The 71,719-nt window shown below is 39.6% G+C and overlaps 7 protein-coding genes across 10 annotated transcripts in view; 6 read left to right on the top strand and 1 right to left on the bottom strand.

The window, feature by feature from the left end:
* The first annotated feature begins 2,843 nt into the window (after window positions 1-2,843).
* On the top strand, window positions 2,844-5,126 carry LOC128736349 (uncharacterized). The gene is made up of 3 exons (XM_053830826.1): window positions 2,844-2,959; window positions 3,024-4,856; window positions 4,919-5,126. Exons 1-3 carry the CDS (start codon window positions 2,844-2,846, stop codon window positions 5,124-5,126), a joined length of 2,157 nt encoding a protein of 718 aa, XP_053686801.1.
* A 6,032-nt stretch (window positions 5,127-11,158) lies between these two features.
* On the top strand, window positions 11,159-13,337 carry LOC128736350 (vitamin K-dependent gamma-carboxylase). The gene is made up of 3 exons (XM_053830827.1): window positions 11,159-11,673; window positions 11,736-11,918; window positions 12,044-13,337. Exons 1-3 carry the CDS (start codon window positions 11,159-11,161, stop codon window positions 13,335-13,337), a joined length of 1,992 nt encoding a protein of 663 aa, XP_053686802.1.
* Window positions 13,338-18,804: 5,467 nt separating this feature from the next.
* On the top strand, window positions 18,805-24,229 carry LOC128738920 (iron-sulfur clusters transporter ABCB7, mitochondrial). Its single transcript, XM_053834412.1, has 7 exons — window positions 18,805-18,918; window positions 20,576-20,768; window positions 21,686-21,809; window positions 22,138-22,292; window positions 22,353-22,519; window positions 22,572-23,753; window positions 23,819-24,229. Exons 3-7 carry the CDS (start codon window positions 21,751-21,753, stop codon window positions 24,053-24,055), a joined length of 1,800 nt encoding a protein of 599 aa, XP_053690387.1. The 5' UTR covers window positions 18,805-18,918; window positions 20,576-20,768; window positions 21,686-21,750; the 3' UTR covers window positions 24,056-24,229.
* On the top strand, window positions 19,212-20,555 carry LOC128736351 (SET domain-containing protein 4). Its single transcript, XM_053830828.1, has one exon. The coding sequence runs from the start codon at window positions 19,212-19,214 to the stop codon at window positions 20,553-20,555; it is 1,344 nt and encodes a 447-aa protein (XP_053686803.1).
* A 1,345-nt stretch (window positions 24,230-25,574) lies between the features above and the next one.
* On the top strand, window positions 25,575-26,272 carry LOC128737288 (RNA-binding protein 8A). The gene has a single exon (XM_053831894.1). It carries the CDS (start codon window positions 25,669-25,671, stop codon window positions 26,161-26,163), a length of 495 nt encoding a protein of 164 aa, XP_053687869.1. The 5' UTR covers window positions 25,575-25,668; the 3' UTR covers window positions 26,164-26,272.
* Window positions 26,273-33,945: 7,673 nt separating this feature from the next.
* On the bottom strand, window positions 33,946-60,626 carry LOC128738425 (2-oxoglutarate dehydrogenase complex component E1-like). 4 transcript variants are annotated; one of them, XM_053833531.1, is made up of 11 exons: window positions 60,588-60,626; window positions 50,186-50,379; window positions 49,982-50,122; window positions 49,692-49,895; window positions 47,501-47,603; window positions 41,496-41,986; window positions 39,819-41,434; window positions 39,613-39,760; window positions 39,399-39,553; window positions 37,398-37,523; window positions 33,946-35,560 (listed from the first exon to the last, which is right to left on the bottom strand). In XM_053833531.1, exons 2-11 carry the CDS (start codon window positions 50,276-50,278, stop codon window positions 35,461-35,463), a joined length of 3,177 nt encoding a protein of 1,058 aa, XP_053689506.1. In that variant the 5' UTR covers window positions 50,279-50,379; window positions 60,588-60,626; the 3' UTR covers window positions 33,946-35,460. The 4 variants fall into 4 exon arrangements, with proteins under 4 accessions (XP_053689506.1, XP_053689503.1, XP_053689505.1 ...); XM_053833528.1 differs by lacking the exon at window positions 47,501-47,603 and adding an exon at window positions 48,619-48,739; XM_053833530.1 differs by lacking the exon at window positions 37,398-37,523.
* An 11,008-nt stretch (window positions 60,627-71,634) lies between these two features.
* Window positions 71,635-71,719, top strand: part of LOC128733970 (general odorant-binding protein 70) — a 3,886-nt gene continuing 3,801 nt past the window's right edge. Inside the window, exon 1 of the mRNA XM_053827895.1 lies at window positions 71,635-71,718. Within this exon, the coding sequence (XP_053683870.1) occupies window positions 71,635-71,718 (84 nt within the window). The remainder of the gene's footprint in view (window position 71,719) is intronic.

The raw sequence follows: 71,719 nt of genomic DNA on the forward strand, positions 1-71,719 counted from the left end.
CGTATCACAGGGGAGCAACATTGGACCACTTTTTTCTTTTTACAAATGAACTATCAGCTCTCCTTTGAAAATAAACCGACTCAGGGCTTATATTTCTGAAAAACACATGTCAAAATGTTTAAAAATTTCTTATTGCTTCCATACTTGTTGACTAAAGATGTTTAAAAATTTGCCTTGAATAAAAATTAACAGTTTTTATGCACCACATCGAAGCTCTTCTGTTTTCTTCGAAAAATTGACTATCAACTGTTTTTTTTTGTCATATTTAAGATAACCGGTTTGGTAAAAGTGATGTTTTCTTTCTTCTCAATCTCTTTTTTACAATCTTGATTTCATTAAAGAACTTGACATAACCAAGTAATGCATTTTGCTGTCCGCTATTTGAGGAATTCGGTACTGGGTGACGGGAATCGCTGAGTACAATCTACACTAAAGTCTTTTTTTACACGGTTTGTTTTTTCCGATTACTCAAGAACGATGCAACTTAGGCATCATTTACAAACTACGTGACGAATGTCCGGCCTCCTCCCAAATGCATTGAGTAATAAGGAAATGGTCCCTAAGTTGCCCCATTCTTAAAAATCGAAAAACCAAACCGTGTAAAAAAAGTACTCGAGTGTATATTGTTTAGCCTGGAGCTTGAAAAATCCTTAATGAAAGATATTTTATACATCAAAAACTAAATTTTATCCGACCGAATGATGCCTTAATACTGATCCGAAAGTTATCTGAAACATAACAATTCGATCGGCAATGGATAAAAACAAACTCTCTGTTTTCATGAATGATTCTGAGAAGTTATATATCTCACAAGCTAATTTTTGTCTTTTTTGATGATATTAGCTGCTAAGGTGCACCATTTAAACTATGAAAGTCAGAAGTGTCTGTTATTATGAGCTGTCCGGCGTTGGGGGACTTCTCCTATGTTTATTTGTAAAACCCTTAAATGCGCAATGTTGCTTTAAAACAACATAGTGAAAAACATCCCCAAAGTAAATTATGTTTACCGCTAAGTAAGTTTTTGTTTTAAATAATTTTTTCAGCGCGCGCATTCAAGGGTTAAAATCGCTCAGCGATTTTAAGCTCAGAAGTTCCGTGATCCGTACAGTTTTCGAGCATTGTACTTCTCACTCTTACTCAAATTTAGAACGCCAGAATCGAATGTCAGAATGTCTTTTTTATATCATAATAGTGGTCTAAGAGTCCGATGTGTTTTATAAATATATAGGAAAATCATATGTATGGAAGACTTGAGTGCGTTTTCAGTCGGGTTTAGTAGGAGGAAACTCCTAATTATATTGCGCCCCGCTAACAAATAAACTATCCCATAGGTTAAATCTGGTGCGGCGAAATTGATTATTATGTGGAGAGCTCCTAATGCCTAACGTATGAAATTTCCTTGCATGGTTCAAGGTTTATGTAATCCTCGGCGAATCCCAGATGCCTAGAAAGAGTCCGTTGGGTTTGAATTCGGTATTTATCGGCTCGTATTCTAACCCGCGGAACTCTCAGCTTCGCATAAGAAAACGAAGTAAGTACCTAATGAGCGTGCTTTAAATGATTCTCCTATCACCTAATTTACCGCTCTTGTCTTCTCCTACCCTACGGATACTATTCACACAAGCAATTTCTTCCACTATCTCCTTCACCTATTGTAAAGACTATCGTTATAAAAAATTATTCAAATTAATTCAACGCAAAAACAAAATATTTAAATCAAAGAATTAATATTAAAATTAAAGAATCAAGAATAAAAGTAAAGATTGTTGTACTAGTTTACCGAAATCTTATTTCTGAAATTATTGATGAAAAACACATATGCATATGATATCAACATATTCAAACCATTTTCGCTAACGAATTTCATTTCGACGGAATTGGTGGAGTCAGCGGGAATAACACGTCAGCTGCAAAAGGTTAAGGAAGTAGAAAAGCCCCAATTAAAACGTTTAAGTAAAATGAAAATAAAAAATGAAATCAAGTTCAACGATGACCGATGGTTGCACCGTTCAACTTTCAATTTCACAACATATATTCAAGCAAATTAATAAATAATAGAAGATAATCAAAACAAAGCTGAATAATTGCTCTAACACATCGAATCATTTTTAACTCAAGAAAGAAAACCTATACAACAACAGGCGATGCAGTTGCTGTTCAATTCAACTAGTTTTGACACCCACAAGCAGTGCTATGATTTTTTTACTTCCAACAGTTTACAACTGTGACGTCATTTACCGAATTTGCGACGAGCTGAATGTATTGATTCAAAGCAAGCAATATTCGCTTGTGTACTTTCTCCGAAATTGGCCTATACCCACGGAACCAACCCGATAAGGCGGCGTTGTGTAGGGCAAACCAATATAGGTGTTCGCTCAGACAACCTGGACATCGTAGCGCAGCGATTGCATAAACTCACATGGGCGATCGAGCACGACCGCGTCTGACTGATCCGTATACTACCGCACGCGGTCCGGTTGGGGCCGAATCGGATAAACAAAGCGTTACCGCGTGTACTCGCGTTGTTTGAAAACTGTGAGCGCCAGCTGAAAATTAAACCGCACGCGTGGTTCACAATGGCCTGGTAGCCGTAACCATCTGCTGCAGTATGCCGTTGTGTCTCTCTCAACTCAAGACCTGTAGCCAAATGCTTTTAGGAGAGTGGGTACTGGAGTCAGCATCGTATATACCGCTGAGATGGAAGTTGGCGCCGTCTTCGGTTTCGGAATCGCAGACTGGTAACAGGTAGAAAGAAACTGCAACGGCTTAATTCAAGTTTCAGCGCATCGCGGATAACTATCTCGTGATATGCTGTTATTACTTGGCGATTAAATACAGGAAGTATGAAGAGTGTTACAGTGGTCGCTGTGCTACTATCTGTGTTACTGACCCAGAAGAGTTGTGCAATTACAAATAATGCTGACAAAAAGGTGTCACCTAATGGAGGGGTTGATCAAAGGTCAGTTTGTGCTAAGTGCGTTTGAAAATGGACGAAAATATAATATTTTTATTCGTGTTTCCAGTGTAACCTTCTCCTCGTACGGTGAAGACCAGCTGATATTCAAAGATTCCTCTTTTCAATTACGAAATGATGGTTCTCAGAAAGTGCAGCAGCCGATAAGGAGGATCAGTGATGAAAACAGTGCCTATGAACTCTTCGAAGCTGGCTGGCGACCGCTGTACAGTTTCAAATTCGAAAATGGAATGGAAAAGTTTGCAGATCAATTACCTCAGGAGGATACGCTGCACCCAGCCGTTGAAACTAACTTTGTAACGAAAAATACAAAGTATCTGCGATTCCTAGAATCCGATATCATGCCGTTGGCCGACCAGATGAAACCTCAAATTAGTGAAAATATGATTAAACTTGGCAGTGAGTCTGAATCAGAGGAAGAATATGACGATAGCAGTGTGCAAAGTAGTGAAGAAAATCTTTTCATTGTCAATACAACAGATATGCATCCAAGAATGTTTAAGTTCGAAGAATCTGATCGGATGAAATTTCCTTCCGATTCACCGAATATGGTAAAACTGCCGAATGAAGTTAGTACAGAAGAACCTGGTAATGTAGAAGAATCTCAACAGGCGAATTATGACGTATTCGTAATTGAAAATCTTATGAAAAATACATCCAGCTCGTTGCGGTTTGAAAATGATAAACAACAGAACGATACATCTAGTTCGAGTCAGCTGCATAATTTACCAGTTACTGGTGTCACTCGAACAAACTATAACGACAGTCCTAGAAACTCTAGTAGGTTCTTTAGATTTGAAGAGCCTAAAATATTTACTGAAAAACCGAGAGTCGAAAAAAGTCCGATGAATTCTTTCTATTTCTACGACCACGACTCTCCTCGCAATGAATTTCGATTTCCTACTAGTGAGGTATCAGCGAAAAAAGAAATACCACATAAAATGCCCGGAAATGCAATCAAGTTTCTGGAGACAGACAGTAGACCGCAAGGTATTTCGTCGTCACAGATGCGATTCGATGATGACAAAACAAGACCACTAAAGTTTACGGACAATACCCAAGTTCGACCGCAAATTGATAGTGATCAATTTTATACAGTGAAAGCAACGATTCAAATCGGTAATTGGGGAGGATCCGCTGACAGTATTACTCCACCTACAGTTTCCAATCCAATCGCTACACGAATACCGAAAAAGAAAAAGGGTAAAATTTATAACCAACACATGGTAGACATTCGCAAGCAAGACGAATTCAGTTATCAACAGCCTCCTGATTACGATAACTATCTGCAAAATTCTCCACAAACTCAAACACCAATCAATCAATATCAGTCTAACCTTCCAATTTCACCAACGCCACAAATTCCATCCAATAATCCATACTATCAAAACCTACCAAATCCAGGAACCCCTTATCCACCATACGATCCCAACAATTACTACATTCAGGATTATTTAACCAACTACCCGTATCCGAATCCTAACCAACATCAACTGCAGGCCGACGGTTCTAGGCCTTATCCCTCCTTGTATCCTCAGTATCCGAACGTTCCAACGAATCTTATCACAGGTGGACAAACCGACAGTCCATTGAGTGCGCAAAGCATTTTCGGATTTCTTCAGAGCATCTTCAATTTCGCCCCTGGAACGTTTGGCAATTTTCCGGCAAGCGGTAACCATGACAGTGCTCAATCACCATCCACATCGACGTCACAAACGGTGAACTCTCCAATCATGGCCGTAAGCACGCAACTACGAAAAGCACTGGATAATATCTCCGGCAACGATGACCTGCAGTGCGTTCCCAAACTAATTTGCATGATGTCGCGACGATCTAGTGGTCAGGGGTTTAGCACTTATGTGAATCGTGGTCTACTGAGCACGTGAGTATTTCTTTAGAAACGTGTAAATCTACTTTTAGTTAACGTACGTACTCCAATTACAGAATTCTAAGCGCAGTTCCTGATAGCTCGCCGTGGCTTAAATTTTCCCGAGCAGCCTTACTCGGTTACGGGATCGGAGCTAACAGCTGCGACGTATATTATCCCAAGTGTCCCAAGGATGAGTCGGAGATCATTTATTATTTGAATAATCATCGAGGTGGATTCTTCCGTTTCTTCAACGACGAACACAACTCCGCGAGTAAAGGCTGAAGTTCGTGCCAACTGAAATAAAAATTAAAACTAACAAATTTGTATGATAGAATGGGAGACTGTGTGACTATTTATTTTTAGTTGGTAGAGCCAATAAAATAAATTAATTTAACCCAATGAAACTTTCAGTAATTGAAATCATTCATCCCAATCGCATGTACGATTATTGGTTTGTTGTGTTGATCTGTCACATAGTCATCATGGTCATATCGTCGTCAATCCACTCGTTGTTTGTACCGATGAACGCATCTCTTGCGATTATTTAACATGGCTGGAAAAGCCACCCACACGGTTTAGGCAGTCCTTCGTTCACCTTTCGGTCAACTGTTGCACCTTACGCGCGTATTCAATTACAGGGTGACCCAACTGGACTAGATACGGTAGCAACGGCTGTATTGATTTTGGAAAAAATCACCGAAGTCGCAGTTCACCCTGTGTCTATGTGATACCACAACACAAACAAACGAAAGTGAGACAGCAGAAATAACAGCTTTCACGCAATCACACCAAAATAGATATCCAGCGGAGGTCTGATCCGCATAAATTACTTTTATTGCAATGAAGTACACATGAGGTATTCTGCAGCTTCCTTGCGAGCGGGCACGGTATTGATTCACTTCGTTAGCTCAAACTTTATTACTTGTCGCAATAAATTCTCTGAACATGTAACCTTCCCGGCGATTATCCATGTTCCATGCCTAGGAACGAGATGGTTTGCGTTCGAAGGAGGACACGGAATCTATTTGTTCGACCTACTTGAATTGTGGGCCTTCCGTTTGTTTTTCATGTTATGTTATGAGAGATAAATTATCAGAATTTCCTGCCAATAGTTGCTGTGTGCTCTTCCCCTTCCGACATTCCGGCCTGCCGTTGACCTTTTTACGAAACATTCAACGAACATTACTGTGAGTTTAATTTCAAAAAAGTTACTGCTTGGTTAGATATTAATTTAAGCCGTTTAATGTTGAATACAATTGAAAATTTGAAACAAAAAAAAGTTCTGGTCCTATACCACAGTGTATTGTGTATCGAAGGTTTGATAATATAGCGCTTGAACATGCAATTTTGTTCGCTCAGTTTTTCCATTTCGTGAAAAACTTTTTCCAACTTATATTTTCCCTAGATTTTGCCACGTATTCGAGAAAAAAAAACTAGATGCATCCGAGAGCTTTCCCCAGTGGAAAAATCCGGTTGTTCTATTCATAGACGGAATTATGGTGGCTGGTGATGAATGATGATGAACCCCCCTCACACCCCTATACGAAGCATGTTCATCGTTTATCCCGAGTCGAATTCCCGTCAAAAACTAGTGGTAAAATTAAAATGTGATTGTGAACATGCTATATTAGTTTATTACAAACCTATAAGGTGGAAAACACACCATACTCTGTGGGATCCCAAGGTTCAGTTCTCAGACCGTTGCTTTTCTATTGCTACGGTCTTCCGCCAGTTCCAACCTGAGAGAAAGGAGCCAACTGGAATTGTTTTTGTGTTTCGAATTGTCAGTGGAAACCGGGCTAGCTTGATTGAATAAAACAGTGGAAGTATCTATGTATTCGCGATGAAATTTCAAATTCGCAAACTCGAACTAGCTGACTTGAAATGAATGATCATTAATTTTGTACATTTCAAAAGCAGTGTTTTTTTAGTTTGAAACAAAAATTTTGTTCATGAAAATAAATTCACTGTGTTCAGATAGGCAAGAAGCTCTCTCTCTCTCTCTCTCTCTCTCTCTCTCTCTCTCTCTTTCTCTCTCTCAGGTTTCTTATTCTCTTAGGTTGGAAATATTTAACCGTAGAACATGTAATCGGTAAAGATGCAAGTCTTGGTTAAATGTCATGCGGCTGAAACAACCGAAGGTCGTCGAAAATTATTCGCAATTGTGCTCGAAATTGTGCTGCTGGAAGAGAAAGAGCTGGACGACGCCCCTCCCGAGAACTGTTGGAACACCGTTGGTCAACTGTTGGTCCGCCGAGAATGATTCTGGAGGAGCATGAGTGTGTTTGTATTATGCCTTGCACTAATTTTACGAGTCCTACGCAAATTCATATCTCATTATTAATTATCCCGTACTTCCTAATACATTGAAGATATGCTTGTCAAGCAGAGGTGAGACAATGACGAAAAACTGATGGCTTAAATAGCTAAATTGCAAACCTGCGTGGAAAGCACAGAAAAAAATCACGCTAATAATTTTCGCGTGGGAGTCTAAAAAATGGAATCTCCGCAATATGTTCCACCATAACTCCAGAACGCCTTGACCATTCTCCATCAAACTTGATGCACATGTTTCTTGATAAGGGTAAGCGGGGCAAGACCGCCCGCCTAAGCAAAACCACCTGTATAAAAAAAAGTTGTAGCTCAATTTCTAATTTATCTGCTTTAAATGAACAATTGATCTATTACCTACATATAAAAAATAAAAACATAAATATCTGTAATGATTTTCTATTTTTTATTGCGATTTGGAAACACGTCCAAAAAATAGAGTATTTTTTCCATGCGGGGTGAAACACGCCCACTAACGGGGTAAAACCGCCATAGCATATAACTTTAACAATATTCAACCGATTTGAATGAAACTGGTGGCATTGGATTCATGAATTTATCTAATTTAAATAAATTGAATCAGTTTGCTATCAAACAATACATAGTTCCCCGAGATTCGCAAGTTCGAAAGAGTGTCCGGCAACCACTCGTATTGGAAGAATATCAGTAATATAGGTACCGACAGTCTTGAAATTGATACCGTGTAGTTTCCTTAGACAACAAGATGGATCGGGTTAGGCATCCTGGAGTCAATCTTTAAGGACTAGAGAGGATCTAAGATAAAATATAACAATATGGGTATTAAAGTTCCTGCAATTGATCCGGTAGGTCATTTTTTGACATTTCAAATTGTTCTGATTGATAAAGCAGATACATATTACTTTCCATTGCTAAGATAATTTGCTATATTTTCATAAAAAATATGTGTATTCTATGTTATTTGTCCCAAGAGGGAGGAATTATTAAAAAAAAGCTATATCCGAGAAAACAAGAAAATGTCCATAGCGCCCGCAGGGAAAATTGGCGATTTAGATTTTTCCAAACAGTCCACCAGCTATAAACTAAGCACATTTATATTGTTTTATGTAAATCTGAGATCCTTTGGTCCAAACTATGCAATTATTTTAAAAATCTCCTTATCGCACTAGCATTATACACGACGGTCTTGCGCCGTTCGTTGTGGGCGGTTTTACCCCCAAATGACTGATTTACACATTTCACTATTTATTTCAACAAAACTGCATGAACAGTTACCTAATTTAGGTATTGTCGGATGAAGACAGGATCAGAGAAGCGATGTGGGTTGGATTTACTGAAAGTTTTAACGTTTGGAATAAAATAAACCCTAAGTTCTGCGGGAACAAAGTTATAAAAAACGAAACGATTATAACGAAAAATCTATTTTTATTTATTTCTCTGATAGTTTATACGATATTGCTGTACAAGATATTGTAAAATATTGCGTACGCATTCAGTAATATGACTGTCATCAACATTTAACACCAATTTGAGCAAGGCCCTGTAAAACCATGGTGGGCGGTTTTACCCCGGCGGGCGTTGTTACCCCGTTTACCCTTATAAGGGAATCAGCACTGGAGGGTTGATAAACGGGGGGGAAGCCATAACTCCGAAATGTCTGGGCGGTTCTTCATCAAACTTGGCACTCATGTTCTTCAACATTAGGGAATCAGAACTGAAGGGGTTGACAAACGAGGAGGGGGGGGGGGGGGGTTCATAACAGGGGGAGCCCATAGCTCCGAAATGCTTGGACGGCTCTTCATCAAACTTGGCATATATGATCCTTGATATGAGGGAATCTGCAGTGGGAGGTTGATAGAAGAAGGTGGTCCCTAACAGGGGAAGATCCAAATAAGTAAAAGGGGATGCGTTTCTCTTGCATTTAAGCCGGTTTCAGTTGTGCAAGTGACTTTTAGAAAAGAGGGGAGTTCAACCGAGGAGGAATAAATGGTAAAAAAAACCTTTGTCTCGTTTCCATTATGGGGATTTTCACCGACGCATAATTAGCTACGTGACAGAAGGGGGAGCTGACTGAAAAAAACGACAGGTAGGGGGACGAGGATCGTGAGTATGAATGAGTGTTCCGACATAGCTCCGGAAGTTCTGTACTGTTCTTCATCAAACGTCGTTTATTAAACACATGTTATTTGTCATAAAAGAATCAGCGCAGGGGGTTGATAAAAGAGCGACCCTGTCACCTGCAAGGGGAGCGTAAGGTTCAAATGGTTAAAGGGGTACGTTTCTCTTGCATTTGAAACGATAGCAGTCGTAGCAGCAGTTGCTGGTTTTCTGAGAATAGGATGGCCATTAACAAGGGGGTACAAAAATATAAAAAAGGCTTTGTGACGATTTATAGGGATTACCAAGAAAACAGATTTACAAGTGGCTGGGGGACCAACTTAAAAAAAATGTTTCTTGCATTATGAGAATCGTTACATTAACCGATGTACAAGTGTCTGAGAGAAAAAGGGGCCACGAGTAAGATCGGGCAATCAACTAGTAAATAGATAATAGTGATAATAGATAATACATTTATTATCATTGGCTCTATGTCACTTTTAAAGTACTCTGCAAGGTACTCTGCGTTATGTATGGACCGTATCACAGGGCTATGAATTATAGAATAATCTTAACATTTCCATACCCACTAGGATATTTACTATTTGCATATGGATGCTAGCCTAGTTTGCTGTAGACTTTTCAAGCTGCAGTCATATTTGATATATAGGCACAGAGAAACATAGGTCATAGGCATCTGACTAAGTGATGAAAGCATCCATTTACTCCGAGATCTAATAATATTGGGCATTTATAGGTCCAGCGTTCTATATAATTAAGAATTACTGTGTGGGTAGAAATAAGAAACTATAATGATAGTCTAGCCTAGCATAAGCGATGCATAACGTCAACACTTCTTAAGACCGGCACGACGTTAAGAGCTTTGTAAACAAGAAGTATGCTTCACTCTTTTCGAAAGGCTGTGGCTCGGGCTCCTCGAGTGCTCAAGTACCTGACGATGAGTTGCTTTGCATGCTCTTCTTATTTTTTTTCTCGTTGCATAAATGAATAAGAAAATGCTATAATAACTAGCGCCAAAGAAAGACAACAAAATTAGAAAATTCAATAATAAGAATCTTCATTTGGAATGCTCAATTGCGATGTAGTACCTACGGGTTGAATATGCAGTGATAGATTTTGCAGCTTTTTGTTGGAGTAATTTTTTTCAATTTTAATGATTGTACAATACAATTTTCTAGACATAGCATACATTTGAGATCTATGGTTGATTCAATCAAATGGATAATCCATTCGAACCGAACAATCGTGACAAGATTCAGGTTACGTACATTGAAGCAGAACATAAAAATATTCTTTTTATTTATATAAAGTCTCAAGAAGTAGATATAAACCATATCATCTGGATTAATAGCCAATTAAGTGTCACTGAAGTGTCCATGACACTGACTGGTCCATAAATTGTTTCGTACATTTACAATCGGTTCAAACATCGGTGTAAACCGTTGTGCGAAGATTATTACACAGAAACCAGACATGCGCACAGTATCCTTTTTCGCAAGGATTCAGCATCCTGCTCCATTTCGCAAAACTATTTCGCCACACCATATAAAAGGGAACCAGCAGTTTTCCACTGTCAGTACAAGTTTCCTGTTCAATATCGCACCAATTTCGTGTTGGGATGCAAACAATTTCTTTTATCAAGCACACGTGTTGCTATTACGAAATCTAGTCGCGGCACAGATAGATTATGCAAAATAAGCGTTTAACCTGCTTGTAAAATGTGGGCTATTAGATCATTTTACAAGGAAAACTAATTGAAACTGGAAACTAACAGAAGTGCATTGGATGTTGTGCATTTTCGGCGTATCATTCAACATCATCAAGTCAACAATGAAAGCGATTTCGAGTGAAATTGGTGGTAAATCAGTGTAAATCAATTGGATCTCATGGGTGGCAAGCAACAGCCGATGAAACCCGCAGCCGGTCTGCGTTGCCGACCGACCGAAGCGGGCGTTTCGCGTTTATTCCATCAGTACTGCGGTCACGATTTGAAATGTTTGCAATCAATGGAAGGGTTCATTGCACTGATGTATCGTCCGGTGGATGCAGCAGCTTTGGGAGTAGCGAGAATGCTGTTCGGGTTGATGATGCTCATCGATATACCAGAAGAACGCGGAGGAGGAGATTTGGATTTCCGTTGGGGTGATCCGAAAGGGTGCACTTTTCCGTTGCTTCATGGCATGAAGCGATTGAGCTACCCAAAGATGGGCATCGTCTATTTGATCATGTGGCTTGGTGCTCTAGGAATAACGTTAGGATATCGGTTTCGTCTTACCGGTTTAATGTTTGTGACTAGCTACTGGTACGTGTTTTTGTTGGACAAAAGCGCCTGGAATAACCACAGCTATCTGTACGGTCTGCTTGGAACACTCTTCCTTTTCACCGATGCGAACAGATTCTTGTAATTTTGAGATCAAATACAAAATATTGCTATTCGATTGACAATGGCATTCTTAATTACAGTTCTTTGGACGCATATCGGAATAGTGCTTTGCAGCCTGTTGTGCCGTTTTGGAATTACTTTATATTAAAATATCAGTTTTTTATATTGTACTTTTTGGCTGGACTAAAGAAAATGTGCCCTGAATGGCTTTCTGGATATGCCATGACTAATTTGGGTTATCATTGGGTGTTTACACCCTTCAGGTAATTATCAATATTTAATTAAATAATTACCACTTGTCGTTTAGATATTGTTTGCGAAACCGATTTACTATCAAATGTGGTAATGAATGAAAGAAAACTAAAAATTTTATTTTTTATGTTTTTAGATTAATTATTGGTGCCAAACTAACCGACTTCCTAATCATACACTGGTTCGGCTGCATATTCGACACATCAGTGGTATTCTTTTTAATATACGCACCAACTCGTAAAATTGCTACGTTATTTGCCTGCGCTTTCCACCTGATGAATTCACAGCTTTTTTACATCGGAATGTTTCCCTGGACCTGTCTGACACAGCTGCCTTTGTACTATAGCTTCAGTTGGCCTCGAAAATTATGGTCTAATCAGCGCAGCTCGACCGACCAGTTGAGCAATTATTGCAGTAAAAAGAAAATGCAAAACGGAAAATCGGTAGAGAAAAAATCAAAAAGGGAACGAATTGTTGTAAGCACAATATTTGTCTACTGTGGACTTCAGCTACTTTTGCCTTACTCACATTTCATAACAAAAGGTTACAATAACTGGACTAACGGACTGTACGGATACTCGTGGGATATGATGGTTCACGCATGGGATACCGTTCTAATATCCATAAAAGTTACGGACAATCTCAGAAATCAAACGTTATATCTCCAACCATATGCATTTGTTGATAATGATCGGTGGACTAAACACGCTGACATGGCATATCAATTGGCTCACTGCATCGATCGCAATGTGCGTGAGGAATATCAAGCGAATAATAGAAAATATTCAAATTTTTCAATCTATTATGATATTTGGTGCAGTCTCAATGGTCGTTTCTTACAGCGTATATTCAATCCGGAAGAGAACATATTAGAAGCAGAATGGTCACCATTTAAACCAGTTGTTTGGTTACTACCTCTTTTACACGAGTTTACCGAAATGCGATCAATGCTCACCGCACTGTCAGAAGATATTTATTCCTGGAGTAACAGCTCGGATGTTCTTTTTGTAGCTGATTTTCCAGGCCTGGTTTTACATAACTATATTGTTCCCGATATGGACAACGTGACATTGACTGTGCTAAACGGCAGCATAGAGTATACTTACTCGAATATATCCGATCCCATAGTGCTCACCAGGGGGCAATCTTTAAGGGATATACCACCGACTTTCCATCATATAAAAACTATCAGTCAAACTCCATCTTCCATGGTTTACACGTACGTCAATAAAACAAGGCAAAGTTTACCAAACGACGGAAAACGTTCCAAACAGGTTTCGCCTAACTGGCATGCACTGTCCCATAGATATGAAAATTATGTTAGGTTTTTCCAACATATTGGAAACTCAATACTGTTCGAGATTTATGGGGTACCAATGCCGAGGAGAGTTAGGATCACACCTGATGAAAGTAGTTGGATGTCTGAGTGAGTCTGAATAAACGGGTGAAGCTTATGGGCTTCAGATGGTTTGAATAAATTGCCTACAGTGTTATACTTACTTTTAATTTTAATTTACTTTACTTTAATTTTATACTGCAGTCCGAAGTATCAATCCTGTGCCGAAGCCAGAAATTGCTTCTACATTATATAGTTCCATACTCTAATCGCGCTGAACTCCGGCTACTCGAGCATGTGCACCCTGCTACAATCTGCTACTCATTCATTCCGCTTAACTGAAAGCGGCCGTGGCTGGTAAACGGCTGAATAATGCGTACCGTCGGTGCCTTGTGCACGTGTAGGCATAAAATAGACCCTACAGTGGTTCATAGCCTCTTATTCAGCAACTCCTATTCCTACCGCCTCGTGGTACCAGCCGGGATACGAGCAACTTTGGTGGAGATCGGGTAACCAACCCCGGTGGAAGCCAAGGTCGTATGCTGACAGGAAAGGAGGGCTCTTTCGAGCTTCGTTGGCCCTCCGGCGAAACAGGGGGTTGGTGTAGCAGGCTTTGCAAGCCGTCACCACGAAAAATATTAAAGCATGGAACGAAGAACAAATATATTCTTACTGGAACAATCGGAATAGACCCACGCGACGAAAAAGGACTATGGATTGGAAACTCGGGACGTGGAACTGCCGATCTCTCAACTTCCAAGGGAGCACTCGAGTGCTCTCCGACGTATTGAAGAGCCGCAAGTTCGACGTCGTAGCGCTGCAGGAGGTGTGCTGGAAGAGCTCAACGGTACGTACGTTCAGAGATGGACATACCATCTACCAGAGCTGCGGCAACACACACGAGCTGGGTACAGCTTTCATAGTGATGGGCGAGATGCGGAAACGGGTGATTGGGTGGTGGCCAATCAATCCTCGAATGTGCAGGTTGAGAATCAAGGGCCGATTCTTCAACATAAGCATCATCAACGTGCACAGCCCTCACCTCAGAAGTACCGATGACGACAAGGATGAATTCTACGCGCAGTTGGAGAGTGAATACGACCGCTGCCCAAAACATGATATCAAGATCGTCATCGGGGATTTCAATGCTCAGGTCGGCCAGGAGGAGGAATACAAACCGGTGATTGGAAGGTTCAGTGCGCACCAGCGAACCAATGAAATGGGCCTAAGACTTATCGACTTTGCCGCCTCCAAGAATATGGCCGTACGTAGTACCTTTTTCCAGCACAGAATCCACCATAAGTACACCTGGAGGTCACCAAATCAGACAGAATCACAGATCGACCACGTTTTGATCGACAGTCGGCACTTCTCAGACATTATCGACGTCAGATCCTATCGAAGCGCTAACGTTGACTCGGACCACTACCTAGTGATGGTTAAGATGCGCCCAAGACTCTCCGTTGTGAACAACATTCGGTACCGACGCCAGCCTCGGTTAGATCTCGCGCGGCTGAAGCAGCCAGACGTCGCCGCAAACTACGCGCATTCACTCGAAGCTGCACTGCCGGAAGAGGACGAGCTGGACGAAGCCCCTCTCGAGGACTGTTGGAACACTATCAAAACAGCCATCAGCAGTGTAGCGGAGAGCTCCATCGGGCATGTGGCCCGGAATCAGCGGAACGATTGGTTTGACGATGAATGTAGGAGGGTGATGGATGAGGAGAACGCTGCGCGGGCGGCCAAGATGCGCAGTGCCACACGTCAGAACGTGGAAAGACACAAACAGAAGAAGATGCAGCGAAACCAAATCTTTCGGGAGAAAAAGCGCAACCTGGAAGAGCAGGAATATGCGGAGTTGGAGCGGCTGCATCGTTCTCAGGAAACGCGGAAGTTCTACCAGAAACTGAACGGATCCCGCAAAGGCTTTGTGCCGCGAGCCGAAATGTGTCGGGATAAAACTGGCAGTATTCTGACGGACGATCGTGAGGTGACGGATAGGTGGAAGCAGCATTTCGACGAACACCTGAATGGCGCCCAGGCGGAAAACCATGGCGGCGGGGAAAGCGATTTCGACGGTGCAGCAAACGGGGAAGAGGTGCCAGCCCCAACGATAGGCGAAGTTAAGGAGGCCATCATGCAGCTAAAGAACAACAAGTCAGCTGGAAAAGATGGCATCGGAGCGGAGCTTATTAAAATGGGACCAGAAAAGCTGGCCGTTTGTCTACACCGACTAATTGTTAGAATTTGGGATACGGAACAGCTACCGGAGGAGTGGAAAGATGGGGTTATCTGCCCGATCTACAAAAAGGGCGACAAGTTGGACTGTGAGAACTATCGAGCGATCACCGTTCTCAATGCCGCTTATAAAGTGCTGTCCCAAATCATTTTCCGCCGTCTATCACCAATTGCGAATAGATTTGTGGGAACTTATCAAGCCGGCTTCGTCGACGGTCGGTCTACAACGGATCAAATATTTACACTGCGGCAAATCCTCCAAAAGGGCCGTGAATACAGAGTTCCCACGCATCATTTATTCGTTGACTTCAAAGCCGCATATGATACCATCGACCGGAAAGAGCTATGGAAAATCATGGACGAGAACAGCTTCCCCAGGAAGCTCATCAAACTGATTAAATCTACGATGGATGGTACGCAGTGCTGTGTTCGGATTTCGGGTGGATTGTCAAGTTCATTCGAATCACACAGAGGGCTTCGTCAAGGTGATGGTCTTTCATGCCTGCTGTTCAACATAGCGCTACAAGGTGTTATGAACCGAGCGGATATCAACACGCGGGGCACGATATTCAACAAATCTAGTCAATTCGTCTGCTTTGCCGATGACATGGATATTATCGGCAGAACATCTGTGGCGGTGGCTGAACAGTACACCAGACTAAAGCGCGAAGCAGAAAAGATTGGGTTAAAGGTAAATACGTCTAAAACAAAGTACATGCTGGCCAGCGGAACCGAGGCCGAACGACACCGCTTGGGCAGTAGTATATTGATCGACGGCGATGAGTTTGAGGTAGTCGATGAATTTGTCTACCTTGGCTCACTGGTAACGGCGGACAATGATACTAGCCGTGAGATTCGGAGGCGTATTATCAGCGGAAGTCGTGCTTACTATGGGCTCCACAAGCAATTGCGGTCGAGCAGACTAAGTCCCCGTACAAAGTGCACCCTGTACAAGACGCTTATTAGACCGGTTGTTCTCTACGGGCATGAAACATGGACAATGCTCGAGGAGGACCTGCGAGTGCTCGGAGTTTTCGAACGACGAGTGCTAAGAACGATCTTCGGCGGCGTACAGGAGAACGGAGTATGGAGGCGGAGGATGAACCATGAACTCGCACAGCTCTATGGCGAACCCAGTATCCAGAAGGTGGCTAAAGCTGGACGGATGCGATGGGCAGGGCATGTTGCAAGAATGCCGGACAACTACCCTGCAAAGATGGTGTTCGCCTCAAATCCGGTAGGAACAAGACGACCAGGAGCGCAGCGAGCAAGATGGTTAGACCAGGTGGAGCGAGATCTGGCGGAGAGTACTCGGTGTCCGAGGAATTGGAGAGCGGTAGCCCTCAACCGAGTTACATGGAGAAATTTTGTTCAACAGGCTTTGTCTTAGGACGGCAAGCCACCTAAGTAAGTAAGTAAGTAAGTAAGTAACTGAATCGTACCCCGCTTTGAAGTCTATGAACAAATGCAAATTGAATTCTTGAAATTTGCTGAGGATCGATCGCAAGATGCAAATTTGTTTCATTGGGGCATCCCTTTCGAAGCCTGCAGTAATATTCGCTTACAAATGTTTCCTGCAACGGCTTGTCTGTAAAATACGATGCGGGACCAAATTTTGCACTTTTTCAAAATTTAGCGGATATTGAGTGTCTCGTCGCCTCTGTAGGTTACAGAGTCTCTGTAAATAACACCGATGGGCAAACATTTCATGGAACAATCAATGTAGTCGACAAACACCGAAAACTCAATTGAAAAAGTTCTGAGTCTGCTAACAGGCGAGCTTAAGAAGTGCGTTCGTGTTCCCGAAAGTTTGTGAGCAACCGAAGGTACTCTGCCCTCGTTTCGGCATAGCTAAATTAACAGTTACCTATACATAACCAATAAAAGACAAGCGATGGGTCCTCTGATCGTCCGCAATCATAGGCACTAAGGAGTACACCGATCCGCGGGCACCGGCCCTAAACATAAAGAAGTATTTTTCTCTTGGGCTGGCAAAAGTGTCGTCAACAACCGATTTTCGTCAATGAAGGAAACGTCTGAGAGAATCCACCTGCAACGCCTTTCCAGGTCGCACATTCGCTACAGAGACTATAGATTACAGAGGCGCCGAGGCACTCAAAATCCGCTAAATTTTGAAACAAAACGGAGAGTACCATACTAAATAAAGGTAACTCTCCGCTTTCGTTCAAAATCGAGCGGTTTTTGAGTTTCTTGGCGCCTCTGTAATCTATAGTCTCTGTAACACTCGCCACTCGTTGAGAGCATAGTCGACGCCATTTTGCCAGCCGGCAGGGAAGATTACAGAGGCGACAAGGCACTCACGAACCGCTAAATTTTGAATCAAAACGGAGAGTACCATCATAAACAAACGTAACTCTCCGTAATGATTCAAAAGTTAGCGGATTTTGAGTGCCTTGTCGCCTCTGTAATCTATAGTCTCTGTAGGGAAGATACACTGAGGATCAGCGAGCGTTCGCCTCTCAAAATCAGCCACCGCCATCGACGAACAGAAGCAAAGTATGCTCGCAAGCCCAGCTCATCAAAACACGCTACACTGGACAATAAAATATATTGTTGTTGCAGTTGAAACCCGTAATAATCGACGTGCGACATTCGGTTTTATTCTTGTTCTGTGTGTCGCAACTACGTCGCACGTGGTGCGCTGTGATCGCACATTGATGCGCTATAACTATCTATAGATCGACGGAAGCCAGACCAGCTTTCCAGAATCACGTTAGTCATATCTGGAGATGATAAGGGACTTGTGGACTTCCCAGACGGAAATCCCGTGGCATTTCATATGGTAATTATTTTTGAATCTACTCACATATTCAATTTAACAGTAGGTTCAACATGTACATATATGTACATGTACAGCCTGAATTCGTTAATTGGGCCACGACTGCACTCTAGCTGATTCGCTAATTGGGCCGACTGACAGTTGTTAGAAATTTCTAAACTCGAAACTCGAAATTCCATACAATTTTGACATTCAAGTTGTCACATAGCCCAATTAGCGAACACCCAATTAACGAACCGCTCAATTAACGAACCACCAATTAACGGAACTTTGCTGTATTCGGATATGGTAATCTATCAATTAAATATTTAATAAATTAGACAACAGGTACAGACACCACTATTGCACCACGTTGCGGGATTTTTGATTTTTCATGCTAATCTATTCTCGCGACCGTCTCTATTAAACAGCTGTTGTTTTTATGCTTTTTTCCTTTTTTGCATGCATGCATCCATGGAGGAACAAAAACTGATCGTTTATGTGTCAAAACGCGAGCAGCAATGCAGCATCGTGCGAAAAAATGGCTTCGGTGCTTTATTTAGTATCAAAACAAACCACCAGAATTAATAAAATTGTGCTAGAAAAATTGCGAACTTCGTTAGGACACTGCTCAATAAATACAAACCTGCCAACAAGAGTAAGTAAAACTTATAGTTCATCTATGCTTGCTAGAATTTTATGCATTCATCTGCTTCCTAAAAATAAACGGTAGAAGAGATGGATCTGTTACGTGCTTAGCCAATCTCGTGATTATCATCTTATCAATAAATTGATACATTTCAGAAAAGATCCTGATCCATCTCTTCTTCCTGTTGTAAAAGTTCGATTGAGACGTCGGAAAGCTACAAAACAGTGAACCTCCAGGTTACAACCTTCAAGACTTATATAATCAGGCTTGTTTACGAATATTGAAAACACCGAAGGTCGGACATGGGGCGAACTAAAAGACATCGCTCAGCACGACGAAATGGCGAGAGAATTGCTGAAGTGTACGATCATGTAGATCTGTATCAATATCTGAAAAGTTTAGGATGGGAAAACCATAATGAATTACGAATTGGAAATTTCCGAGCGTCAGGCAAAGGATTATACTCGAAGAAGCCAATTGTGTCGGGAGACTGCATTATTGCCATGCCAGTTGATGCTCTGATAAGCCTAAAAGACATTGAAAATAATTCACCTTTCAAGCAACATTTTGATTTGGATAAACTAGCTGAGATGGGCAAGTGTGATGTGCAGTTTCAGTCCCTTCTTGCTTACTATCTGTGCTATCTACGAATATACGAAACTTCAAAGTACAAACCCTATCTGGATACGCTTCCTGCTCAATTTACGGCTCCCTATTTCTGTTCGACTAAGGAGATGAGTTTTCTCCCGGAAACCGTTCTTAAAACTATGGTTGCCCAAAATAAAATAATCAGAAACAACTTCGCCGCCCTGAACAGTCTTTTAAAAACGAACATAATTGGATTAGATGTAGAGCTTTTTAAATGGGCTTATTTTGTGGTAAATACAAGAAGCGTGTATTTGGATCCTAAATATATTAAGGCTTATGATATTGATGCCAAATGGACGTTTGCAGAAAAACTCGCCGATGAACCGAATATGGCTTTAGCGCCTTATCTCGATTTGTTTAACCATTCGGAAAGCGTGAAGACATCTTCAAGATTGTCTATGCCATATACTCAGCTCGTAAGAAAGCTTACTAAAGGAAATCAAGTGGAATTGTTCTACGAGTTGATAACCACGTCTCCGTTCCAATCATATTCTCAAATATTCATAAGTTATGGCACGCACAACAATACCAAACTTCTTTGTGAGTATGGCTTTTTCTTGGAAAACAATACGCATGACTATCTGGAGACTAGCCTGGACGAAATAAATGCTTTCATTAAACACGACCCTGAACTAAGGCCGTTAAAAATTCAACGGGAAAAGTATCGTTTCATAATGGACCATAATCTTGAAGAACAACTGTTTTTTATATCAGGAGATCTGCTAAGTCACAATTTAGCAGTTTGTCTTACAATTCTATTTGTGGAACAAAATATCCACCAACTGAAAACAATCGCCTTCGGAGAAACACCTTCCATAGAGCCAATAGTCGACATTGCGTTACGATTACTTAGTTATAAGCTTAAAGAATACGACGCTTGTGTTACGGGTTTACAAAATATGGCAGGCATTACCACATCTGGAAGCATGGCAGTTATGTATTTAAATGAATGCATAAAATTTCTAAATAAAATCAAAGCGAATCTTGAGCAACTCTAAAAAGCATTCTTTTATTATAGAGTTTATTTATACGATCGAAACTCCATGAAAACGATTGTGCACGATATCGACTACGACGCGATGGACTTGTCACAAAAGATTGGTCTACGAAATATGTGTCTGTTCGGTCTGCTAGCGGAAAAGTGGACCCCAAAACTACCGCACTGGGTACGAATGTGCTTGGGGACATTTTCCAAAAGAAACAAAATAAAGGTAAGGTAGAACGCAAGTTGAATTTAGATGCTGTCTCTTTTTGTTTGGTTTTATTTTCCTGATCTTTGTTTATGTTACGATTGACCAAAACCGTTATAGTTCACGCAGAGTCGTTATTTTTAACATTTTGTAGAAAAGAAAGTTCATCCTAACTATGCAGGCAAATCGAATGACCATACTACTCTTCAATAGGCCAGCATTGATCGATTGGGTAACTAATTTGGTTCAATTAGGTTTGAACGAAATTACATACAAATTTTTACAATGCTGAAAATTTCTTTCTCTATTTGCAACTGCAAATTGTAAAAATGGAAAGTGAGCCATCAGAAAATCCCTTATTTGATCGATATTTTTGTTTTGTTCAATCATAGAAGCTTGTACTAAGTTTTAATTTATGTTTATGTTTTTAGTTTAAATAGAGTTTGGCTGTAAATAAAGTAGTGAAAATGGTCCGTTTACTTTTTTCTTCGTAGTTATTAATTATTGGTTTTCAGTCTATAGTTTGCGTTTCTCCCTTCCACATCAATTTAAATCACCTGCTTAGTCTACTCACATGTGTAGAATAAAATAATCTTCAGCATAGTGTTCTTGCTCACACAACCCGTCTGTAATTATTTACATAATTGTAGTCAGCTCTATTCTAACTCAAGCTGATTCGCAATTCCGACCACTGCTGTCTATGCATATAGGTTTCGAAAATTGTTACTCTCTTCAACCGGCCTTACCGTCGGTGGTGGCACTCAGTACATCCGCCGCCGGTTGCAACCGCGGTTCCGGTTCCCTGATTGTTGCAGCCAGTAGTCAAGCCTTTCCCCCGCAACAAATCAAGCAGCAACAGCCACATCCTGAACAGAAGATCTTTCAAGTCCCCACTCATTCTCCGCAAACACAACCAATTCGACCTTGTTTTCATCTAGGGCATCACCCAGCGTCCGGAGAGAATATTGGCACTTACGAAGGACCGGAGATCACCGCCACGGATATGATAAAGGCTATGGGAATGTATATTTGGCCGAAAGATGACGCTCTGGTGAGAAAAAGGTTAGACCACATTCTCTAATGATATTGGTACACAATGCGCTGATGATGTTTCATTTGCATGTTTTCAAACATAAATTTATACAATTTCTCCGTGAAACTGCAAAGGGTGAAACATCATCATGTTTGACTAATTTGTGACTGTACCACGTGGTTTCGCCCTTTAAATATTTTTAGACACAGTTTGAAAATGTTGCGAAACATCATCAACCGTTAAAATTTTAAAAAACCTCATTACAAAATGATTCAATAATCGATGCAGTTAACGTTACACATTTTAAAATTTTCCTCATTAAGCCCGCATCAGGAAATAACAAAAAAAATATTTTAGGGTCCTCATATCGCTAGGCCTTCTCGGGGGTGCGAAAGTGCTGAACGTGTGTGTGCCTTTCATGTTCAAAATAGGAGTGGACAACTTGAGCACGCTGAATATGGATACGGTTCCTCAAGCGGCCGCCTCAATGACAATTGCCGTTCTACTAGGATGTAAGATTAATTCTTGAGTGCTCAATTCTTGCTCGTGTCTTATGTAAGAATATTCTACAGATGGCATTGCTCGGGCGGGTGCCGCAGGCTTCAATGAACTTCGAAATGCGGTTTTCGCTAAGGTTGCCCAACATTCGATAAGAAAAATTGCTACCAACGTGTTCCTTCATCTGCACAATCTAGATTTGAACTTTCATTTGAGTAAACAAACCGGGGCCTTGTCAAAGGTAAATTAAGTTGGCTATTTCGATATACGATGACGTTGTTTGCTATTTGTAGACCATCGACCGTGGATCTCGAGGCATCAATTTCGTTCTAACAGCGATGGTGTTCAATGTTGTACCAACCATTTTCGAGCTGGCGCTGGTATCCAGTATTCTTGGTGCTAAATGCGGTCTCGCCTATGCCGCTCTTTCGATGGGTTGCGTTGGAGTGTACAGTGCCTATACTCTAGCAGTCACTCAATGGAGGACCAAGTTTCGAGTTTACATGAATCAAGCGGAAAACGAAGCTGGAAATAAGGCAGTGGATTCGCTAATTAACTACGAAACCGTCAAGTATTTCAACAATGAGTTGTACGAAGCGCAGCGTTATGACGATGTTCTAAAGAAGTATGAAGCAGCTAGCTTGAAAACAAGTACCAGTTTGGCACTGTTGAACTTTGGTCAGAATGCAATATTTAGCGTTGCCCTTAGCACCATTATGGTCATGGCAGCGAATGAGATTGTGAAGGGTAACATGACCGTGGGTGATTTGGTGATGGTCAACGGGTTACTGTTTCAGCTATCTATACCGTTAGGATTCCTTGGTAGTGTCTATCGAGAAGTTCGACAGGCTTTGTTGGACATGAGAACGATGTTCACTTTGATGGGAGTTGAAAGTGCCATTCAAAACGCGGTCAACGCCCCCGCTTTGCGAATTGAACGGGAAACGGCTTCGATCGAATTCAAAGATGTTTGCTTCCAATACAAGAACAGCAACACGATTTTCGATAAGCTTAGCTTCACAATTGCTCCCGGAAAAAAAGTTGCCATCGTCGGTGGATCCGGATCTGGTAAGTCCTCCGTTGTACGTTTGCTTTACAGGTTTTTCGAACCTACCTCCGGTCAGATATTAATAAATGGACAAGATATTCGAGGGGTGGATCTTGCAAGTTTACGAAAAGCCATTGCCATAGTTCCACAAGATTCGGTATTGTTTCACGATACCATTCGACATAACATTCATTATGGCGATTTAACCAAAAGTCAAGAGGAAATGGAACATGCCGCCCGAATGGCCGATTTGCATGACTCCATCAAGAGATGGCCCAAGCAATACGATACACAGGTTGGCGAACGTGGGCTCAAACTGTCCGGAGGCGAAAAACAACGCGTAGCCATTGCAAGAGCGATTTTAAAGAATTCTCCGATTTTGGTTTTCGACGAAGCAACCAGCAGTTTGGATTCCATAACTGAGCAAGTAAGTACCTAAATCTAATCTATAGTCGCATCAAGGTACATTGAATCGTTTTTTTTTTCACGCAGAACATCCTGAAGGCACTCGAGCGAGCCACAGAGCATCGAACAAGTATTTGTATTGCTCATAGATTGTCCACGGTTATGGATGCAGATGAAATTTTGGTACTTGAGAATGGTCGTGTTGGACAGCGAGGAACGCACGAGGAACTTCTTCGGCGCGATGGTCTTTATACAAAACTTTGGGAGACACAAAACAGGTTATATAACGTGGGAAACAATGTGAAAAACAGTAATAAACAATAGATAGTAAGGTTTAAGGAATGGCGAGTCGTTACAGCATGAAACAAGGACTTCGTTGTATAAAAGATGTAGAAAATTGATTCTGTACATATATATGCCTTTATAGAATAAATTAAAAATGCATTATTTTTTAGGGAATCTATTGTTGTTTAAACATACTTATTTATAGAAAATAGACGAAAGTGTGTTCAAAATTTTACATGCTTTTGTTTCTCTTGAATGAATCGCCTCTATTTCTGTTATATAACATATCATGTTGTCACCTAAAGTTTAAACTATGTTGTATTCGTTATGTCAGTCAGTCAGAGAAGTATTCAAACACCCTGTACGTTAGATTATTTTTTGATAATATTCCACAATAATCTTTGCAAATTGTGCAAAATATATTTTCAGAAAGATGTTTACTTAAAGAAGTTGACTACTGTTTTACCTGACTCACTGCGAATATGCGTATTATTGAAATAAAACGTAACCATACGTTTTATTCGTTTATAACGTATATGCAGTTAATATCGATAACAAACGATTTTTTATAACTGGTGCTTTTGTTATTGCATTTAATATGTAAAAAGTTGCATAAATAACAATTCAGTTTCACAATACAATTATTGCGTACTACTGGCACATGAAACATAACGTTTAAGTACGTTATTTTTAGTGATCAAAATTAATGATATTTTCGATACAAGGGCGATATTTTTCGAAACCTTTCGAACCAACACGATCCCGCGAACACAACGCATATTCGCAGTGAGTCAGGTAACACAGTAGTTTAGTTGCATGCATTCATGCTAATACGTGAGACGAAATCTCATCTCCGTTCATTCACCCACGGGCCTAGTCACCTCACTTCACCTTAAGCCTCAAACCAAACTGATTTTTGGGATTTCAATAGCAGTTTTTATGCTCAAATTAAAAGGTATGTTCACTAAAATATATTTATTGTGTTCTGATAGATGGAAAGAATGGAGTGAGAAAAATTTTATAAACATTACTATTGTTTTGAGCACTTATAACTGCTTAAGAAAACTCAGAAATCAATTTTTTGTGCTTGAACCTTAAAGTCCTCATCTGATTTACACAGTCACTCGGGTGACCGGGGCTACCCATGTGACTCCCAGAATAGCAAATTCTGCTTTCACCAAAAAAAGCAGATGACCGTGGAAATGGGACCGCATGCTTGAATTGTCTAACTTGAATTATTTGAGTCGAATAAATATAGTTCATAGTTGACTTATCATTTTGTATATTTCGAACGGATTGGTTTTTTGAACGAAGGTGGACGATATTCTTCATTCCGCCGGTAAAATCAAATGTGCATCAAGACACTCGTTCAAAACAAGTCGAAAAAGATTAAATTTATCTGTGATAAAAATACACCGATTTGAAAAAGTATTCGAGCTTTTTTCGCTGCGAGTGCGTGTGAAATATTTCCGTTGACACGAAATCGATAAGTGTAACGTTTCGTTTTTGCTCTTTTCTTTTTGCTTGTGTCTTATGTGCGTTCAAGCTTTAACTTCAAGGCAACGAGTTGTAAAGTAAAATTTAGAAAACAAGACACGCAGTTAAGTGAAAAATTGATCCTTTTTCTAAGTTTCCATTACCTATAAACAACTATGACGGATGTGCTGGATATCTATAATCACGAGGAATTCGAAGTAGACGAGGATGGTGATCAGGGAATCGCTCGGCTGAAGGAGAAAGCACGAAAGCGCAAAGGACGCGGTTTTGGAAACGAGAGCATTCCTCGCGAAGCAATTGACTATGAGCGGCTTCAGGACGACGAAGAAGAATCGGAGCCCGGACCACAGCGTTCAGTGGAAGGCTGGATTTTGTTCGTTACATCGATTCATGAGGAAGCTCAAGAGGACGACATACAGGAGAAATTCTGTGAATTTGGAGACATTAAAAACATACATCTGAATCTTGATCGTCGTACCGGTTTTTTGAAAGGTTACGCTTTGGTCGAATACGAAACGTACAAACAAGCGCTGGCCGCCAAGGAGGCACTCAATGGATCAGAAATTTTGGGACAAACTATCGCCGTTGATTGGTGCTTTGTAAAAGGCCCGAAGAAACTGAAAAAATCAGGTGAACGCAGAAGGCGATAAACCAGTTCATATTATCCGATAACTTTCTCATTTAACTCATAGAAGAATAATGCTTAATTCACAACCAACATGTAATTAATAAAAACGTATAATAAAACAAGGATTTAATAACAAGACAAACAAATTTGGGAGAAGTGTTATTTACCTACATGGTTGTTGCAATTAATTTGACATCCTTCAGTGAGCTGCAAATTTTTCTGTATTTTGGATCACTTTGTGATGTGCAAGAATCCTGTTTGCTTTCGTTTGAATTACCTCCACACTGCGTATTGTCCGGGGTTGGCTCGGGGCCCATATTCATTAGCTGATCCAATAGCTCTGCCAACTCTTTTTCGTGGGAAACTTTGGTTCCTGTGGCTGTTGAGGCAGAGCAATGCCTGCCAACGTAGCTAAAATGCAAAAAGAGAAATCGGTTAAATGTAGGTATAGGAAAAATGTATTCAGTTTTAGTTTATTCTCATTGCTTGCTCAATCGATTAGAAAAGTAACGATAGCGGTGTTATTCATTTGATGATATAGGTACTTGAAACAAGTTCTAAAAACATTATTCGTGAAGAAAAAACGCATTTTGATTGCTTAACGTTGAGGAAGCTTTGAACTTTCACTTCTCGCTGGCCAGTTTAATTAGAGTTGGTAAAATATGCATACAAAATGGTTATTTAGATTATTAAACCAATGAAGCTTGATAAAATCGCTTGATGGTTCGGCTGGTCTTAGCCGAGGGAACTACGTCCAAAAAAAGTCGCTTGATTTTTCATGAAGCGTAACCTGACCAGACGCCCCGGATTCCGATGGCTTGTCCCGCATTGATTGAGTTTTTAACGTTATAGTTTTGAAAAGCCTCTTTAGTGAAACGGTCCTAGCCACTTTAGTGAAACGGTTATCAGGTTACTTGAGTCTTTTTAAGGAGTTGTGAGTTAAGTTTGATAGTCCCTGTGGCTTGGTGGTAAGCGGTGTCTCCTGCTTAGCGCTTATAGTTCGTACTTGGTTCGAATCCCGTACACGATGGGAATCTTTTTGTGTAGGAAATTTTGTAGATTAACGTCGGATTATGGTGTATTGTTGTGGTTTATCCTATGACTTGTAAAATGTCATGAAATGAACGATAATGAAAAAAACAGAGCCCCTGGGTATAAACTACTTTAAGATAGGCCGCTTATTGGTAGTTTATTAGTTGCCCAAGATAAGCGTCCTCCTAAAGTGCGCTATTGTTTTTTATGCTTTAATATTTTAAGGTTAACTGCGAATTAATTAACAAATGCGAATGGAAATAAGGTAAATGGCTTATTGTAGCTTTGCTTCTGATGGGTATGAAATGGGGAAGGCAAATGAGGAAGCGTCCAACATAGCTCCAGCTATCCTAAGCCCCTACCTAGCACTTTCACGTGGCGTTAGCCTTACTACCCTTACTAATACTCTATTGAGTAGCCAAGCTAGGAGGTGCAATGCTGGGTGGTTCCCGGCTGTCTGATCTCAAAACTGCGGGTTTGGGTGACGGCCACACGACCTTGTTAGTAGGTAAGCTTAATATTAATTATTTTTTTCGTTTTAGCTCATGATTTTAGTTTTACCTCCTACTACTGTACAGTGAAAACTTTGGCCGAAAAATTTGAAAAATGCTCATGGATACCAGAAGCAAAAAATTAAATTAATTATTGGAAGCACACAGCACTTATGGAAACTCGAACGGTGCAACTCTATTCCATTCTAAAGACTGCAGGTGAGATTGTTCTGTTTTTGCCCATATTTACTTAATTTCACCTTAATGGAAAAATCATTGTTTCTATATTTAGTAATTCATAATATTGTATTATATCGTATATTCAAATAACACATATTTCATTACATTGCCCTAATGATAATATAGTAAAGGGAAGGGAGCATCAGGGTATCGAATGAATCGAAGACTGGATGAGGGATGTGGTAACCAGCCCAAGTCATATAAGGTCGGAGAGAATTTTGACGCGCCCTTCTAGCACACAGATCATCACGCAAGATAAGTTTGCACGGCGAAGTTATGCATCTAGAAACCAGAGGTCTATGCTGGAAGGTGTGTCTTATATTGCCGTGGAATCATGTAAGCGACATTGGCTATAGATCCACCCAACCCCTTTTAGTCCTTCACGAATAGCATTGACATGAAAATTGCTGGGTGGACAAATTCGATTCCGCAGTAATTCTACTTGCATACAACGATAAACCCTTTAGGTGATGGTGGCTAACCTCATACATACATATATACATATTGTAGCCTTGTTTCTGGTCAAAATGTCATCAGCTCATTCCCAAGAGTCCGAAATATCACTTGACCTTTATTAGTAAAGATACTCCCAACGAACGTAAATAAATTATCGGGCCCAATGTTGTAAATCACGTTGAGGATCTCGACTCGACTCAGTCACGTCAAGTGTCGAGTGTGGGAAGAACAGATAGCATGCGGTTTAATGCACTATCGAAATAAAACAAGCTCACTCATTCCTTGCTGACGGTTGAGTCATTAAATTCTCAGCGGTCCACATTCAAATGGAAAATTTTGCCCGGTCCGCCATATCCCCCAGATATTACGCCATCCGATTATTATCCGATATTGTCCCATTCAATGACACATGGTGTGGCTAATTAGCAGTTCCATTTATATGAAGACATCGGCTACCTCGCGCTCATTTGTGATCAGATCATTCATGATCACTTCCGGTGCTTTTTCCCCTCCGAATCATGGCTCGTTGATATTTGACCGAATTCTCTCTAGCGGCAATGTTAAGGACATTTTTCTAAGCTCTTTTTTCTCTCTCCATCGCTAGTTGGCATTCAAGTCTATGGAAGTATAATCTAGGTATATAATAGACTCATACCGGCGCCCGCTACGGTATAATCTAGCGCGACTGAAGCAAACGTAGGACACCGAAAACTACGCGTTATCTCTCGTAACTGCGCTGCCGGAAGAGGGTGAGCTGGATGAAGCCCCTCTTGACGACTGTTGGAATGCTGTGAAAACAGCCATTAACAGCGTAGCGGAGAACGTCCTAGGCCGTGTGGCACGGAATCGACGTAACGAATGGTTTGACGAGGGATCCCGAGCAGGGTTTCAGAGCAAATTGAAAACATAATTTGATATCTTGATGTAACGGATTTTGAATACTCGGTGTGATTACATTTTGGTCGACTTAGCGGTTAAAATATCAAAATTGATTGCAAAAATTCCACGCCGTGAAATTAAATTGAATACTACTTTTGCTATCAAAAATATCAAACGGAATACTAATCTTACTGTTACACAATATTAATAGGAAAACAGAATTAGTTATCATTTTACTATCATATCATCATCATTTTGCTATCATCATATAATTTGAACCAACCATTTTACTAGAAAAAAAATTAAGTGAGAATAGATTGATTTAAATATTTAGGGTTTATTTACATCATATATAGAATCTACCAACACATTTTCTTTCAATAAAAATGAAAGCAAAATGATAGCAAAGTCTGATACATCATAAGTGCCATTTTGAGTTGGTAACAAAACATGTTTTCTATTTGATATCAACAGCAGAATATGTAATAATTTTGATATACTTTTGTTGTCAATCCTTGCTCGGGATGCTAGCATATATTGGCTGAGAAGAACGCAGCGCGGGCACAAATGCTGCGTAGAGCCACCCGTCAGAAAGTGGAGCGATACAAACAGAAGCGGAGGCAGCAAGCCCGACTCTTCAAGGAGAAGAAGCGCCACCAAGAGGAGAAGGAGTGCGAAAAACTCGACCAGCTGTACCGCTTTCACGACACACGGAAGTTCTATCAGAGACTCAACGGATCTCGGGTCGAAATGTGCAGAGATAAAGATGGAGGTATCTTGACTGACGACCGTGCGGTGATCGAAAGGTAGAAGCAACACTACGTTGAACACCTGAATGGCGTGCAGGCGGAAGACCATGATAGCGGAGGAAGTGACCACATTGGTGCAGCAAGCGACGAAGATGTGCCACCCCCATCGATAAGGGAAGTTAAAGAAGCCATCCAGCGGCTGAAGAACAACAAAGCAGCGGGAAAGGATGGCATTGGAGCGGAACTTATTAAAATGGGCCCGGACAAGTTAGCCGGCTGTCTGCATCAACTGATTGTCAAGATTTGGGATACGGAACGACTACCGGAGGAGTGGAAAGACGGGGTTATCTGCCCTAACTACAAGAAAGGTGATAAGTTGGATTGTCAGAACTACCGAGCGATAACTATCCTGAATGCCGCCTACAAAATGCTGTCCCAAGTCATCTTTCATCGACTATCGCCAATAGCCAATAGATTTGTGGGAAGTTACCAGGTTTCCTTCATGGAGGGTCGGTCTACAACGGATCAAATCTTCACCCTACGGCAAATCCTACAGAAGTGCCGCGAATTGCGAGTCCCAACGCACCACCTGTTCGATTTCAAAGCCGCATATGATAGCGTAAACCGACAAGAGCTATGGAAAATTTTGGACGAAAACGGCTTTCCGGGTAAGCTTACTAGACTTATCATGGCTACGATGGATGGAGTCCAATGGTGTGTGAGAATCTCGGGTGTATTATCGGACCCATTCGAATCTCGCAGGGGACTTTAAAAAGGAGATAGTCTTTCCAGTCTGCTATTCAACATTGCACTTGAAAGTGTTATAACACGAGCGGCGATCGAAATGCGGGGCACGATTTTTAATAAATCCAGTCAATTTACCTGCTTTGCTGACGACGTGGATCAGTACACCAGACTAAAATGCGAAGCAGAGAAGATTGGATTGATCTAAAACAAAGTATATCCGGTAAAGGGTATCCGCGGAACTGGAGACCAGCTGCCATGGACCGAAATAGATGGAGAAATTATACCGTGCAGGCCTTGTCGTAAGACGTTAGGCCAATTAAGTAAGTATTATAGACTCTTAGGGACTTGGCAGGTTTAAAAAAAAGGAAGACAGCATAACAACTATATAAAAAAGTCTATAAAAACGATGTTCAAAGCCTTTAGAACAGTAAATAGCGTCAAACAACACCTGGTTGCTGGAAAATTGACGGTTGTAGCCAGATGGAAAGAGCACTTCTAGATAATGCTGAAAATTGATAAACAAATGGAGTAGAATCGGCACAAGATGAGGATCGTAAGTGACGATCAGGCTGTGGAGACACCAACACGGAAGAGGTCAAAGAATCGATAAGCAAATAGAACAACTGCAAGGCTACTGGTGTTCCGGCCAATTGAATCCCTTTAAAACGGCTGTCAAATAGCTTGGCGGATTTCTTTCACCTGGTTGGAACGGAAAACTTGGAAAACTACAAATGCTCTATGGATACGTAAAAGAACTTTTTAAGCAGTGGGGACTGACAACGAAAATGATTCATTAGATCTATTCGGCTGTTGTGAGATCCAGAATTGCTTATGCTTCGTTGGTCCGGTGGCCAAAAACAAATGAGAAAGCTACCCAAACAAGGGTAGAACGACTTCAAAGGTGGAGGAACCTAGAAGTGCTCATAGTAGATAGTAATATCCCAGCACTTGATTTACAAGAAGTCATACGATAAATCGGGTGGCTGAACCAACAAAGTCGCTGGTAAGGACCACCTGCTGGCAGAGCTTTGTGAACATGGCCGAGAAACGCTGGCAACGACTCTACACTGGTAACGTCTATTTCCAAGATTTGGGAGAAGATTAAGCTACCGGATGAATGGATGGTCCCATCTACAAAAAGGTTAATCGGTACGATTGCTGCAACTACCGCGGCAGTAAACACCGACTACAAAATACTCTCCCAGATTCTGTTACGCCGGATGCCACCGATAGCACAAGATTTCGTGGGTAGGGTCTTACTAGGCGGGTTTCATGGCTCGCTCAAATACGGACTAAATTTTTATCATCCAACAGATCTTGCAGAAATGGCTGGTGTACAACGTGCCCACGCATCACATCTTTATTGATTTCAAAGCAGCATACGATACAGTAGATCGAGACCAGCTATGGTCGATAATGCACGAACACGGTTTTCCGGATAAACTGACGCGACTGATCAGAGCTACATTGGATCGAGTGATATGTTTCATGCGCATCCAGGGGACACTCTCGAGTCCCTTCGGGACGTGGCAAGGGTTAAGACAAGGTGACGGCTTATCTTGCATGCTGTTCAATATCGAGCTTTGGGGGGGGGGGGGGGGGGTGATCTAACGAGCGGGCATCGAAACGAGAGACACGATTTTCACCAAGGGTTGCTAACGTCTAGGCTTTGCAGATGACTTTTATATCATAGCCAGGAACTTTGCGTCGGTGGAGGCAATTCACGCTAGCCTGCAAGAGGAGTCTAGCAGAATTGAGATAAAAATGAATACATCGAAGGCTAAATACACGAAAGAAGTAGGTTGACTGGAAACAAACGCAATGCTAAAAGTGGTAAATTCAGATGTGTAAAATCGCTGATGACCGCGGACAACACTAGTAAGAAGATCCAGTGGCGCATTCAAGCGGGAATTCGACCCTACATTGTCCTTTGTAAAACGCTTCGATCAAGAAACATACGTTGCCGTACAATTCTGACAATCACCCTTATTCTGCGAGTCACGTGACTCAATGCGACGCCACGGCGAGTCGAATGGGGTGATATAACCTAGGTGACAATTGTCACCTCATTCGCGGTGAATCCAAAACGTGACGTGACTCACTCGCCTCGCAGAATAAGGGTGAATGTACAAAATCCTTATTAGACCGGTAGCTCTCTATGGACTTGATATGAAGTCGTGATGCTGCTCACGGAAGACGCATGAGTTCGAGCGGAAGACGCATGCGTTCGAGCGGAATGTGTTGTGGACGATATTTGATAAAGTAAAAACTGACAGTGGAGGGTGGCGGAGGTGTATGAGTCATGAGCTAAAGGCACTGCTTGGACGTGCTTCTGGCGAAAGTTGGTAGGCTATGGTGGGCCGGACACATCGTAAAGATGCCGGACAACAGTGCGACGAAAACGGTTCTCCACAACAACCTCACCGGCACCAGGAACAGGGGGCTTAACGTGGAAGATGGCTCGACCAGATTGAAGCCGAATTGCGCATGTCGAGACGCGCAACGAATTGGTGACGAGTAGCCCAAGACCAAGTACAATGGAGAGCCACCCTCGGCTGAATAAGCAAGTAAGTAAGATTGCAAGGATCGAAGCAATGCAGAAAAAGTTTTACGTCAACGCTTTTCGCATGCTACCCTGAGGCAACCCATCGACGCAAATCGCGGGGACTCGAAAAACTGTACACTTGCGTTATCTGCCAAAGCTGTTTGCATTCAACTGTATCATATGCTGCTCTGCAATATAGTTAGCTTGAAACGGGTACCACACTATTGAATAAAATTTATGTTGGTCGACCGAAGAGAATGAGGATCCCAGAATACATCAGGTACAGCGAGCTTATTTTTACATTAGAAAAAAGTGTAATTTTTATGAATGGTCATACTAAGAGACATTCATGAGATATTGCCTACTTGAATATATGCACGGCTAGGTTGGAGACCAACCAAGCCAAGCCAAAAAAATAAAACGACAAGTATCGCTTGACAAAGCGACAGTATTTAGCCGTTTATATGTATATGTGTTAATTATAGGATAGAAATTTGCATAAGTTTGAGAATTTTAACTGAAATACGTGGAAATACACAGAATTAGCAGCCATGTGCAGAATTAGGCGCACTTACGGTACTACAGTTGAGTCTTCAATTTCAGTCTCCACTGGGAAAATAAAATACGCATCGCTTCGAGAAACTAGCAATCGATGAAAAGTTTGGTTTGCACATATCACTTTATTCTTGGTGCGGTTCTCTAAATAGCTATATATGTAACAATATTGTGCAGTGCAATATACTAACAGTGTAAGAATCTGTCCCAAAATATAGACATGTGATACTAATGAGTAACCGTTGTTGCTGTTGAATCAGCGTAGTTTCATCAATGTACAAATGAAATAGCTGTTCAGTTACAGTACAGTGCATTGTTATATAGTGTGGTGTATATGTACAACATTTATCGTCCATGACCGACTTACTTCATTGCACAACATATATTAGGTACTTAATTTTTCTAGACTGTAGTTTTCATTTCAAATTTCTATCATTTAGGAGATTGAATGTAAATAAAATATTTTTGTTTGTTAACGGTACACCTCTTTCAGTAAGACAAAACAAAAAAAAACAGAAAATGTGATATATAAAATAGCGACAGAGAAAAATACTTGCGGCACTTTACAAATACCTTGGTTTCAAACTTTTATTCTTTTTTGAATATTTTCCGTTTGACACTTTCGTTTTTCTTCATTCACTCAAAAAATTATAGACAGAGTTCAACGGTTAAGGAAAGGAGTTTATTGACATATACATGGTGCAGTCTATCAACGAAATAATTTAGGTACTAAAACTAGTAAACTGCCAAAATTGGTATAATGAAAGTTTTAATGAAAAAAAAAAAAAAATTTGCAATATTTCCGATAATCAAAAAACGAAACTGAGTAGTTTGCAGTTTGTTTGAGACTGGGTTTAGACGTTAATATTGGTGAAAATTTTTGCTTGATTCAAGTGTTGTGTAAGGGAAACGGAAAACTTTCTGCGGCATATTCTATCAAAGTGCCTGCATGGTCTAAGTATGTCGTAACTTTGCACATTTTGTGCTGTAAAAATCTAATGTTAAGCATAGGGAAAACATGCATGCACAAGTTGTTAAATTATACAAACAAAGCATTGAGAGAGTGCAATTTTTTAACAATAATCCTTCAACTGCGTTGGTAATATTTTACAGTGTGGAAGGCTTATAAACATTGTGTCCAAGTTTTGTATCAGGCTAATTGCAGCTCTTGGACTATCGCTCTAATCATTGTATGATTTTCGAGGGTGAACATTGCAAAAGTCTTGTTCAAAAGTTTATCGTTCTATCAGTTTGCATTTTTGTTTTTCATATTTATATTTCAAGTGACATTTTACTACAAACTAGCACTATGAAGATATTTATTTTACATACTTAGTTTGCCATTGAAGCTTAGTTCTTAAACGATATAAAACCTGTTTGATTCATTTTCGCTGATTTACAGTAAAAAATAAATAACTTTTTCGATTTATATCGAATCAAATCTTATTACTACTGTACTTTTATTTTTGAATAAATACCTATCTTATAAACAAAAGAGTTTCTTTAGTAGCACTTTTTTAACTGCTTTACATGCACTACTAGTCGTGATTACTAATAGGAATAGTAGTAGACACCAGGATAGACGGGTGTGGATCGAATCAGAAGAAAAGAAAGTGTGTGTGTGTTTACAAGGCCATGGCGTGATCCAGCAGATTCTTCAATTCCTTGGTGTGTTGCGCCTTGGAACCAGTGGCCGTCGATGCTGCACAATGTCGTCCCACGTAGCTGTTTGGCGGCGTTAGTTTATATAGAAACGATAGTGACAGGGAGAAAAGAAAAATGTTTACAGTTAGAGTATCTGTCGCTAATACTGTCACAAACGTGTGGCATCCTTATAGATTGTGTTTGGAGAACTTTTCGGATCTTTGAGCAAGCTATTGAATGGTTACTATTATAGCTGCCTAATTCTACGGATAGACGGATATGATGGTAATGGGACTTGTGACGCATGCATGTTTTGGCTCTCGATGCACAACGAATACATTACAGTGAGAATTATATAACTACAGCCCATATGAAATATGTCATTTCATCATCTATATGTATGTCGATTAGTATTTATGTACACAGTTCGGTGTTCATGATTGGTTTCATCGCAAATTTGTTTTTGTCGTAATATTTTGTGCGAATCACAGCAAAAACAAACTTGCTACTACTGAAAGAATAGGCGAAGCAAGATGTCATTATTGTCTTTTTATCATAAGTAATTCTGTGAAAAATGTACTACCGAAATTTGAGTGCATTCCGATTTTGTACAAAATAAGCACAGTTATTACTTTTATGATAATTTTTGCTTCGTATTTTTTTTATTTGGCGCTAACGGTGTCTCCTTTGAACCACTACCACAAAAATAATGACAACTTGCTTTTAGTTTCTATTTCGTAATTGCGTGTTGATCCTAATTTATTCCTTTATGGTAACAAAATACGCGAGCGAGGGTTAATGCATTAGAGTTTATATAAGAACTCTTATTATGAGCATAATAAGACTTCAAACAGCTTGTTTAGGCATGTAGTCTAGACGATTTCACGTGATGAACATGGAGCATAACAGTAGCAGTTAGTTATTTTTAAGCCATTCTATTCATTGAAACCTAAACCGTGGTATGTTTTCACATCCTTCTTCTTTAATATTGGAATTTGTTTGTAAAGTGGCAAAGTGGTAAATAGATTATCCTCAATAAAGTTATTTGAGTAAATGCAAGTTGCAATTTTTGCAAGTAAGCTGAAAGAAAATTGCTAAAGTGATCAAAAATAGTTGCTTTGCAAGATCTGATTGATATTAAATATGAATAGGCATAATTTTTCACTGTACAGTTTTTCTTTTCTTACATGAGTGGCATCGATTCAACATGTGACTACAACTACTACATCGATTACTTAACTGGTTGTCATGCTAACATGCTTTATTTAGATGATAAGTTTTTTTTAGTAACAACACCAAGCACATAAACCATACAAGCATTCATTTCGTGCAATACGTGATGAATATTTAGAAAACTATTTTTCTCTTAAACCAAAAATATAAAGTTCTAGGTTTGCACCACGAACCAAAAGTCTTTATAGGTTGAGTAATTGCTAGTAATTTATGGTAGAAATGATTCGAAACTAAATATTATATAATTTAAATTTGAGGAAAATAAGAAAAACCAATTCAACGATTCAGATAAAAAAAATCGTTTAAACGAAAAGAAAAAAAAACCGGAAGCCAATTGATTAATTCGAACAAATCCAATCGAAACTATAAAGGCAAAGAAGAACAAAGAGAATACATAAGAAAAAGACAAAATAATAAAGCACAGGAGAAAATAGTGCATGTTTTAGATGAAAACATGTCACCTGGCAGGAAGTGCTGCGTTAATATTCGTTTCCTTCAATCTACAGGCATCACGTAGATAGCAACGAAAGAAAACTGTCTAATTCTAATGTTTAAGTATTCTTTTCATAATACAGAGCACAATCGGAGCCAACTGGCCACCGGGCAGGTAACACAGTTTATATAGGAAACGAAACAAACGACATCTGCCATCTGCCAGAAATTTGCCAGCAGTTAGTCCTCTCACCTAAGTGGTCTCGATGAGATTTTCACTTTGCGACCTTTCGGGATATCTTCAGACGGTGCATTGAAGGAGCCTTGGGAAAGGTCGAATCCTTGGGCTGATTTCTGCAGCACATACTTCTCTTGCACACTGTCAATACGTTTATTATTATGATTATGGCGATTACTACTGGTACTTGCGATAACTGTGGTAGTGTTAGTAAGAGTGTTGGAAGAAGTAGAATTGACAGATGAACTAGATGATTGGGTTGAGGAAACGGAAGTAGCGGAGGATGGAGACGTCTTTTTCCATTTAAAAATTCGAGCTAGCCAGGATGTGGCTGAAGTAGAAGTAGTAGTAGAAGAAGAAGTGGCTGAAGTCGCAGTTGAAGAGGCGATGGACGATGGTGACGTCGTTGCGGCTGAGTCAGGCGACGGCGGCATTTGCGACGCAGTCGACGAACCAACCAAGTCGCTAGCTGCAAATGCGTGTTGTGAACTTTCAATTGGCTTCTGTGACCGCATTTGTACATCGTCATCACCATCGCTGCAAAGGGAGGGAGAGAGGGTGTTCTTGTGTTTGTTTTCGATTAATAATTTCTGGTTCTGGTTTGGTTTGGCGCGCAAGCTAATGGTAGGGGGTATGAATCTAAATGTGAACATTTGTGGGTCGTGTTGATATCTGTTTGATGTGGTTTTAGAGTTGGGCACATATCAGGTAATGGAACAAAAGTATACAATGTTAAAACAACAACCACTTCAAAACAAATGTCAAACCAAAACTACGTAAACAAAAAGCCTGTAGGACAGAGCTCAGGAAACATTTGAGTTTTTAAATATTAGATACAATTCTGCTCATAGCAATAAAAAATCTGGTTAATACATAAGAACGTTGGATATTCTTGCTATGCAAACACTGGGGAAGCAAAAGGTAGCCCGTTTTATACGGTAAAATAACGATGATCGCACCTGCCGAAAAGACAGTGAGAATACAATTTTATTTTTAAAGTATATTAACTTTAATTGGTATATAGTTAAAATAAATTGATATTTTTAAGTTTATGTACATATTTTTTATATTACATATGTTCAGTTGATGGCTAAGTCAACTGTGAACAGATTGCGATTAGTACCTAATCTCGTTCTTAATGAAATTCTCAACTGGAGTATTTCAGCAAAATAAAATCAAGAAAAACATGGAGGGTTTCCTCTATAAGTGCTTCCATTTTTTCACACAATGCAAACAACAATAGAAGAAACAGGATGAGCGACAATTTGAAACCAGAAAGCACCTTGTTATAATAGAGTTACCAGTATACCAACAACCAAAAGTGTTTTACCTTCGAAAGGAAAAAGTTAGATTGTGCACACAAATCCTTAACCTTAACCATAAGCTTCAGAAGCAAAACGTTGTGCTCTATACAACGTCTCACTTGACCCATTTAACATTCTCAAAACAGTAGGGCCATAATCATTCGTTCACATATTACAAACTTCAAAGTAGGTGCGCAAACCAGAACAAAGAAGCCACTAGCGGTAATAAAAAGTAGAGGTTTATAACAAAGAATGGAATCAACCGAAGCATTTGAATGAACTGAGAGAACAAATCAATGGCGAATTTTTGGAAAAAACGTGGTGCAGAAATTTGAAATTGTGAAAGATTGCTGTGCATAGGTAGGTAGGTAAATCTAGATACTATCCAACCTACACAAAATAGATAGATAGGAACAGGTGCGAAAAGAAATAAGTTCAGTTCGAATCGATTTTAGGTTCTAAGTGTTTTTTTTTCAGTGATATAGATGGCCAATTCCTTTCAATGGTTCTAGAACAAAGAAGTGGATTTACCGGTTCCCAGCTTGGATAAGGTAACGATTTGGAGGTGAATTTTGAACAAATTTTACCGAACAACAAATAGCCAAATAGTGCCAATCCAAGGAAAGGGATGGTAGAGGAGTTGTATGAATTAATTGAATGCATTGCAATGAGGATGGTGCATAATTTAGACTAAGAAAATATAAAGTCTCACCTGAGGTCACGTGTCGAGTTGATTGCAGTGTCGAAACGTGGCTCAACGTACGTCCAGTAGCCTTGATTTTTGTGTTCTTCCTGAGCCCAGACCAGCTCAGCGTTCGGGTATTTAGCGCACTCAGCCTTGATAAGATCGTACGGGAATGGGGATATCTGAAATGTTTACCTTTGTTTAATACAGCCATTCAATTTTCAATGTAAACAAAGCCAACCTGTTCCAATCGTGAGATGGCTATTTCGGATTCGAGTTGACGTTCGCGACGAGCCTTCAGAATGTCATAATACACACGTCCGGAACAGAATATCAATTTCTTCACTTTAGACGGATTCTGTGAAGCTGCCGAAGCGTCGGGAATAATCCTAAAAAACCGAAGCAAAGTTAATAAATTATTGAAAATTTTGCTTTAAACCCAGTTACCTTTGGAATTCTGTTCCATCGACCATTTCGCTGAACGGACTCTTTGCTTCCGGATGACGCAGCAGCGACTTTGGTGTGAGGAGAATCAACGGTTTGCGGAACGGTAGAGCAATCTGTCGGCGCATGATATGGAAATAGTTGGCCGGTGTCGAACAGTTTGCCACTATCCAGTTAATATCGTGTAGCTGACGAATTGCAAATTCTTCGGACTCCGGTGGGAAGTAGTCAGGATCATCGGAGCTCATTTGCAGGAATCGTTCAACACGAGCTGACGAATGTTCAGGACCCATACCCTCCATACCGTGCGGTAGCAACATGACGAGAGCGCTTTGGCGAACCCATTTAGCTTGACCAGAAGAGATAAACTGATCGATAATACACTGGGCGGTATTGTTGAAGTCACCAAACTGAGCTTCCCAAATGACTAGTGCATTCGGGTTAGTCATGGAGTAACCTAACTCGAATCCAAGTACACCGAACTCTGACAAAGAGCTGTTACAAACGGTGTAAGGTGCCTGATCGGGGTAAAGGTGACACAACGGTCTGTACGTAGCTTTATCAACAGTCTGATGATGCAGGACATGATGCCTATGCGAAAAAGTACCACGTTCGACGTCTTGACCAGAAAGACGTACATGAATACCTTCCTTTAATAACGATCCAAATGCCATAGCCTCTCCCAGAGCCCAGTCAACCGTTTTGTTATCAACCATTTCCTTGCGAGCCGACAGGACACGCATTAAACCTTTGTGAATGGCAAATTCTGCAGCGTTTGGAGGGGGAGAAGAAAACCGATTTCCAATATGAACCAACGTTTCCTCAATAACTCCAGTTGGAGCAACCTTCAGCGGGTCCTTGCCTTCGAAGAAACCAGACCACGGGGAGTCCAACCAGTCCTTGTACTTGATGTGTGTCTCACTCTTAGCTTGCTCAAATGCTTCATCGCAAATCTTCTCATACTTATCCTTAACGCTTTTAACTTCTTCTGCAGTAACAACGCCCTCAGTAATCAGTTGGTTAGCGTAAATATCCAAAACCGGCTTGATACTTCGCACCTTTTTGTACATAAGAGGTTGGGTAAACATCGGCTCGTCAATTTCATTGTGTCCATTCCGGCGATAGCTAACCAAATCGATAACGACATCCTTATGGAAGGTTGTACGCCATTCAGCAGCTACCCGACAAACGTGCATGACCGCTTCAGGATCATCTGAATTTACGTGGAAAATCGGAGCATTCACAACTCGTGCCACATCTGTACAGTACGGCGATGAACGCGAGTGACGAGGATCAGTTGTGAAACCAATCTGGTTATTTACAACAATATGAATTGTACCATGGGTGGTATAATCCGGAAGATCTGACAAGTGCATCGTCTCGTATACAACACCTTGACCGCAGAAGGCAGCATCACCGTGCAGCAAGATAGACATTACCTTTTTGCCTTCACCGTCGCCACGGTAGAATTGTTCGGCACGGGTTTTGCCCTGCACCACTGGATCTACAGCTTCCAGATGAGAGGGATTGGCAACGACAGCCAGACGAATGTTTTTGTTCGTAACACGGTTCAACCGTTCAATGTACGTACCCAAGTGGTATTTCACGTCACCAGAGCCCTGCAAATGATTAATTATTAATTAAGAGTAATTTTGCGTGCGTAGTGCAATTTATACTAACGTCATCAGCTGCTTCTAAGCCAGCAAATTGGGAAAAGATCTGATTCAACGGTTTGCGACAGACGTTAGCCAGCACGTTCAACCGACCGCGATGCGGCATTCCCATGATGATCGACTCAACACCCAGCTTGGTGGAAACGTCAATCACTTCCTTCATCGCTGGAATCATAATTTCACAGCCTTCGAGACCGAAGCGCTTTTCCGAAGAGAACTTTTTCGCCAAGAACGCCTCGAATCCGGTGGCACGGGTCAGCCGAGCCAGAATCAGTCGCTTTTCTTCGTTCGTGTACGTCATAATGTTGGGCGTTTCGAAGCGTTCGCGAATCCAGTTGCACTGGTCGAGCGAATTGATGAACATAAACTCAACGCCAATTTTGTTGCAGTATGCGCGCTCCAACCGACCGAGAATTTCACGCAGTGGCAAGAACTTTTCCTTACCGCCGATGAAGGTCGTACTCGGAAGCTTGAAGACACGCTCCATGTCTGCTTCCTCTGTTCGAAAGATGCAGGTAGTAAACCAGTAGAAATGTTAATTATTACGGTAATAGTAGACCACAATAAGCGAACAATTGAAATTCGGAATAAGAAATGCCAATTCAAGAAAGTTGGGTGTACTTCTAGCACAATAAAAGTACGGGGGAACTAGCTATGTTTGCGCCAGTCTAGTATAGGTGTGTATAATTTTAACCGATTAATAGTATTCAAGCATCACAGAAGCAAGTTTTTTTGTAAGAGTCTAGAGTAGAACAAGGTCCACTTTGTCTAACTCGTAGAATACTGGTGGAAGTATTTGTGTGTTTGTTAGTTAGCTATCAAGAATGGATTTTCTAATACTACAAATAGTTAGTAGAAGCTAAAAATTCTTTGGGACCAATAAAAACCAATTGTAACGAAGCATTTAATATAACTAAGTATATACAAATAAAAAAAATTATGTACAAGCAGTTACAAGGAACACTAAGTTATAGGTTACATAGTAATAAAGAAATACTCTAATCGAAATAAACACAAAAAATAATCAAACAGATATACATTATAATCGAAAAACGTTCTTACGTTGAATCAGCGTTAAAATCGTACGGTAAAGATCTTCACCTAAAGTCATGAGAATCCGCTTGTCTCGAAGATAAAAGATAGCAAAAACTGACATTTGGCGGACAAAGTTTGGGAAACTTTCGGTTTGTACCATGAATTAGTATGATGTGTTAGCATACAGATAGATATTTGCAGAACAAGGTTTAGTATTTTTTTCGGGGGATCTTCTTGTGGTGTATCTTGTTTAAGTCCAAATCCTGGCGATAAATAATCGGTAGCAGTAACACACAAAAGAGTTACTAAAAGAGGGTCTCATAGTACATATATTGGATTTTTTGTGGTCCTCGGCGAGGATTGACTGTAGCTTTGGTTCACAACAAGCTAAAAAAAAGGTGCTTGATGAACTATCATTTGTTTTAATCGAATCTACAGACCTTTTCGATAAGACTGCAAAAATCTGTTGATTTTTTCTCATTCAGATTACTTAGATCTTCTGGGCTAGGCTAATTCAATTGATTTCCCGCGAATTAGTTTTTAGCTCCAAAAATTACTTTGATAAGTTCATTACGTGCTATAAAAATCACTATGCTGTGCTTAAAATGAAATACAAACTTGTGGTGGTTACATTCCTTTCTTGGTTGCAATAAATTAAATTAAATATGTGTGCTTCGAAATTATCAGGCATTGGTGCTTTAAAGTATGCGCACTTTTTGAACAGTATTTTTTCGCCTCCTCAGAAGTACGTTTCCTCATCTTAGCGAGCGTCCGATACGGATAGCGGTTCACAACAGAAGAATGCAGAATTGCGTGATGGATTGGAAGGCGATCAATAAGAGGATGTGCATAGTAAGGATAAAAGACCGTTTCTTCAACTACAATGTAATAAATGTGCTATTTTCCCCACGAAGCTAGTTCCGATAACGAGAAGGAAGCGTTCTAAGTGCAGCTGATTTTTTGTATGGACATTATCACTACGACCAGCACCTTATGCCCTTTTTTCCTTCTTTTTATGGTTTTACCACTTTCCAAACAATCTTGCTCGAGTACCATATTCATATAACTAGCCCCGGGGTTCATTGTTGATGAATGCAGAGTTCAGTATGGAGGAAGGATGTATTATTGGGCACAGGTTGCCAGGGAATCGAACTATAGACCGGCGATGGAGCTCCATAGCATGCATATCGACACGATCGATAACGGCCAGCATCGGATCGACCTACGCACGCAGAAGTACTTTCTTTCCCACAAAGATATCCACAGGACCACCTGGAGATCATATGACCAGCGAACATTGAACCAAATCGACCACACTCTCGTCGATGATCGGGTTTTCTCGAAAATCACCAACATACGCGCGCTACGGATTGGCGACATCGATTCAGACCATTACTTAGTAACAGTACATGTGCGCTCAACTCTCAACAATCTCAACTGTTTACCATTCACGACGAATTTCTTCATCCTATGCGGAGCTGGTTGCTCTGACGCTCGAAGACGGATAGAACAGAATCCACTCGGCTGTTAAAAAGACCGCAACTGTGGCGCTAGGCGAAGGAACTCTGAGTACATGATATGACTGGTTCAACGTGAAATGCCAGCAAGCGATAGAGAGAGAAAGAGGAAAACTATTCAAGCATTGCCTGCAGGGACAATTTGACCAAGCATCGTAATGCGGAGAACAAACTGGGAGGAAAAAGTGCCAGATTGTCAGGAAAAAGAACAACTATTTCGGCTTAATGACATGTGTGAGTTTTATAAGAAAGTGAACTAATATGGTAAAGGCTACACACTGAAGCCTGGAATGAGGTAACAAACATGGTCACAAAAAGGCGCGAAGTCGTCGACAAGCGGAAGCAATTCTTTGAAGAACACCCCAATGGCGACATAACGAAAGGAGCCGGAACGGAATTTAGCCTGGAAGCCACAAACCCACCAACGATAGCAGCATCCCTGCTAATAATCTTGAAGAGATCCAGCGAGAAATCGGACAACGGAAGCGGGAAGACTAATAAAGCCGTCGGAAAGAACCGGTTCCTGGGAGAACTCTATAGAAATGGTAACGAACCATAAGCAACGGAACTTCACTGGATAATGTCTAAGGTTTGTGAGAAGTGGTTATAGGAGGAATGGATGGAAGAAGTGGTTTGTCCCATTAACGAGTGATTGGATTGATTTCTGTAATTACTGTAGTATTACACTGCTTATAAATGCCTCTTGCTACGTCGTTTATCTTCCATAGCAAGAGCATTCGTGGGTCAGTACCAGGTGGGCTTTATGAAGGCCCGCGCTATTACGCCTGATTATCATTCTACGCCAAAAGAACCTTCAGAAACGTCGGCAATACAACTTGCCCATAGTCTACACAGTCTGTCAGGAATATCTCTAAAGCACGAGTATGGATATACGGACTAACTGACGCGGTGTATCAAAGCAACTATCGAACGAGTGATGTAACTACTACGTGCGTGTCTCGCGAAAGCTCTCGAGTTCCTGAATTGAACAGAGGATTTCAGTAAGAGGATAGTCTGTCCTGTATCTTATCTAATATTGCTATTGAAAATGTGATTCGGTAATCCGGTATCGAAACAAAAGGAACCCTACACGAGTAGCCAATTTCTCGGCTTCGCAGACGATCTTGATATTATTACAAGAAACTTTGGAATTGCGGAGGAAATTTCAAAAGAAAAACAATGCGTCGAAAACTCGAGGAGAAGACTTTAGAGAAAACAACATTAGCCTCCCTCGGAAAGTGACTATTAAGGGGATGTCTCAAGAAGTTTCGGTCAAGGAGCATACTGCACCGCACGGAGCAGACGGTATACAAAACACTATCAGACCGGTAGTACTTTACGGACTCGAGACTGTAACTTTGCTTACGGAAAAAATACGTGCGCTTGCCGTATTTGTATATAAAGGCCCAAACAGAATGCTGCGTCAACGCATCCGTCAGCGTCAATTTGACAGTAAACCCATGGGAAAACTGTCAGAATGACGCCGACGGACGCGTTGACGCAGTATTCTGTTTGGGCCTTAAGGCGTTGCGGACTATTTTAGTCGGAGTATAAACGCAAAACGGAGAGTGGCGCATGCATAGGAACCAGCTGCACGCACTTCTTGGAGATATTTCCATCGTACCCGCGACGAAACTAGAGAGGCTATCCTGGTGTCCGGCCACGTCGCGAGGATGTCGGACGAAATCTGTTCTCTTTAAGGATCCCACTAGCAATACAGGGGCCTGCTAGATGGCTCGATCAGATTGAAGATTAAAGACGACTTGCGAGCGTCGAGATGCTCGAGGAATTTGCGACGAGTACTCCGCACCGACTAGAGTGGAGACAAGTTTTTAATACGGCACACCGGCTCTGAGCTGTTAAACAAGAAGAAGACCTAGGCTTAATGCAAGCTTTGAGAGAGATTGTTTGTCGAACAATGGGTAGATTTCTAGACGATTGGATTGTTAATATTTGCTGTGGACTGGCCCATTTGACATTATGGTCCCGCTGACAACTCGAGTTCTGCTCAATAGAACTTAACGGCAATCTGGGTTTGGTTCCGTACGAGTTCTCTTCTCTAACCTCAAATGGTCCCTGTATAGGAAGTATTTTGGTCATAAAAGAGCGTGTCAAAATTGGTCTATAAAAATGTATTGAAAATTCGAAAAAACTCATGTGACACACGTAAGTAACTTCTAATTCGGTTTAATTTGTTGTTTAATTCACAAATTTTCAGTACTTTTTGACTAGCTTCAAATTCCAATTCAAAACCTTTCTATCAAGTAATTCAAATGAAACCAGTCTTTCTAATATTTGCCAGCGTTACATTAGTAAAGTAATTTGTCACCTTTGTTCACCTATCTCTGTACATCAATGTGAAGTGAACGACTATTGAAAGACTACTGATTTTAAGGCAATCCTTGGATAGTTAACAGTTACATTATAATGCAATCGTAGTTAGAGTTTGATTGTTCGAGATTTATATTCATAGTCGGTACTTTTAGCCAGAACTCCATGTCGAAAGTTCGTTAGATTAAATTGCATTATAAGACTATGGTAGACATTATCTTTTAGAAAAACTTTATCATGGTAAGATTCGTTGTAGAAAACTGCAAATGGTTGTCTCATTTTAATAATATACGCATATTAGTTCCACTTTCACAAAAAAGAGCTAGTGAGGTATTATTTGTAAACATCAGCCGAGTAACATAAATTAGCCGTGCCGTTTCAGGAAATTTAATTCAATTGCTTTTGTTCTATTAGGAAGTAGTCGTTTGTTTTTAACATATTCACAACACGGTAAGGACAATTTTTAATTACATTTTTCTGTTACTTTTTGAACACTTAAATTTAGGTGGTACCATCTCGTGTAAATTTGACATATGTCATTCTGCTTTACTGAGCAAAGATAATTTTTTATAAGTTGATATCTAAAACAAGATCGTGGAAACTAACACTAATCAAATAGTAAAATTTATACCTAAGTGGTTTGTGTTGAAAACAATCTAAGTTGAGAAAAAAGTCTCTAAATAATCAGTATTGTTGCTTCTAAGTCATATTCTATCAAAGAAATCATACCATCATAAAAACATAGAATAATAATTAGATTTGTTGGACTAAAGTTCCAATCTACATTCCCACAATAACAGAAACAGTATATAAAAATATCCTAATTTTTGCTAATAGTGCAAAAAATGAAAACTAGGAAAAAATACATCTACAATATGAAAATATTGTACTTAATGATCATGCACATAGTGTGTAAATGATTCAGTTCTAAATTTTGAAATTGGTTCGTAACTAATTGATCGTTTGTGTAATCTAAATGAGAAGTAAACATTACAGTTTCCAGGATATCTAAGTGAAGGTAACTAAACCTTGGAAAATAAGCATCGAAAGTGGGTGAAGGAGTTCCAGATGCCATTGTCGAGAACATTAAATGCTAGGTAACCTATTATAAACGGGTCTTGATACTCACCGAAACGGTAGGAAGAATACAGTAACTCCGTAGGAATTTTATCGTCTAGGTCCGCGTTACTGATTCCCAATGGGTCAAGTTTGGCAATGTTATGACCTCGAATCTGTGTGGCGATCGAGTGAGGAAGAGTTTGCCAATTGTTTTAAACAGTGTATGCAAGTTTTAATCGTGTAGGTAGTCCGCCAAATGGTGCGCACGTCAGTGGCACATTTAATGTAAAATTAATTCATTCGAGTCGTGAAACGAAAGTCAACCGATCCGTGTTTCGCGTCATTGTAAGAGAATAGAAATTGGAAAAGAAACATATTTATTTTTCGTTTTGAACAATGCCTTACGTAAATATTGAATCTCAAAATTGGAGCTTCGACGGGGCTCGCTAGGAAAGAGACTGAAAGGGATAACTATTATATGAGCTATAATACAGTACACAAAATACACACTACACTATGGCAAACACGCTGTATAGCACACTCACAGATACCCAGAACTCCACCGTAACCATTGACACAGAACGAAACGTGATATTGTTTGTAGCACGTAGCAGGTTTAAGAGTGCTTTTTAGAGGTAAACTCAAATGTGCAAATATTTGAAATTATTGGAATTGGTTTTCTAAATCGAATAATGTAATACAAATTAGTTAAGGACCAAAAAACCAAGTTAATTTAACGCTGATTTCATATGTTAACGTTAACGATTGTCAACTTCAGGATTGCTCCAGAAATAGGCTATATTTATAAAGGCAGAACCATATAATGAACATAAATAATAATCGAAATAAAGATTAAAAAAAAAACATCAAAATTAAGTTTTTGAAAATTTGCATCATTTGCTTCACCTTTAGCTACAACCGTTTAAATCCTAATACATAGACAAAATGTTTTTTATGCTATCGAAGTTAACTCTACCGTACTATGTATATGTTATGCATCACATCACACTTCCACAGATATTAGAAATACAGCAAAAAAGCACACCCTTTAGTCCAAACATAGTTGTTATAATGGTTGTGCCTTTTTCGAACCGTTGGTTTGGCGCAAGTCTAGATTTTCCGAATCTCAATTTCTCATTAGTGAGTTGCGAAGAAGTATAATTTAATCATGAAAAAAAGAAGATTTACCGAATTGCATGTAAGTACGGGTGACTCTTTCGTTTGCGCGTAGGTTATATTCCGGATCCCTTTTAATGTCGGAATTGAGAATACCCAGCGGATCCAAATCCGCAACCAGATGGCCTCGAGACTGTAGGATGAAGGTGTTGGTTGAGTTATCGTATGTGTGTTTTTTTTTCTTTGATTAGCATGTCAATCATTTTCAAATTTTTCTTTGTTCAATAGTGCTAAATGAGTTTAATTTCTAAAACTAATAACGTTGAAAAACTTCATTTTTATGCCTACTATTTATTTATTATTCTGACAGATACGTATTATGGCTCCGCCGGCTTCATTATCAGTTTGAAATTCTGAATAGACAATAACGAAAGCTGCAAACCGGAGACGAAATGCACATCTGAATTGGAATAATAAATAATTAATCAACAAAATTTTCTATTATTTTAAACAATAGTTAGTTCTAGACTAAGAGATGCACCGGTGCATTTAATTGAAACGATAAAAGATGGGTGGTCTTTGTTTAGGAACAACACATTTAAAAAACGGTGCACTACTTGATAAACCCAGCTAACTATTTTCTAACACTATAAAATTACCATTTTCTACGATTTTGTGAATTCGGGGAATGATCAGGATATTCCTTCTAGCATTTGACCCAAGGGTACTATCGTTCGCGCCAAGCAATAAGTATATCCTTAGTAAATGATTGACGATTCACTATTTTCATGCAGAACGCACAAAACATAAAAGACGGATACAAATTTATCACGGTTCTACGTTTCTTTGGCTATAAACGGAAGTATCGAGGACAGTGACGCGTTTTCAATTTTGAGCCTGGCATCTTAACAGACCGAGCGATCGATGAACCGATTAATAGTATTTGTATCGATCTTATTTCGACAAAATTCAATTGTTCACGAACGATTGAAATTGTATCAAAAATAAAACCTTGGCCCGAAATAACCATCTAAAAATATTACGATTCAATTGGAAAGACGGACTAACAATAAATTATGTGTATCCGGGGGAATTGTTCTGGATTGTTACTAGCCTATTTTCCACCAAGATAACAGCACATTTACCTGATAGCTTCGAATGATAGCCTGTACGGCTAAATGGTCGTCGATCAATTTATCGTCAATGCGACCACCTACGATACCGGCACCGCCAGCTACAGCGGGTAAGGAACTGCCAAGGTACTGAGATGCAGGAACATGGTTTCTTGGTATCGGCGCTAGGGATGGCGGGGCTTCATACGCGTTATTACGAAAGTAGGCATCCCATGACTAGAAAATAAAATACAACCAATCACAATGTGTACGACAATCATTGATAAAACGAAATCAATAAAATTGAAAGAAAAAAAACTTACGGCATGCACCGAAGCCGGATCCCTCAGCCAGGCATTGTACATATCATCAATGTAGTTAGACGATGAGCCATTTAAAAAAGGCTCGGCCGCCGCCGAATTATATAATTTAACCGATGCTGCTGCTATGAGTTCGCCATTTAACTAGATTGATTAGAAAAAAAAAAGTTTAGTGAGGCATTATCTAAATATAACAGTCAGCCGTACCTTAGCAGAAGGATTCCGAATCAACCACGAGCCGAAATTTTGCTGCCCAACAGGATGGCTGATTAGCTGCAGTGCAGTCCTTGCGCGATGCATCGTGTCTCTGTCTTCTATCCAAAAGGGTCAATAAATAAACTGCCGATCTTCACACAATTTTGCGAGTTGAGTTTTGTCGCTCTCTTCTGCTGGCACTTGGTCTACGGATGATAATGAGCAGAAAAATAAACGATTATTATGACTGCAATTTGTCCAAGCCCAACCGAGAGTCATTACGACTGGTTCATTTAGCGTAGGGCTGATAACGGCCCAATGATTTGGTTTGTAGTTTCAATTTCAAACACATCTCGTTTAACTATTATCAGTTTTACAACGGTTTAGTTTTATATATTGGTTCATTATCAACTGTCGCCGGTGAATATTTGTAAGCAAGTTATATAAAAAATTGTTAACATTGTTTATTGTTTACAATCTAGCGGTTTTTTGTGCTCGCTGCATTACAGAAAAAATATTTCCTGATTTAATATTAATACAACGGAAAAGTAAAAGACAAAAGGGAGTAAGGGAGTATGTCCTTATTACTACATAATTGGTTAGCGATATTTCATCAACCTGTGTGACCTGACCTCTATAGACTACAAGACAAATGGGTGAGGATTGCTGCATTTTTTAAAATACTTTGAATACCTATCTCTTATAAACTAGGTGTAACTCACATTGTAAATTTATTGACTATGAAATTTCGTATTCGATTTTACGCTTCGCTAAGACTTGACGCCTCAGTGAATGAAAATTTTCTTTGTTTCTCCTTTTTCTTCTCAGGACACCATTGATCGTCATAAGCAACGAAATTTTATTTTTATTCCGATTGGTTGAGCAAACAAGCCTGTCCGAAAAAAAAGTTGCGAAATGTGTTGTACTAGGTAACCAACTGGCTTGACGTCACAGCGGGCGGAAAATAAGTGTGATTGCGTCGTCAAGGTAACGTCACACGCGCGGCGATTAAACCTCGTGCAATCGCAAAACGTAGGTTGAAACAAAATTTATCAGCGTTGAACGTTTTGAAAGTCAGCATTATCCGTTCAATACGATCTTAAAGCACTAAAAATGCTTACAGACGGAAGCAGATTAATCACAATCATAAACATGCGTGGCTCGTATCCGCTAACAGGGATCTACTTCAGCAATATAGTAACGCAAACAAACATGGGTACAAAAAATCTAGGTGATCGACCTGCAGACATTGAGGATAAGCCGAGGTAGAACCTTTGGGATGACAGCAGCTTTTTTTCAATGCTGACCTCCCTAGACACAATCTTTGCAGCGCAGCAACTCGCTCATTAACCGGTTAGAACCAGTTAAACAAATTTGGACAATGCATACCGAAAACAGGATTTCGCACACATCGTTATACGTCCTACTGCTTGTCTATCTGCTTCACACCGGTCCGCTAATTGTCCGCGCGTTTTTAGATCACGTTCTACCGAAGCGTCGCAAAATACATTTCGCTGATTACAACTTGGAAAACTGTTTATCACCTTACGAGTAGCTAATCTGATGCACATGAGCAAATGTTTCATAATCGTATAACCAGTTAAGGGCAGTTATCCTCTCTGAAGGTGTCCCAAACCACGACCCTGGGTGGTTGGCTTTTGGCGCTGCGCAATTATAGCTTCTAGAAAGTAGATAAATTACCTCTAATTTTATCATATCTACTCACAACAATAATTTCAACCCAGGGCAAACAATCTTACGCATCATAATTGGGGAATGTAGCACAGTTGCTGATAATACCACGACCGGCAATGTGAATGTACTCGGCATCAAACACATGATCTACCCATAGGAGGTATTAGTCGATATGAAACGTAAGCACTCAGGCACGTGACTCCAAGTTAGGTGAAGTAGTGTTGGACGGCATTTAAGCGTGACGCATACCTACTGTGTAAGAGAAACAACAGTTAATGTCATCATGAAGGTGGCTGTAGAAGAACGGGGTTTTTATTCTCACTTTATTGAGAGTTCGATCCCTACCATGATAGATTCTAAAATAAATCAGTTTTGCTAAATTGTAAAATTATTAAAGTTCTATAGTGGTAAAATTATTTTCTTATTCTCTCACGTGTATTGAGTTTTCTATTACATTACTATTTATTATTACTATTAACTACTATTTATAAGTAATAAGTAATTTCTTCAGTAGGTATTGACTTAGTACCACTGACAATAGTAATCGAAATAATCCAAGATATATGTAATTCACAAAACAACTTTGCTAAAATGTATGCAAAATATTTTTTTAAACTATGGCTCAATGATAGAAGCGCTTCTGCGATTGAAACTGCCTAGAATCAGATTTCACTCGCAGCTTTGTGCGCATTGTATGCAGATCTACTTCATACCGGTTTGCTAATTGTCCACGCGTTTTTGGGATTATTCCATTCGAGCATCGCAAAATACGCCCATATATTCGCTAAACTGGTTGGACGAAGAATTGTATTTTTTTTCGCTATATAAGGATTCTTAATTTATTTGCATTGTAGGATTTAAATAGTGCGTGTCGCCTTATTATGGAATTTTTCGAACAATGTTCATAATTATAAGAATTTACATTACATTTATCACCGATGGATTCAGACAACTTCAAATTGAAATTAATAATATTCGTAAAAAAATTTCAAAAAAAATCGATCGTAAAGTGAAACTACGCCTTAATGAATATTTAATTTTCTTCAGCTTCTAAAATTTGTCTGCAATGCACTGAGTTAATTAAGGTTCAAACACAAGTCATTGATTTCTGGGATTTCAAAAGCAGTTTTTATACTCAAAACAAAAGATATGTTCACGCAGATTTTTTCATTGTGTTCTTTGCGTCTGTCAGAACACGATGATAAATTTTCGTGGACATATCTACGGTTTGAACCAAGCTATAGCAAAGCCTGGGTGCTAATTCCGTTATCGAAGTTTGACCTTCTGTTTTTTATACGACAGACTTCGCAACCAGCTGTTAGAATACAGGACAGTGCGGGGTCAGTGCTACGATCCTATTGACTCTAACAGCTATAATACGAGCCAATTACAACCGGATTCGAACCCAACTTTTCTCCCAGGCTTCGTGGTTCACCGATATTGCATAACCCTTGAACAACAGTAGACTAGTTTCTGGACAACGGTGATAAAAACACATATTCAACTCACAATTCTAAAAATTGTTTTAAAAAGACACTTTATAATTGCGAAACCGAAGAGAATCCCCAGTAGCCATCCCAACCCACCACCTTGTTGTTCATTCTCTTAAACCATTTTTTGAAGCTATTAGTGTTCAAAAAATTTCATTCTTTGGTGACGCTTTTGGGATCGAAGTCTAAAAACCCAAGCAGAATTCCGTGATGATCCGCAATAGCTCTCGGGGCGGTCGAGTATTGATTGTAGTTAAGGTGAAATTAGTCGTCATCGATTCTGCCAATTTCAAAAGCAATTTTTTTTGTTTGAAACAAAAATTCTGTTCATGAAAATATATTCGCTGTGTTCAGATTGGTAAGAAGAATGCAAGGTTAAGGTTAAGGTTCAAACGCGCGTCAATGATTTCTAGGATTTCGAAAGCAGATTTTAGACTCAAAACAAAAAATATTTTCACGAAATATAATTATTGTGTCTAGAGGCTTCAACATTGAATTCAGCATGAAGGATGACAAAATTGGGAGCCTGAGAATTAACTTGACATCGAATGGCCTGATTTGATTGAGATTCGAACTTCACTCGTTTGGCTCGTCAAAGCAGACTCATTTGGGCCACAAGGCCTGTTGATGTACAAATAAATAAACAAATAAACAAAGCAGACTCGGTAACAGTATGGCTACGGAACTTCCCATGAGACTGAATTGTGTGGGTCGTGTAAATTCTATCTGTGAACTAGGTATTAAAAGGGATCCGAAGTTAAGGTTTAAGGCCCGTAAGCTTAAGATTAAGCTAGAATTAACAGAGGGCTTGGTTTTGTGCGACGTAATGGTTTTAGATTTACCGAGGTTTATTACCTCAAGATGCTGTATTGCTCGTTTATCGCTAATGTTTAGGCCTTTAAGTCCATAGCGGTTGAGCGAATCCAGAAGATTTTTTTCCATTCAATTTAACTCTAACATCGAAAAGCGATTATTAAAAGTCATGCGTATGTTGGCGACCAACGTTGTAAGAGGAACTGCAAACACGCGGAACCCCGTCGCTATATGCCTACAATGGCCTTTGCTGTGCAACTTTCTGCAATCGTCTGTCTGTTTTATATTTTACTTCTATGACATCTAGAATCACTCAGCCTGACCATTTCACCATAACAAAAACACGTCCATTGCACCACAAATAGCGTGCCAGACTAGCAAAGTAAACCTTGCAACTGTAGTGTACTCATTTACTAGAGTCGCACACTGTCACCAAAAACAAAACTAATAAACATAAAGTCACAGTACAGCACGGTTGGCTAGAACATATGTTCGCCAGGCGTACTAGTACACGTTTGCATATTTTGCCTTAACTGGCGCACTGCGCTGAGGTCTTACATAACGAGCCCGTCATCAGCGGCAGGCCAAGTAATCAATAATGCAGATTTGGTAAGAAGGATGTCCAGTTGTTTCAGTCACTCTTGTACCGATAGAATTATAGTGTCCCCAAGGATGGGTATAAACAACCCGAGTTAAATCAACAAACAGTACTTCATTCGACTACATTGATTTAGAGAGCTTACTGACCGGATATCTCCGGAAGGTTAGCGCATACTCTAAGTAAGAACAATCAGTCCATGTTTTCATTTTAAGTATATACGATGACCTTCTTCCAACATGAAGTTTAGTGTAGCATCACCGCGTATAAATATAGTATATGGCGACCGTGACAGAGACTATAGATTACAGAGGCGCCGAGACACTCAAAATCCGCTAAATTTTGAAACAAAACGGAGAGTAACATCATAAATAAAGGTAACTCTCCGATTTCGTTCAAAGTTTAGCGGTTTTTGAGTGTCTCGGCGCCACTGTCATCTATAGTCTCTGTAATTACAGTGTGACGACCTTCTTTATTTTATGGCGACTGACAGTATATACGACAATATAGTATATTACGATTTTTTTATTAGATAATTTCTGATCTGTAACCGAGAAACTGAATAAAATACAGAATACTTTTCAGTGCCACATGGTACTAGCCAAATATTTTAAGTCTCACCGGTGAAAAGTATGAGAAGTTATGACTAAAGCTTGGTTGACATGATTTCGGATTGCAACAATCAACGCTCGAAAGCTACATCGACTCGTAGTAGGGATTGTTGCCAATCTGGAAGTTCGGAGACCAAATTTCGGGGAAACGGAGTTCCATGCAGTAGACCCTATCCAGCTTTTTACGAGCCATAATGGCGGATGGAATAATCCGTGTTCGTAATATTAGATATCCTCCATGGCACCAACAACTACGAGAGAAATGGTAAGCACGACGTGTGAAAGACAGCGTAAGAGCTTGTTTGATGCTAAATACCAGAGAATGACAGATAAGAAGATCCAGCCAAAGAGATTAGGGCTGCGGGAAAATTAACCCACTGTCTAAAATAATGTGAGTACGAGGAGTACGTGCTCGCCAGCTCGAAGAGCAGAGTCGTCAGCAATCAGTGATATGCAATGATAGTGCTGACAACCTGCCTACTGACAAGCGGTGAGATTGGCACGTATACCATTAACACCGCTAAGAAGAAGTACACAATTATTGGCAGGGATTGCAGGTATCCAAATGGTGTTGGTGCCGAGGTGGAGCTGGATGCGGAATGATATGAAGTAGTGGAGGAATTCGCAAGCTTTGGTACACTCAAGACATATGGCAACGAAGAAGACCGTGTAGTAAAACGTTGCATTACAGCCGAGCATCGGGCTTTCTGTAGTTTGCGTAGCCAGCTGAAGTTCCGTAGGTTGGTAATTTACATAAAAATCTACAGAACGCACTACAAACTGTTAATCCTCCCGGTAAACCTTTACGGACATGAATCGACGCTGAACGCAAGATGTTCAAAGAGCGCTTGGGGTTTTTGGGCGTAAAATTCTACAAACAATCCTACTTGGTGTTGGCGAAAACGCTGTAGATCGAACGTAAATTACAGTTTTATCCCACTCTGGGCTCTTCATGTCGAAGCCGTGAAGTGCGTAAGACGTGCAACTGCCGATTTCGAGCACTACAGCGAGTGAAAGAGAAGTCGAACAATTGTACAGTGCAAAACAAATTAAAAATAATTACACCAAATTGAAAGATAATCAAATCGTCACCACATATGTGAAGAGTTTTAATTCAACCGATTAAGCTACGAATATTTTACACATAAGTTAATTCGAATCTGAATAAACATAAACGCTAATAAACAATATTGCCAAGAGAATAAAATTTCCCTAATCCAAAAGTGATTTCCCTGATGAATTCGACGTTTTTCCAGGAAATCCAGGACACCCTAGACGTCTATTTTACTTCTTGTTTCTAGACAGAGATTCATATCATCGGCATAAATTAGAACTGTTAGTTACCGGACAAAGAAGTAATTGTCGTACGTACAAAACAAAATGTAACAATCCCAAGTAGCGGAGACATGGTTCAACATCAATTTTGTGCAATTAACTTGAAAAGCAACACTAGTATTTTTATGTAATCAAGTGGATTGCTAAAATTTATGTACATTCAATGCATGGTCTAGTATTTATCGACTCGACGTCTAGTATTTATCGAATTTATCGACCGAGCGCGCCTAAACAAGGACGTGATGCATTTTTGTAATTAAATTATTATAGACACAAACGAATTATTGTTAAAATTTGGTCATGTAAGTGTCTGCCAATGAGAATAGAACCAATAAAAAATTAAGGATATTTTGAAACCGATAAATATTATCATATCATCAAACAAAAATTGTACTAGGTATATGAACTATGGAAAGTTTTAACAGAAAAGGCGTGTTAAACTCTACTCTGGAACTGTGGTAGAAATTATGGCAGAAGGCTCTTGTTCAAAATCTCATGAAAGGAATAATTCCTAGAAACATAACGAAATACCAAATCTTAAATATCAAATCTTTAATTTATAAACAACAATGTATTGTTTGTAACTTAGCGGCTGTGTGGATCGAAGCGTAGTAGTAGCATAGTGGCGATTACTGTTTACGTTATACATATTACTATATAACCTAATTTGCCCTAGTTTTGTAGCAATTTTAAACTATATTTTCGTCTCGATAAACTAGTTTTGTGCAATTTTTAATCTTTTGGTATAACAATACACCTACGTAACCATGCTAAGTGAGAAAATTTGCAGCCCGATCTGATCGAAATTCGAAAACCAATTTCACTACCGCGTGTAAAATATTGCAGACCGAGACCTCGCTAAACATGATGCCACGGGAACCACGATACTAGTGCGAAAGTCGAAACAGAGGCGCTAAAAGTTAAATGCAAAACCATACCATAGTCTTTTTTTGGTCTCAAATCTTATAATCTATCAAAGATGTAGCCGCTAGCCGTGATGTCATTACATTGGTTCAGGAATGGTGTGAAAAGTTGGCAGGTTTGTAACCATATTAAATTAATTAAATTAAATATTGAAGTTGAAGGCGTTGAACAATGAATTTTGTCGTAAATAGCTAGTTATCTAATTTCTAATTAGATTTAAGTATTCTCTAACTATGGCAATAGCCGCGTCGCTGTCTGTCATTGCCCTCTAACGTATTAAATAAAATGTTTATATATCAACAGAAATTGATGCAAAGTTCAATTAATTTAAGGTGAATGCTTGTTACTGAAAGTGAAGAACGTATATGTTATCAGTTTCAAGTTTTGAATCAATTAATTTAAGGATAATTTTTTCCTGTAAAGCTATTTTAAAAAAGATCATTGCATTATGCGTACGGATAAGATTTGCATGACATAAAATATAAGTTTTCGTTTTAATTCCTTTCAATAATAATAGCTTATCAAAATTGATAACACTTAACAAGCTCGATCAAGACTTGGTTTCTCGAAAAGAAGCGCGCTTCTGTAGATAGCACATACCTTGACCTTTTAGTAAAGAAACGGCTTTCAAAGCCGTTTCACGAGATCTGTTTTGTTGCCAAGCCGAAAAAGCAAGGTTAACCTTGCCCTAGAAACCTTTGGCAAAGTACCAAACATTTTGACAGACTTGTGGTCGATTGTGTCTATGTTCCGCTGTTTTTTGTTATCGAATTCGAATGTACTACAACACCCTCAGTGATGACGTTCTGTGAGGGTTTTACGTCAACGATAACAGTTAACTCAGAAGAGATTATCGATAACAAGCTATCCCACCGGAGGCAGCAGCAAGTCAGCTGACGTGAATTTTCATGCAGACAAAGCCGCTCTAAGTTTCTACTGTGACATATTCTCTATTTAAATAATACACAATCCTCAAATAGTTGAGAAAACTAGGAACAACAGTGCTATTGATCTACTGACATTCACTTGACCAAGTATTGGCGTAGGTTGACGGGTGAAGTATGGAAAGAAAAGAGAACGGAAGCCAGCAAAAATCTATTTTTATGCCATCAATGATTTTTCGGCTTCCTACAGGTTGGAGTACAGTGACAGAGCACCGCAAATTGCGCATCTTGCTTTGAAATCCGCTTGGATGCAGGTTAGGGTGGAATCCAGTTGCCTGGTCATGAAACAAAGTTTACTTACTTCGGTCATAATAAACTAACAATTAGCTTAAAATTCTATTATAATTCTGTACAGAGTCCCATTATATTCACTAATAACAAGTCCAAAGAGTTATATAACATAGTCTGTGACTTTTAGCTTCGATAGAAGATGTTGCACAACACGAAAAACGAATAGCGGATGTACTACGTAAGATTTTTCTGCAATTTGTCGAAACACTGCAATATGATTTGCACAAGTATATCGCACCTTATCGTAGACCTGAGTGTTTAATATGATAACAGTCGAATAGCGCCCCGGTATAATACTTTAAATAATTTCTAGTATACACGCGCAATGCCAGCTCGCGAGCGACTGAGCAATTGCGCCGCTGGGAAGCAGCTTTAGAGTCCTGTTTGACTTATACATCATCGTACACTAGGGGAACGCTTTAACGTCAGTAAATTAGCAGATGATTCACATTGAATGGTTAAATTTGAAGCCGTTTTCTGATTTGCACCATTTTCTCAGGCATTCTCGAAGACTGATGTTTAAGTGAATCTGGGTGGCAGGTGATTCCAACATGTACCATATGTGTGAAGCACGTGTGGTAACAATTTATCAATCTATGCTTTTAGTTCACTTTTTGCGCTAACGTAAGAATATATCTATATTATGCATTTTAGGCTTATAAATTGGTACCTATTTGTTTGATTCAGTGTTGTTAGGAAGAGTCATGTCAATCAAAGTTTGAAGAATATTATCATGATGGTACATTACATATTTAATGTTTAAAATCGCTCCTCCCTGGCTAACATATGTCTTATTGACGCTCCTGAAAATACATTCGAGAATGGCATGACGTTATCAGAATCACAAAAAGGTCAATGTAAGCAAGCAGCACGATCAGGAGGTGTGACTGATATTAAACGACATGCCTCTAACACACCTTCTGCATATGTCTTTAATTTTAATTGTAATTAATAAGAATTTCTCTTATGAATTCGAAACATAATTTTAGCTTTCATTGGAATAATGCTTGGATTACTACTTACGACAGATTTGTGTTTGAACAAACTTGAAATTGACTGTAAAAAATAGCATTTTAAGGACACCTTACCATAAACCGAATTGTTTACATAACCTCACTTATCCGTACTGTATTGCGGTACATACTTATAGCTTTCAACTCACTTAGCTTATTGTAGAAATGACTCACTATCCACCGTGACGAATCAATTGTACGTCTTCGATTTCAGACTTTAACTACTTCATTGCATTTTTAGGAATCTTTTGCCACATATACAGATTTATTTCCTTTTTTCTATGCAAATGATTTCATATTTCCAATTGGCATCTTCCGTTTGCCACAAAAAACACTGGTTACCTTATACGAGCAAACTGCATTCACGTGTAAAAATCAATACTGCACAAAGCCACGCACTGCAACCTTGCACACCCGCTATCCACAGCTGCCACACCACCAGCAGCCGCCTTCTTCTATCTTCCGTTATATAATTTTGAGTGAAAAAAGTGGACCTACTGCACACGACAGCAAGGTCAGGGGTTTTTTCACTTATAAAATAAAGCACACATATTCTACACGACACTGCGCTGATAATGAACCAAAAGCAGACCTCAGGAAAAACCCTCGTACGACTCTGGTCGCTTTCAATCGCTGATAGATCAAAAACGGAGTCTGTAGATTGTGCAAAGCTAACTATGAAGGAAAAAACTATTTTTACCTCGAAATCACACAAGCACTCTCTTTGAATGGCGATTGACTAATGAATGAATCGAGCTCAGCATGCGGGCTCCTGCTCCAACAAAAGAAAAAGTGAAAAGAAAATGTCAAATATAACGAGTGTCAAAAATATCGAGAAACAGCATGCAACACGCTAATGAAAAGTAACTACAAAATGGAAAATATTTATTACCCTTTTGAATACCCCAAGTAACAACGGTAGCGGAATTGCAAGAGCAATGGCTGTTTACGGGTTGGTTTTAAGCGATCAAAGCTGCATAAAGTAAGTACTTAAATGGTGTTTAAATAAGCGATGATTAAGCTACTTTAAGTTTTTCAAACCAGTTCTCTCCCAAAAGCTGATAAACAAGCTTAATAGCGGATTTTTCCACTAAACAATTTGCTTCTCAACAGCCATAAACATCAAACCGTTTTACGGCCGCTTAAAGGTGTTAAAATGTAGAGTGAAAGCTTTCATTAGGCTCACAGCTTTCAAACTGCTTTAAGGCTGGTTAAAGGTGTTAAAGTGGCTTTACAAACTTCTACCAAGTTTTTTTTTCGGCTCACAGCACACTTACTGTCAGATCATAGAATTTCGCAATTCGGCTGACAGCAAAAGTTTATCCGTTATCGACATTATCGACTGCTTCACGCTAGGCGGGCTAGGCTTCAGGTTTAAAGATATTCTCACTGTCTGTTTTGCAGATACAAATGGGGCGGATCATATACGGTGAGTGCTTATGGATCAAAAGATGGCGGGTTCATTCCCGGAAAAAAGACATGCATTTTTAATCAGCTAGCTTACTTATCCAGCTTTCCACGAGCGATAATGGCGGATATTGAGCACAAGTGGGCACAATCCTTTGACGGAGTTACTATGGATACATTCATGATTGTTTGTTGTTCGAGTGTGAAAAAGTAAACATTGTTTAATTTTACAGATCAGCTGAAGTGGAACATAACTAAACGGATTCAAACTTTTATAATGATCTGCGGCCATAATTTGCTGAAAGCACTGGCTCAGAATACTTTTTCACAATCGTGCGAATTAAACATTCGAAACATTACACATTAACGCAAACATTAACTTCATGTTGGTCGAGCCGTTGTCAAGTTTGCTCTGTCTGTTTACCGAAAAATCTGTCTGTTTACCGAAGAAATTTTGACAACTCCAATGCAAGTAACTACCTGTGATTTTATCTTCTGGTTATTATTGCGGCGGATATTATTCCGTACGGAAAACTGACGTTTTAATTCACTTGCGTGTAAAACTGCGCCATCTGGAATAATATTACTTTTGAGGTGCGTACTGCTTAAGAAATCGTAAAAGAAATCGATTTCTTGAGCATTTCTTGTACTATCTTTTTACCCATTACTTTTCAGCAGCGTACCCCGCTTAAACCTAAACTATAGATCAGCCACAGGTTGAATAAAATCAGCTAAAAAAGCGTTTGATCAGCCTGAAATTGTTACTTGGGACAGTCGCATTTCGCTGGTTGGGCCACCACCTCGGCCCAACTAGTGAAAGCGATTCGTTAGTTGGGCCAACTGACAGAAGGGCAAGATTTCATGAGGGGTGCATGCATCGTTTTTTGTTGGTGTTACAATTTGGAAAACGTTGAATCGATATTGAGCTAATCTCGAATGCACTAAGAAGCACCGCAACAGTCCTGTGCTCTCGCTGCGAAGTCTACCGTATAAAAAAGCTACTTTTTCGAAAAGACCTTAGTAAGCTGATGTATTAAAGTGCATTTGCTAGACTTAGACTTAATCTTAGCTAAATTTAATCGTTCAATCGAAGTTTTGTGAAGCGAAACGGGTAGTATGCGGATATTTTTCTTTTTTAAATAAACTGTGAAATTTTCAAAAAATTATTATTAAAAATTAACGCGAATTACAAGTTGATACGTTTTTGCTTACCCCTTGAAAGAATAATTGACGACTGACTGTCAGTTTTAATTTGACAACCATTTTTGACATTCAGTTTCGTTTTAGTTGGGCCATAGCCCAACTAGCGAAGGCCCAACTAAAACCAATACCAAGTATTAGAGGCCCAACCAGCGAAATTCGACTGTATTAGGACAATGTTTATTTGCTTTTAGGAACTCCGCTCACGTACGCTTGAAGGTTCTACAACTACAAATAAGGCTGGAAATATCAACTTGACGTGAATAAAGCTGCCAAAGGCATGCTAACGTTTTCCGTAAATTGCACCCACCAGCCGCCATTACGCGCGCGAAAAGGTTGTTAAAGATTGGCAACGGGGCTAATCACTTCAAATTTATTAAATATATTAAATATACTTTTACCCGGGTTTATTGAATATTTTACGAAAGTTTCCACCTTTTTCAATACGACCTTGAAGCTGTCAACGAAGTTTCCATGCGTTATAACGGACGATGAAACGTATGTCCTAGAAGACTTTAAACAGCTTCCTGGTATTTTTTTTACACTGCCATGAAACGGAATGGCGTTGTAGAGCATTCTAGGACAAAGAAGAAAGCCATGTTCCCCAAAAAATATTTAGTATGGCAGGCCATATACAGCTGTGGTCGAGCAAGCAAAAGTTACATCACTACGGGAATGGTTAACAAGGAAATATACCGTGAAGAATGCCAGCAGAAACGATTGTTACCGTTCCTACACAGCCATGATGTACCCTCGCTGTTTTGGCCTGATTTGGCATCCTGTCACTACGCCAAAGATGTTTTGGAATGGTATGATGCTAATGGAGTCCATATTGTACCAAAGGAGGCGAAACCACCTAACTGTCCAGAGTTACGCCCCATCGAGTGGTATTGGGCTTTGGTGAAGAGAGAGCTGTCCCAGCACAAACAACAAGCAACAACTATAGATAAATTTCGAAAATCTTAGACAAGCGCAGCTAAATTGGTTGCCAACAAGTCTGCACTGACCCTCATGGCAAGGGTAAACTCCAAAGTTCGCCAATTTTTCATGCAGACCATGCAGAATGTTAATTTGTTTGATAATTATTAACGAATCACACATAAATATATAAAATTGTTTCATGGATTTAACTTCTAGCAAATTTGTTTTATTGCAAAATTGAGGTGTCCAGATTTTGTCGCGAACAAGCCTTAAACCATAGTTTAACCACAGATTGAATAAATTCAGCTATAACATGATCAGCCTACAATTGTTACTTGGGAAGTCACATCTATTGGCGATGCCATCTTTGCTGATATTGTTCAGGGTTTTGACTTTTGCGTGAGAAAAATAGAGAGAGAAGTATTTTGCTTCGCGTTTCTCACGCGTTTATACCGTTCGGAATGATATTTTCTGTAAGTGCGAGCAGTCTACGAAATCTCTTTTATCGCTGGCATCGCCAGTTGACACCTATATCCAGCCTCTCATGAGCGATAATGGTGGCTATAGGTTTAGATCATCGCACGCTATGTCCGAAGGTACTTATTATAATTATAATTATAATACTATTATAAGGTAATTATTAGGTAATTATTATAAGACCTTCTCTAAATTAATTGTTTTGACCAATACTAACATCCTATGGAGAGAAATTTGAGGTGCATGAAAGTTAAATAATAAGTGCCTTCGGGCATAGCGTGTCCCAATTAATGTCTAGTCAGCTGCTTCTCCCCAAATCAGTCCCAAAAGTGATTGAAAAGCTACGACGACCTTATGGGCGTCCGAAGCAACCACTTCAAGAATTCTTGGATAAACCAACGAGCTAGAGCCATCAGAATCAGGATAACTAAACAAGTTTTATATCGTTTAGGATCACGGTGGGGCAGCTCTGTGAACATTTGGAGGCTACGGTACTTCTGCAACACTTAGTGAACTCATTGTTGGTCAACATGAAAACGACGGAATGTATTAAATAGATTAGTTGCTAAATTGGTTCTGTGGAATATAACATATTTATTTAAAGGCAAATTAATACAAAATTACTTAAGTTTTAAATATGAATGCACTTGGTTTCAGCAATAATTCGTGCCCACCCAACAAACATTATTGTTTAAGAGTAGCTTATTCGACTATTGAATAGCTAATACCCGTTGAACTAGCGCTTAAAAGCTATTAAACAACAAAAATGTTAGACCAACCTCGTGTTTTTAGTCTTGACGTTGAAATGCGGTCAGACATAATAGAGTAGGGCAGGGCATAGGTGCGATGTTTGAAGTTGTCATCAATTTTCGTGAGATATAAAGAAGGACAACAACATAATATATTTTATAATGATGCAGTAAGTCTATGTCTTCACTTTCAACTATAAATCATCTGCGGTAACAGTGTTTTGCAAAATAAATTCTTCTTTCTTCTGATGAAGTGCAGATTCGCACTTTTACCCCACCAGCGGGGCAAAAGTTCGAATACCGCGGGGCAAAAGTTCGAAGCTAGAATCCATGAAATTAGCCCAGCAATAGCTAACAAAACCATATTATCTTTAATCTGCGTTATGCTTTGGTAAGGAATATTCTCAATTTGCACCTTTTCTATTTTGCGCTGGTGTATTGCAGCCTCCGTTAGATCGAAACTTTTCCAAACCTTTGTTTTTTGACCAAACGAGTTTGGTCAATTTTCATAGGAACGGAGCCTTTCTCCGAAGAACCGCGCTGAGAAACGCGGACTAACACGCTTTCGGACGAACAGCGTCACACGCAGTACCTTGCAAGTCGTAAGGGCCTGCATAGTGTCGTCGTCCTGAAAGTAAAAAGACGTTAGACTAAAACTTCTCGGTCGGTGGTTTCTACAGTAGATGTAGGAAGAGGCACATTGTGTGTCTAAAAATAGAACAACCCATGTCGCGCTATGGTTAATAAGGGGGGTTGTGCAGACTTCTTTTGTCCAGCGCCTCTGTGGTTCAAAGGTACACGGGTACCAGTGAGCGACACGCCCTGGCAGGTGTTGTGGGTTCAAATCCAGTTATAATCTCTGATTACAGCTTGGTTCGACCCATGCACCTTCCAGCATTGGACAAAAGACAGGAGTCACAACGACAACTTGTTAACCATAGCTACCTATTACCCCCCCCCCTTCCTTTCCACCCTTCCCCTTCATTCCCGAAAAAATCCTTCTTCATTACTTTCCCTTACCGTCCCTTCATCAATTGTAGAATCATCGTTTCAAAAAAAATAAATACTTTGTTTTTTGTTTCATCAGCGGAAACACATTGTTTTTCTTTGGCCAATATCTGTAGAGCACACAGTTTTCTGCAGATCTTTCATTTCTAGTATCTGTAATATAGTGCCTAAAGCTGTATATAATTAGCTATACATTTTTGCCTTGTCCATGAATCGTACTTTTGCCCCGTCCGTGAATCGAACTTTTATCCCGCTAGGCGCTTGACGGGGTTAGATAGAAGTACGGAAAAGCGAAATATATTTTGTAAATTATTTTCGCCGTATTTTCAAAACAGATATCTGAGTGATGTGAAACGCTGCTACAAATTTTCAACAAGTAATATCCTCCTGTTAATATCGTATTTGCCATATAACGAAAAATTACATCAAAACCGCCCTAAAATAACATTTGCACATAACTCAGCAACTATACTTCGTAAGCAACCAAAGTTTACGTTAGATTCAAGCTGTCAAAGTAGTCACCCATCCATGCCAATGTAGAAAATTTACTCGGAATCTGCACCGATAAATCATTGAATCGCACTTTTACCCGCATCGCACTTTTACCCCTCCTTACTCTATATTAATATTTTCCGAAACAGAGGTTCTACAATTGATGAAGGAACGGTAGAGGAAAGTAATGAAATTTTTTTTGGGAATGGTGGGGAAAGAGCGTTAAGGTGAGGGCGGTTATTGGTAGCTATGCTTAACAAGTAGTCATTGTGACTCCTACTTTTTGTCCAATGCTGGAAGGTGCATGGGTCGAACCAAGCTATCATCTGAGATTATAACCGGATTCGAATCCACAACACCCGCAACACAAAAGTCTCCTTTTGTCCAGCGCCTCTGTGGTTCAAAGATACATGAGCAAGCCACATGAAAAAAAAATTCGTTACTTTCCCCTGAACAACCTGATTGAATCGATTTTTTCAGCGTAGCGGTTCTTTCGACCCATTTTGCGCAATGTTTTCGACCCGCCCTTGCGCGGTCTTCACAATCCGCCTTAGCGCGGTCTTCACGACCCGCCGTTGCGCAGTCCTTCCGATTCGCTGTTGCGCGGTTCTTGCGACCCGCTGTTGCGCAGTCCTTCCGACTCGCTGTTGCGCGGTCCTTCCGACCCACCGTTGCGCGGTCCTTCTGACCCGCTATTGCTGATAGTCCTAATTAGGTGGTCTTTCTACACATTGATTTTCCCTTTTTTTATGTCTCCTGGCAGGATCGCCATTGTGTATTCTTTAATTTAACTGTCTATTAAGACCACCCAATTAAGACCGATGATTGAGTATGACTTACCTCGTCGAGAGTCCAATATTGAAAGAGGACGATTCTCCTCATGTCTTGCTTAACACGTGTGAAATCAACAAACGTGGTTACTATGGCTGCAACATACTCGTTGTGTTACTTAGCAACATATAAACGATTCAGCTCATGTTACCCAAATATATTTATATGCCATACACTTTCCAATCAAATTCTTGAGAGATACGTATTTCGCCTACGACTTGCAGGCTTCCTCAGTGTCTGTTTTCGAAAATAAACACTGAGGAAGCCTGCAAGTCGTAGGCAGGGTTGCTACATGCACAGATTATTCTGTGTTTAACAGATATTTGAAACAAATCGCCTGTACAGAATCTGTATGCATAGAATACAGATTTTCGCCAAATTACACAGATTAAACAGATTTTGGAGCTTTTACATGAGAGTGAAAGAGACAGAAATAGTCAGCAAAATGACTCTCCATCTCTTTCACTCTCATTGTTTTGCATTGGACAGATTTTTGCACAGATATTTTTCTTCGCCGTACGGATTGTCAGATTTTTCCAACAAAAAACACAGAATTATATGTGGCATCCCTGGTCGTAGGCGAAATACGTATCTTTCAAGAATAAATATAGGGGAAAAGTGTATAATGTGCCCCCCCTAAGAATAAATGGATATATCTCCGTTATACTTCCCCAAATTAACGTTACAACTACGTGTATATGTTGGTACTTAAGCTGACAACCAATTGCAATTGTTTATTTCATTTAGTATTGTGGAATAAACATGCTAGGAATTATTTAATAGAAGCACCTAAATGTTGTGTTTCTCGTCTGCGCGGGGTAAAATGCCCCACCTGCGGTATAATATGCCCAATGCGGTAATTTGAGTATTTCTACCAGTGACAGACCAACTCTATTTTGTAGAAAGTAAAACTATTTCCTTTGTTTTGCAAAATATCGTTATTTTATGTAAAATAAACCTAGTTTCGGCCTTCTGGTGCACTTTTTCTTTTCTGCATGGGGCACATTATACGCAGCTGTGGCGTTTTGTACCGGGTAGTTGAATTACCTAGAATTTGGACGTTGGTAATAAATTATTCCCACCACGGTTACTCTACAATACTAATTGAATTAAATAATGGCAATCGACTTCAACTTAGATCTGTTTACATAGTTTTAAAGCCACATTTGCAAGGGAGGCAAATTGCACCACCGCAAGTGGGGCATTTTGGCCTGCTTTTACTTATTTGAAAAAATATTAAATGTTAAAGCAAGTCAAGCGTTTCATACCGTTATTTTTAGCAGGGATGTCATTTTGAAGTTCACTTTACGCAATCGAATCGCAACAACCGGTTATTTACAGATTTTGACAAGAAAATAGCTTATGCAAATGACGCCAAAAGTTACATCGGAAGCTGCTCAAAAACAAATTTATTTTTGTTTTGTTTTTAGAGCATGTGACAACTGTCATACTTGCATAGTAGGCTAGTTCCATCAAATACTATGGTTTCTGGGTGGTTTTGCATTTTAATTTCGCTTGTTTAGCGAAAAACGAAGGGGGGGCACATTGGCCACGGGGGGCACGTTATACATAATTCCCCTACGTAGGAGGATTTAATTTGAAAGTTTTCTTTTTAATTTAATTTCAGGTTTCGTATTCTACTAACACGCTCCAAAAACTTCAGTCAAATAGGAGGTCAAATAGAAGAAGAAGAATATTCTTGGTATATACCAACACAAAAAAAATCATTCCTTTTACAACTCGGATTGAATAAGCAAATTTACTATTAGACTTTTTATGAAAATGGCATCAAACAGAAATATAGGTATATCATTTTCATTTTCAGTTTTCTTGTAAGTGTGAGCAAATTTCAAAAACTTTTATAATTGATTCAAAACAACAATATTTCGGACCGAAAAACTATTCGCGAAATATGTTATTTTTGCTTGAATTCCATGTTTCTTTGATTACAATTTTGAATACGCTCTTTTTAAAAATAATATAAGGCTTATACAAATTTGGAAAAGAGTTTATGTCCTGGTCTCGAAATATTGCTCAAGGGGTGGGGGGGGGGGGGGGTCAAGAAAAAAATAATAACATCAAACCTTCAATAACTAAACAAAGGAGAAGAAACCAGTGTATATTTTTCCAGATTAATAAAAGTGCAATACAAAAAAGTTGTACAGTACTTAAATTTTAGTTCAAACCAAAACAACTTTCAAAATTTTTTGATCCAAGCACATAAAATAAGTATTCTGGCAGAGATGAATCAACTTGAAAATACGTATAACTTGACCTTCATTTGAATTTTGTTTTTTACTTGCATGTCACTCGGTTAGTTACCTTGTATTTTAGAATAATCCAAATCTCTGTCACTTATTAGTTCAGAACTCGATAACCACAAAATAGTATCGGAATCTAACCTTCTCGTCAAAACGGCAATTCGGGTCCCTAAAACCTGTTTTACTTGGAACGCATGTGCAATGCTACTAACATTTTTTAAGAAAAAAATTTCTGACACCATTCACGTATGAAACCGCTTGTTTCTTGGTCAACCTTTTAGTCATATGAATATCAGCCCATTCCTCAGCTGATGCTGGATCTCAACTATAACGTGTTTATCTTTGATATATTGAGGATGCAAACGGCACTATCAGAAGCGATTGTCATTGTTTGATTAGTAGCATTTGTCCAGTGCGGTGCTGCACTTCGGATTAAGTTCGGTGCTGCACTTCGGCATAACAGGTGTTCCGAGTCTTTTTTTCTTTGCCACAGAATCGACATATATCACCTGGCATAAGCTACAGATGAGAGCGGTTTAGACAATGTCCTGTTATAAGATCAGTATAAATGTTTAGATCTTTCTTCGAAAGCTCTAGGATTTTACGAACTATTGAAATGTTTGGAGAGATAAACTGTTTCGACTGCCTAGCAATGAAAGTGTTATTCCAATTTAATTCCACCTTCGTAATTTCCATACTAAAGCTCAGTAAAAAAGCAATATAACTTAACATGACTTGATTTGATGTAATGGTCGGGGCCACCGTTGATCTCAATGATAATCACAACATGACAATATCCAGAAAAGTTTCGAACAGTTCAGTGACATCCTTTCTGCATGCGTCCAATGCATGGAAAAAAATTTATCTTTAAGTTTTTCGTCCCTTACATTAAAAATTAGGGTAGGTACATGGACACTACGGAATAAAACGATCAATTTGGAGCCCCGAAAGCACCGAAAGCTGATGTTCCGGAGTGTGTAATTTGTTGTATTTCTATTTTAATCTTATCTACTACCTATAACAGTAAAATATAATCCCACAGCAATTCGGAATATCTTCGTCAAAAGTGGTAGCAAATTTCGCTAATACATTGTTTAGTTGATTGATGCCTCAATCTAATTCGGTTCTTTTGAAGCAAGTTGAATTAAAATGAAACAAAATTTAAAGTAAATGGAGCCAAAAGTCTAATTCCAAGCACCCCAATTTTTGGCGTCGGAACTTAAAGGTTAAGCACAATAGTTGCCTGTGACCTGTAGCAAGGAATCAGAAAGCACAGACGGTGTAGGATAGTTGATCGAGACTAACGGGTAAATTACTTCAACTTTGCACGAATTGTGTAATTTAGAGATGTAAACTTGTTGTAAATTTGTAAAATTGTAAAAATCTGCTTACCATTAAAGAATGTAACATTATTGCACTTTATTTTTTTGCCCCTTCAAATTTCGAAATTTTTTGAAGGGGGGGGGGGGGTGACATAAACTTTTTTTCAAATTTGTATAAGCCTAAGTTATTTGAAACGATGTGATTTTCAAATGAATGTTTTTTTTGATCAAATATGATTTGATTGGTTTTGGTGGGAATCAAATGAAATACCGTGTTCTCTCACCAAAAAGATGTTTCATGATGGACAGTTTTGTTTTTGAAAATTTGTGTTCTGGCAAACAAATGAATTATTTGTTTGAGAAATCCCATATGTGCATATGACACAATTGTAAGAAAACAACAAAAACTGATTTTCGCGAAACTTTCAACCCCAACTAAGAGGGTTTTGTGGAACCAACCCTTTTCCAAAATTTAGGAGAAGATGTAGAGATCCCCGACGATTCAAAACTGTCAAAAAATACACTCATGTCAAATGGCGTTTGTGGGGTTTCTCAAACAAACGATTCAAATGCGTTTTTTTGTATTCTACATTACCTGCTTATCTTTGGATGCCTAGTTGATTGTTGAAGACATGCAAACAAATAGTACAATATACCACGCGTTTCCATTCTCATCACCGAACGCCGACGTACACTCAAATGTAGCAGTCCATACGCATACGATGAAATTAGTGTCGTTATTTCTTTTCGTCAGACCACCTCCATCAACCGGCCCGATTTGGTTCAAACAAAAAAGGTGGAAAGCGAATGAAGTTGCGTGAAAGACGGCATCATGCCCGAGCCGCGTTCATAAGTAATCGTATTGTGCAGTGAGAAGGTCGTGCCTCCGTTGGACGTTATACAATTTTCGAATTTCTTCCCAATAAACACTGACTTGTGTTATTCAAACTGATTGACTCGTTCGTACACATACTAAACAGTTCAAGTTCAACTTGCGGATTTCCATTTCGGCTCTCGATCAACACACGCAGTGTTGATATCCATAAGATACAGAAATCCAACGACCGAGAATCGGCAGCATGGTTTCGAAAGCATTTTTGGTGACGAGTTGTTTCGTGTCATTAGTTCTTTCTGGAATGGTGGCGCAATCGCAGATGACCAAAG

The sequence above is a fragment of the Sabethes cyaneus genome, chromosome 2, assembly GCF_943734655.1.
Source record: "Sabethes cyaneus chromosome 2, idSabCyanKW18_F2, whole genome shotgun sequence".
Lineage (NCBI taxonomy): Eukaryota > Metazoa > Arthropoda > Insecta > Diptera > Culicidae > Sabethes > Sabethes cyaneus.

Coding starts and splice junctions, on each gene's coding strand:
- LOC128736349 (XM_053830826.1), top strand. CDS start 2,844: ATGAAGAGTGTTACAGTGGTCGCTGTGCTACTATCTGTGTTACTGACC. Junction 2,960..3,023: donor AATGGAGGGGTTGATCAAAG/GTCAGTTTGTGC, acceptor TCGTGTTTCCAG/TGTAACCTTCTCCTCGTACG. Junction 4,857..4,918: donor AATCGTGGTCTACTGAGCAC/GTGAGTATTTCT, acceptor CTCCAATTACAG/AATTCTAAGCGCAGTTCCTG.
- LOC128736350 (XM_053830827.1), top strand. CDS start 11,159: ATGGGTGGCAAGCAACAGCCGATGAAACCCGCAGCCGGTCTGCGTTGC. Junction 11,674..11,735: donor ACCGATGCGAACAGATTCTT/GTAATTTTGAGA, acceptor TCTTAATTACAG/TTCTTTGGACGCATATCGGA. Junction 11,919..12,043: donor TGGGTGTTTACACCCTTCAG/GTAATTATCAAT, acceptor TTATGTTTTTAG/ATTAATTATTGGTGCCAAAC.
- LOC128736351 (XM_053830828.1), top strand. CDS start 19,212: ATGGGGCGAACTAAAAGACATCGCTCAGCACGACGAAATGGCGAGAGA.
- LOC128738920 (XM_053834412.1), top strand. CDS start 21,751: ATGATAAAGGCTATGGGAATGTATATTTGGCCGAAAGATGACGCTCTG. Junction 22,520..22,571: donor AAACCGGGGCCTTGTCAAAG/GTAAATTAAGTT, acceptor TGCTATTTGTAG/ACCATCGACCGTGGATCTCG. Junction 23,754..23,818: donor TGGATTCCATAACTGAGCAA/GTAAGTACCTAA, acceptor TTTTTCACGCAG/AACATCCTGAAGGCACTCGA.
- LOC128737288 (XM_053831894.1), top strand. CDS start 25,669: ATGACGGATGTGCTGGATATCTATAATCACGAGGAATTCGAAGTAGAC.
- LOC128738425 (XM_053833528.1), bottom strand. CDS start 50,278: ATGCATCGCGCAAGGACTGCACTGCAGCTAATCAGCCATCCTGTTGGG. Junction 39,554..39,612: donor CCATCTCACGATTGGAACAG/GTTGGCTTTGTT, acceptor TAAACATTTCAG/ATATCCCCATTCCCGTACGA. Junction 37,524..39,398: donor AACTCGACACGTGACCTCAG/GTGAGACTTTAT, acceptor ACGTATTGACAG/TGTGCAAGAGAAGTATGTGC.